Source organism: Elaeis guineensis, chromosome 7 (genome assembly GCF_000442705.2).
Source record: "Elaeis guineensis isolate ETL-2024a chromosome 7, EG11, whole genome shotgun sequence".
NCBI lineage: Eukaryota > Viridiplantae > Streptophyta > Magnoliopsida > Arecales > Arecaceae > Elaeis > Elaeis guineensis.
The window spans coordinates 87387481-87448428 of NC_025999.2; the positions used below are offsets into that span (position 1 = coordinate 87387481).

The 60948-nt window shown below is 38.5% G+C and overlaps 2 protein-coding genes, 1 non-coding gene and 1 pseudogene across 4 annotated transcripts; all 4 read left to right on the plus strand.

Moving 5' to 3' along the window:
• The first annotated feature begins 20116 nt into the window (after nt 1-20116).
• Nucleotides 20117-27206, plus strand: LOC105048786 (L-type lectin-domain containing receptor kinase IX.1-like; annotated as a pseudogene).
• A 157-nt stretch (nt 27207-27363) lies between these two features.
• On the plus strand, nt 27364-32206 carry LOC105048715 (uncharacterized). 2 transcript variants are annotated; one of them, XR_012142986.1, is made up of 4 exons: nt 27364-27634; nt 29333-29439; nt 31201-31258; nt 31934-32206. It is a non-coding gene; the product is annotated as an uncharacterized protein (transcript). The 2 variants fall into 2 exon arrangements; XR_012142987.1 differs by lacking the exon at nt 31201-31258.
• A 911-nt stretch (nt 32207-33117) lies between these two features.
• On the plus strand, nt 33118-37466 carry LOC140850760 (uncharacterized). The gene is given in 3 exon segments (XM_010928135.4): nt 33118-35373; nt 36754-37114; nt 37117-37466. Coding segments are annotated over 2 exon segments (492 nt in total). The 5' UTR covers nt 33118-35373; nt 36754-36834; the 3' UTR covers nt 37329-37466.
• Nucleotides 37467-42022: 4556 nt separating this feature from the next.
• On the plus strand, nt 42023-50022 carry LOC105048716 (eukaryotic peptide chain release factor subunit 1-3). Its single transcript, XM_010928136.4, has 2 exons — nt 42023-42179; nt 48184-50022. Exon 2 carries the CDS (start codon nt 48215-48217, stop codon nt 49526-49528), a length of 1314 nt encoding a protein of 437 aa, XP_010926438.1. The 5' UTR covers nt 42023-42179; nt 48184-48214; the 3' UTR covers nt 49529-50022.
• The last annotated feature ends 10926 nt before the right edge of the window (nt 50023-60948 follow it).

Here is a 60948-nt window from a genome sequence, read left to right on the forward strand (position 1 = left end):
CGCCGCTCCACTACTTGCAACAGGCCCTACGTGGCGGGCTATGACGATAGCCACGGGTCTACCCCACTATCTTTCGCAATCAATTTCCCTGACCATGGGCGGCCCACTACCAGGCGGTTACAAACGTCGCCATCAATCCGTTGCCTCCTCCACCTATAAAAGGGGGACCCAGATACGTTATTCTTTAAGCTCATTTTTCTTATCTCAAAACTCTGCTAAATTCTCCGTTCGAGCACTCCATTCTTGTTGAGGCAGAGAATTGACTTGAGCGTCGGAGGGTCTTGTCGGAGCAACCCCACCTCCAGTTTAGACTTCCCTTGCAGGTCCCGACGACGACCGCGGCTTCTCCGACTCCAGCTTCTCCGGCGCAAGTGGATTTTTGCACCAACAATTACCATGACACAGCTCCCCCTGCAAATGTGACTAAATAATCTGAGGTCGATTTTCTCGAATCAACATCACCCACCATATTGGCATCAGTATATCCTTCAAGCAATCGCCTCTCACCTTTCAAATACAAATAAAATTTGAAAGTACTACATAGATACCTCAAGATCCACTTTACAGCCATCCAATGTTGCTTATTTGGATTTGAAAGAAATCTGCTCACAATGCTCACTGAATGATCAATATCGAGTTTTGTACATACCATTGCATACATTAAACTACCAACCATCGAAGCATAGGGTGTATGTCTCATCTCCTCCTTCTCTACATCAGTAAAAGGATATTGTTGAGAACTCAACTGGAAGTGATTGGTCAATGGAGAACTCACAGGTATGACTTTGTTCATGCTGAATCTCTAAAATACCTTCTTAATATAACATTCTTGTGACAGCCACAACTTTTTGGTCTCTCTATCACGAGTAATCTACATGCCAAGTACTTGCTTTGCTGCACCCAAATCCTTCATAGCAAAGGATTTACTAAGTTTATCCTTCAATATACAAATCTTCTTCATATCATGACCCACAACAAGCATATCATCGACGTATAAAAAAATAATAATAAAATCACTATCATCAAATTTTTGCACATAAACACAACGATCTGACAATATCTTCTTGTAGCCATGATCAACTATAAAGGAGTCAAACTTTTTATACCATTGGCACGGTGCTTGCTTTAGTCCATATAAATTCTTCCTCAACCTATACACTAATCTTTCCTTACCTTTGACTTTGAAGCCCTTCGGTTGTTCCATATAAATCTCCTCTTCCAAATCATCATAAAGAAAAATCATTTTCACATCGAGCTGCTCAACTTCAAGATTTTAACTTGCAGCTATACTTAGAACAACCCGAATAGGACTCATTTTAACTACTAGAGAAAAAATTTCTTCAAAGTCAATACTTTTTATTTAGCCAAACCCCTTCATAACCAACCTTACTTTGTATCTTGGTTGAGAAGTCTTCTCCCGTGCTTTCTTTCTGGACACCCACTTGTTCTTCAAAGCTTTCTTATCATGCGGGAGCATTACCAAATCATATGTTTGGTTTTTATGCAACAAGCTCATCTCCTCTTGCATAGCCTCTAGCCACTTCTGACCATCACTACACGAAATGGTCTCTTGATAGTTTTCTTGCTCTTCTCCATCAGTAAGTAATACATATTCATTGGATGAGTATCTCCTGGATAGAATATGCCTCCATGTAGATCTCCATAGCTATACCTCTGCTTGCTGTTTAGCTTTTGTATTCTCGATCTTTGATCGTATATCAGTACCAATAGAATTTTTTGATTCAATAGAAGAGTCCAACTATATATTTTTAGCACCCATTTGTGTATCACCGCTATTAGTTTCTGGTTGTTGCTATCCAATCAACTTTTCGATCTCCAGATCAGTAGAAATAGCCCTTGAGACCTCCGTCTTCTTCTTGATGTCATCAAGAAACTGATCCTCCAAGAAGACCACATCTCAACTACAAACAATCTTCTTGTTTACTGGATCCCATAGATGATATCCGAACTCTTCATTGGGATACCTAAGAAAAATACACTCCATTGACTTTGTGTTCAACTTTGTTCTTTCATCTTTTGATATATGTATCAGTGCTCGACATTCGAACACTCGCAAGTAATCATAAGAGACTTTCCTTCCAATCCACACATGCTTTGGAACATCGCCATCCAGCCACAAAATTGGAGTGATATTGATGATATGAATAGCGATCCTCAAGGTCTCACCCCAAAATTGCTTTGAGAGCTTAGCATTTGACAACATACAGTGAACTCGCTCCACAACAGTGCAATTCATTCGTTCGGCCACACCATTGAGCTGCGGGGTCTTAGGAGTTGTCTTTGAAGCAAAAATTTAGTGCAGGGGCAAAATGGTAATTTTAAAACTTTTTCAAAATTATAATTTTACAGCGGAATTATTAATTAATCTCATTAATTAATACTAATTAACCCTACACTAGGATCTAAATATGATACAACAGCATGCATTTAAATTTAAAATTCAAATTTGAATCAGTAAACGTTTTACAGTACTGTGTTTAGAACACATCACCTTTTGTGGGTAGTCGATCACCGCAATCTGATCACCGTCGGAGGGCTCTGATCATCATGTCACAGCCACCCAACTGTCTGGCCTCTATGGATCGTCCACACGAAGCTCCCGTCTGATCAGCTCCTCACGAATGCTAGTTCGTGATTTCACCCTTTTGATGGCAGATGTTGATCGAACTCCTTCGATCGATGTGTGCCGACTTCTTGAATGCTCCGGATCGTCTGCACAGTTACTTGAGAGACTGATGGATCTCTCTCTGAAATTTGGTGGACTCACGACACTCGTGGCACACCAATCTCACTTCCCGAACCCTAGGTAGAAACCCTAGGGTACACACCAAAAACCCTACGCCCAATTTTCTCTCTTTTCTTTCTTTTTCTCTCGGAAGGTTTTGGACCTTCACCTTGTGCAGAAGCCTTCCTCACACCCCAAAGTTTCTCTCCTAATTTTTCTACGCACGTCCCACCTTTCTCCTCATTTTAAAACAACGTCGAACGTGTCTTATCCGCATGAGAGGATAAAGACAAGAGGTTACACATTTGAATTCAAATCAAATTTGAATTCAAACAAAAATCAACTTATCCCTATCCTTTTGGGCGTGAGAAGAGAAGGGGCGTGGCTCTTTGTGTGTGGAAAAGTTTCACGAGAAACCTTTTCTCGTGTAAGTAATGTGGCGCACAAAATGGATAAGGATGAAAGGGCAAGTGATAAGTTATCCATTCAAATTCAAACATGCTTTGAATTTGAATGGCTAACTAATTAATTTATCCATCCATATGGCACACAAATGAGGACGTGGGGAAGGGTTTTACGTGAGAAAAATTTCACGAGAAGTTTCTTCTCGTGAATTCAAATGGGTGCAAGGAAGTTGGGTGACGCAGGGAATTTAAAACAAGGTGGTTTGATTCAAATTGAGCCAACCTAGTTTAAAATAGGTTGAGCACAATTAGACCAAATTAAACCCAACATAATTAGGCTTAATTAGGCTTAATAAAATTCTAATCAAATCAGGAATTAACTAAACCTAACCCCTGATCAAATCAGGGACTAAACCACCTTAGCGATTAGGTCAACATTTAACCTAATCGGGTCAATCCAAACTGAATCCAATTCAATTGGACTTGATCCAAAAATAATTACTCAATCAAATTGAGTTAATTAGTGATTAAATCACTAATTAAACCTCTCATAAATATTGAGTCCAAATCCGATGGGCAATCAGGCATCAGAGACCATCGATATGAAACCCTGATCAAAGAGTTCAAATTTCAAATTCAAAATTCGAAATTCAAAATTTTGACCCCGGTACCCAAAATGTGTGGAACTCATGATTAGAGAATCCTAATTCTCAATCATAGAGTTTCAGATAGATAAGACTCATAATCAGCCATCAGATCAGAAAGGAACCTCTAATGTGTGTGACCCCGCAGGTTCGAACCTAAGCCGGTAGCACAGGAATCAATTTCTGTACTAATCAAAGTGACCATCTAGCAATGGTACCCGACGACCGGATAGGTCGAATAATCGCAATCGCAACATTCAGAACCTACGTGAATATGGTTACCGTATAATTCATCCCTTTTGACCCCTGTGTTTAGGATGACTCAGAGTTAAACTGTCAACCCTGATGATATCATCCGAATCGTGCTCAACTCAATTAGTCCTGTGACTCCTCACTAGGACTACCCTGGCCAAGGTTTTGCTAAATTGAAACACGACTGTACACAGCTCCTAAACTGGAGTGGTCAATCCCATCTTGACACACGCACCGACAAGTCAAGTACTTGACTACACCCAGCAACCTTCCGTCACTGAATTAGAAATTCAGGTAGTCCAGTGCCTAAGTGCAGTGAGTTGCTTGCAAGTCACCGTGGCGGTCTCAGGTCGGAGGGACATTTATACCCATATCCCATCGGAGCAAATCTTGACAGCAGAAATAGCTCCGGAGTTGGTCACGTTCAGTGCAGATGTACCATTACATCTCACCTGTATGCCATACCAGTGTCTCCACACTCTTTGGTTATGAGGACAACCAACCCATATGGCACACAACGACCTATGCTCGATAAATATTGTCGTCCTTGGTAACAACGTATCATTTGGTCGCGAACATGTTTAAGGACTAAACGACAAATCCTCCTTTGTCGAGTCTAAATAGTCCTAAGGACTTCACCACAACACAGGAGTTCATTAGAAGATGAAACATTTGTGATGAAAAAATACCAAAATAACTTTTATTTATTTATAATTCATGTACTAATACAAAAGGAACACAACCGTCAACAGGCTGACGATTGACTTTGGGATACTATTCCCAACAATCTCCCACTTGGCCTAAAGCCTATCGGTGCAGTATCTAATACCAATCTTCGACTTGTAATCGTTGAACTCCTTCACCGCAATGGCTTTAGTGAATGGGTCGGCCAGGTTCTCCTTTCCGTCGATCTTCTGAAGGTCGACGTCACCTCGATCCACGATCTCCCGGATGAGATGGTAGCGGCACAGAATATGCTTCGTCCGCTGGTGTGCCTTTGGTTCCTTCGCCTGAGCAATGGCTCCAGAGCTGTCGCAGTAGAGCAGAACTGGACCAACAAGGGAGGGTGCTACTCCGAGCTCGGTGATGAATTTTCTCAGCCACACCGCTTCTTTGGCAGCATCTGATGCAGCAATATACTCCGCCTCGCATACTGAATCAGCCACAGTGTGCTGCTTGGAACTCTTCCAGCAGACAGCCCCACCATTAAGGGTAAAAATAAATCCTGACACACTCTTGCTATCATCTCGATCAGACTGGAAACTACAGTCTGTAAACCCTATAAGTCTCAAGTCTGATTCACCATATATAAGCCACTGGTCCTTAGTATTTCTCAAATACTTCAGGATGGTTTTAACAACCTTCCAGTGATTCTCTTCTGGATCAGATTGGTATCTACTCACTACCCCTAGTGAGTATGCCACATCTGGTCGTGTACATGTCATGACGTACATGATAGATCCCACTGTCGAAGCATATGGAATCCTACCCATACGCTCTCTCTCTTGAGGTGTTGTCGGACAATCCCTCTCCGAGAGAGAAATTCCATGGCCTATCGGTAGATAGTCTTTCTTGGAATTTTTCATGCTGAACCTTTTCAGCATAGTATCAATGTACGTGGACTGGGATAAGCCAAGCAACTTTTTGGATCTATCCCTATAGATCCTCATCCCTAGGATGTAGGAAGCTTCTTCCAGATCCTTCATGGAGAACTATGACGACAGTCAAATCTTTATTCCCTGAAATGCAGGGACATCATTCCCGATTAAGAGAATGTCATCCACATACAATATAAGAAATACTACTGCTGGACCATTAGCCCACTTATAAATGCAGGGTTCTTCTCCGTTCTTAACGAAGCCATACGTTTTGATCGTCCTATCAAAACGTATGTTCCAACTTCGAGATGCCTGCTTAAGTCCATAAATGGACCTCTGTAGCTTGCACACCTTAGACTCATCTGTGGATGTGAACCCTTCAGGTTGTATCATATACACCTCTTCGTCCAGCTCTCCGTTTAGGAAAGCTGTCTTCACATCCATCTGCCAGATTTCATAGTCCAGATGGGCAGCTATCGCAAGCATAATCCGAATGGATTTGAGCATTGCCACAGGAGAAAACATCTCGTCATAGTCTATACCATAACGTTGACGATATCCCTTGGCAACCAGACGGGCTTTATAGGTCTCCACCTTTCCGTCTGCGCCCCTCTTCCTTTTGAAGACCCACTTACACCCTATGGGTTTTACTCCTTCGGGTGGGTCAACCAATGTCCACACATCGTTGACCTTCATGGACTCCATTTCGGATTTCATGGCCTCTAGCCATTTCTCAGAGTCAGGTCTCTGCATTGCATCCATGTAGGTGATCGGATCCTCATCGTTTTCATCAAGTTCGATAGGATCACCATCCCAGACCAAGAAACCATAATATCTGTCCGGTTGATGTGGTACTCTACCAGACCGCCTTAAGGGTGCATAATCAATGGGCTCCGGATCTGATCTAATCAAATCCGGTTCAGGTTCAGTAACATGTGTCGATTTTTTCACCTGTCGAACTTCGTCAAGTTCGACTTTAGAGGCAACAGTTCCTTCACTAAGGAACTCCTTTTCTAAAAAGATTGCCTTAAGGCTGACAAACACCTTTTGCTCATCAGCAAGGTAGAAATAATATCCTTTGGTCTCTTTTGGGTATCCTATAAAATTACACTTGTCAGACCTAGGTCCAAGCTTGTCTGTAATTAAACGTTTAACATAAGCCGGACACCCCCAAACCCTAAGGTGCGAGAGTACTGGCTTACGTCCTATCCATATCTCATATGGCGTTTTGGCTACAGACTTACTCGAAACTCTATTTAGAAGGTAACAAGCCGATTCGAGCGCATATCCCCAGAGGGAGATCGGCAGACCAGCAAACCCCATCATGGATCGAACCATGTCTAACAGGGTCCGATTCCTCCTTTCAGACACACCATTATGCTGTGGTGTTCCAGGAGGAGTCCACTGAGAGAGAATCCCATTCTCTCCTAGATACGTCAGAAACTCATTGGAAAGGTATTCACCTCCTCGATCAGATCGAAGAGTTTTAATACACTTCCCAGTTTATTTTTCTACCTCATTTCGGAATAGTTTGAACATTTCAAATGATTCTGACTTATGCTTCATTAAATAGACATACCCATACCTAGATAGGTCGTCTGTGAAGGTTATGAAGTAGAAAAATCCACCTCTTGCACTTGAGCTCATGGGTCCACATACATCAGAATGTACCAGACCTAAGAGTTCACTGGCTCGCTCACCTTTTTCAGTAAAAGGTGACTTGGTCATCTTTCCAAGAAGACAGGACTCACAGGTTGGAAGTGATTCACAATCACTAACTTCAAGAATTCCTTCTTGAGCCAACCTGTTTATCCTGTTCTTATTGATATGACCTAGCCTACAGTGCCAAAGGTAGACTTCTGACACATTATCTATTCTAGAGCGTTTACCGAATTTTTGAACCACATTAACAGGCTGTGATAGTAAGTAAATTCTATTATTTAATTGTCCAACAAATATTGTAACACCATTCAAAATGATATTGCAAATATTTTTTTTTATTAAAAAATTATAACCGTACATGGCCAAAAGGCCTACAGAAATAATATTTAATAAAAAATTTGGACAATAGTGACATTCACTCAGAATTACATTACGAGAATTGATTACAAGACTCATGATTCCTAAAGCTAGAACTGGAACTTTGCTTCCATCTCCAACATTCAGGAACCTCTCGCCTTCATCAAATCTTCTACTGACCTGCAGACCCTGCATCGAATTACAAATATGATAAGGACTTCCGGTATCCAATACTCAGGCAGTAGTATCACAAATCGAAAAGTTGCAAGGAGTTATCATATAATTACCTTGCTTCTTCTTTGGCCTGTTCGGGTCCAGGGAGGCAATGTATTGAGGACAGTTCCTCTTCCAATGCCCGTGCTTCTTGCAAAAGAAGCACTCCGCCTGGCTCTGGTCATGCTTGCGCTTCTTGGTCTGACCCCGTGCTACTGTCCCAGCATGAGATTGCACCTTCTTATTTTTCTTCTTCTTGTTCTTCTTCCCCTTCCCAAAGGGTTGACGACGAGAAGAAGACCCTCCCACTACATTCACCGACTCCTTATGGAGTTGGTGATCCTCCTCAAAGTTCTGCAGCAACCCCAACAATCCATGGTAGTTTACTGCAGGCTTTGTCATTCGAAAATGAGTAAGGAATGGGAGGAAGGACTTGGGCAAGGAATTAAGGATCGCATCCTTACCGAGCTGCTCGTGCAGAGGAAAGCCCAATTTTCTTAGGCGCTCAATCATCTCGATCATATACAGTACATGATCAGTGACTGAGGCCCCATCCCTCATCCGAGCATTGAAAATAGCACAACTAGTTTTGTGCCTTTCAACGTCGTCAGGCGTGCCAAAGGAGTCGTTCAACATTTGAAGCATCTCCTGTGGCTGGGCGTTCTCAAACCTTCGGCTGAACTCGTCATTCATTGCTGCCAGCATAATACATCGAATGGTGGTGCGGTCATTGAGCCACTTCAAGTAAGTGTCTCGGATCGCTTTACTAGCGTTCGGAGCTGGCTCCTCAGGTGCTGGATCCGTTACTAAATAAAGGATCCGTTCATGCTCAAGGACGATTTTCAATTTTCGATACCAGCTATCGAAATTGGGTCCCATGAGCTTGTCATTATCTAATAATGACCGGAGCGACAGGATAGTGGCCATAGCTGCTTAAAGGAAAACGAGACCTCTATTAGTACATAAATTAATACTAAAGACTTGGACTTTAGTCTAAAGTTTTTCCCAATATTTTTACGAACTGGTAGCCTCATCCTCCAATTCGAGAAATTACTTTAATTCCTTAATGGGTACTAGAATCCACACAGACTACACACGAGCCCAACTTTGGTTGGTCAACCCATGTGCATCTATGGGTAGGTTCGTAACCAGTTGTTTCTCTAAACAACTTCTAGTAATTTATTTTGCCCCAGAACCTAATCAGTAGGCTTTGGCCTCCACTGAAAAGATCTGGTTAGGTCCAACCATTAACATGACTTAATTTAGTGAATCGGACCAATAAATGATCAGGTCCGACTTTGGCCGACCAACCTAACCACCATCAGAAAGACTCAATCAAATTATCATATTATGAATAATAATTCCATTAGCCAATGAGCACCAGGCCTTTGGGCCTCCAATGATCATTGAACTAATGGACTCATTATCATTCACTTAATGGGAGGCTATGACTTAGTTATCATTATAACTTAATCATTTTAGGGACCTAATAATTTTGAGGATTTTATTAAAGAATAGTAGAGAAGAAATCATCCAGCCAATTTCAATCCTCCCACTGACTTCACCAAGTCAGATTAAAAAGGATTTAATTAAAGCTGGCATTAGGAGCACCTAAATCAGTCATACTGATTTACCTAATGACATGGGTGAGCTCTAATCACCAAGTGATCTAATCAAAATCTAACTTACCAGATTGGCCAGGTAAGTGAGATCAGTGGTGGGGATTTGCCATTAACTCGTCAATGATCGAATCAATGCGAGTAGCTCCCGCTTAAGAACCACTGGTCAAAACTGCCGAACTTACCTTAGACACCAACCGGTTCATTAGTTTTAATTTTGATCAACTTAGTAAATAGAGCTCCACCGCGTAGCCATGAATTAAGTCCATCTTGATCTAGTTAAAGACATGGACCCATTCAACTACAACTATTGAAGTTGAGTCTAGAGTATCCTTGACCTAATCTAATTCAACTTTTGATTAGATTTGACCAATTACTCCAATTAGTCCATTTTTTTAAACTAACCTTAGGTCTAACCCAATTATGGACCTAATTTATCTAACCCATTGACCCAAAAGTTTATGCAATTGTCTTAGGTCTTAATTCACAATTTTAGACCTACTAGACAACACTTAATTCTTTTAATTAAGTACTTGGGCTGATGGGTCAGGGTTTGGCATTTCGAAAACAATTTTCAAATTTGAAAGATTTTATTTTTCTGTTCACCAAATGTGTTAACTCATTTCACAAACGGGTCAGCACATTTTATAAACAGCAATTCTATTGCTCATTTCATAACAGAAAATAACTCAAAATAAATCATAAATTTTCTTTTAGATCTAATCTAACATATTCATGATAAATTTCTTAATTAAGCCCTTTCACTGCTTCATCGGCATGGGATATAATTGCATCGGCACCCCTACCGCCATAGGAGACCCCATCGAATGGGAAGAGAGGGCCTTTAAACCCTACTTTTCTCTTATGACCGGACGGCCATGACAACAACCCAATTAGATTACTTGCTACTTGGATCAAGTATATCTAAATATACAAATTTCAAAATTTAAATTTTAAATTTCAAATTTTAAATTTTAAATTTTAAATTTCAAATTTGAGATTTCAACCAAATTTCAAATTTCGAATTTTCAATCTTTGAATTTTAAATTTTGAATTTTAAATTTCAAATTTTAAATTTCGAATTTCAAATTTCAAATTTCAAATTTGAGATTTCAACCAAATTTCAAATTTCAAATTTTGAATTTTGAATTTCAAATTTTAAATTTCGAATTTCAAATTTCAAATTTGAGATTTCAACCAAATTTCAAATTTCAAATTTTAAATTTCAAATTTGAAACTTCTAACAAATTTCAAATTTCAAATTTCAAATCTTTTTGAATTTCGAATTTCAAATTTTGAATTTTAAATTTAAACTTATAGATTACACCTTAATCTACGCATGCATATGTATATCATATTCTAGAACCTGCTCTGATACCAATTGAAGCAAAAATTTAGTGCAGGGGCAAAATGGTAATTTTAAAATTTTTTCAAAATTACTATTTTACAGCAGAATTATTAATTAATCTCATTAATTATTACTAATTAACCCTACACTAGGATCTAAATATGATACAACAGCATACATTTAAATTTGAAATTCAAATTTGAATCAGTAAACGTTTTACAGTACTGTGTTTAGAACACATCACCTTTTGCGGGTAGTCGATCATCGCAATCTGATCACCGTCGGAGGGCTCTGATCGTCACATCGCAGCCACCCAACTATCTGGCTTCTGCGGATCATCCACACGAAGCTCCCGTCTGATCAGCTCCTCACGAATGCTAGTTCGTGATTTCACCCTTTTGATGGCAGATGTTGATCGAACTCCTTCGATCGATGTGTGCCGACTTCTCGGATGCTCCAGATCATTTGCACAGTTACTTGAGAGGCTGATGGATCTCTCTCTGAAATTTGGTGGACTCACGACACTCGTGGCACACCAATCTCACTTCCCGAACCCTAGGTAGAAACCCTAGGGTACACACCAAAAACCCTGCGCCCAATTTTCTCTCTTTTCTTTCTTTTTCTCTCGGAAGGTTTTGGACCTTCACCTTGTGGAGAAGCCTTCCTCACGCCCCAAAGTTTCTCTCTTAATTTTTCTACGCACGTCCCACCTTTCTCTTCTTTTTAAAACAACGTCGAACGTGTCTTATCCGCGTGAGAGGATAAAGACAAGAGGTTACACATTTGAATTCAAATCAAATTTGAATTCAAACGAAAACCAACTTATCCCTATCCTTTTGGGTGTGAGAAGAGAAGGGGCGTGGCTCTTTGTGCGTGGAAAAGTTTCATGAGAAACCTTTTCTCGTGTAAGTAATGTGGCGCACAAAATGGATAAGGATGAAAGGGCAAGTGATAAGTTATCCATTCAAATTCAAACATGCTTTGAATTTGAATGGCTAACTAATTAATTTATCCATCTATATGGCACACAAATGAGGATGTGGGGAAGGGTTTTACGTGAGAAAAATTTCACGAGAAGTTTCTTCTCGTGAATTCAAATGGGTGCAAGGAAGTTGGGTGACGCAGGGAATTTAAAACAAGGTGGTTTGATTCAAATTGAGCCAACCTAGTTTAAAATAGGTTGAGCACAATTAGACTAAATTAAACCCAACATAATTAGGCTTAATTAGGCTTAATAAAATCCTAATCAAATCAGGAATTAACTAAATCTAACCCCTGATCAAATCAGGGACTAAACCACCTTAGCGATTAGGTCAACATTTAACCTAATCGGGTCAATCCAAACTGAATCCAATTCAATTGGACTTGATCCAAAAATAATTACTCAATCAAATTGAGTTAATTAGTGATTAAATCACTAATTAAACCTCTCATAAATATTGAGTCCAAATCCGATGGGCAATCAGGCATCAGAGACCATCGATATGAAACCCTGATCAAAGAGTTCAAATTTCAAATTCAAAATTCGAAATTCAAAATTTTGACCCCGGTACCCAAAATGTGTGGAACTCATGATTAGAGAATTCTAATTCTCAATCATAGAGTTCCAGATAGATAAGACTCATAATCAGCCATCAGATCAGAAAGGAACCTCTAATGTGTGTGACCCCGCAGGTTCGAACCTAAGCCGGTAGCACAGGAATCAATTTCTGTACTAATCGAAGTGACCATCTAGCAATGGTACCCGACGATCGGATAGGTCGAATAATCGCAATCGCAACATTCAGAACCTACGTGAATATGGTTACCGTATAATTCATCCCTTTTGACCCCTGTGTTTAGGATGACTCAGAGTTAAACTGTCAACCCTGATGATATCATCCGAATCGTGCTCAACTCAATTAGTCCTGTGACTCCTCACTAGGACTACCCTGGCCAAGGTTTTGCTAAATTGAAACACGACTGTACACAGCTCCTAAACTGGAGTGGTCAATCCCATCTTGACACACGCACCGACAAGTCAAGTACTTGACTACACCCAGCAACCTTCCGTCACTGAATTAGAAATTCAGGTAGTCCAGTGCCTAAGTGCAGTGAGTTGCTTGCAAGTCACCGTGGCGGTCTCAGGTCGGAGGGACATTTATATCCATATCCCATCGGAGCAAATCTTGACAGCAGAAATAGCTCCGGAGTTGGTCACGTTCAGTGCAGATGTACCATTACATCTCACCTGTATGCCATACCAGTGTCTCCACACTCTTTGGTTATGAGGACAACCAACCCATATGGCACACAACGACCTATGCTCGATAAATATTGTCGTCCTTGGTAACAACGTATCATTTGGTCGCGAACATGTTTAAGGACTAAACGACAAATCCTCCTTTGTCGAGTCTAAATAGTCCTAAGGACTTCACCACAACACAGGAGTTCATTAGAAGATGAAATATTTGTGATGAAAAAATACCAAAATAACTTTTATTTTTTATAATTCATGTACTAATACAAAAGGAACACAACCGTCAACAGGCTGACAATTGGCTTTGGGACACTATTCCCAACAGTCTTCTCATGTCGAATACCCTTGCTCTTGCAATAAGTATCAACATGACCTAAGTACTCATCATCATTGTCGGTTCGGATGCATTTAAGGGTCACACCAATCTCTCTCTCCACGATAGTATGAAATTGCCTTAAAACTTTGAATACTTGATTTTTGCTCTTCAAGGAATAAACCCACACCTTTCTTGAATGATCATCTACGAAGGAGACAAAGTAAAGATAGCCACCAAGTGTCCTAATTGACATAAGACCACATACATCAGAGTGTACCAAATCAAGCACATCCCTCCTAGTATGAATTTTATTGGAAAAAAAAATATGATATTGTTTACCAGCTAAACAATGAACACAAGATTTGAGAGTCACACCTTTGAAATCAGGTAGATGCTTCTCCTTTGTGAGGTATAGAAGACTCTTCTCACCAACATGACCAAAACACTTATGCGATAGCTCCAACAGAGAATAATCTTCACTTGTGTTCATCTCTCCATCACATACTTTGACCTCCATCCGATATAGAGAACAACATCTCTTTTCCTTTGCCACAATAAAGAAATCACGAGTCAGCTTGCATTGATCTCCATCGAAGAGACTATAGTAGTCTTTTTCATTGATCTTTGTAGTAGATAGCAGATTATATCTAAGATCCGATACATACCTCACATCCTTGAGTACCAACCTAGAATCAAGATTGATCTCAATATAGATATCACTGATTCCCACTATATTGGAAGAGCCAGTATTGCCCATCTTAAGCACACCATTATGATTCCAATATGATGAAAAGAAATTCTTTCGAGGAGTAACATGATATGAGGCACCTGAGTCAATCACCAAACTCGAGCCATCACCAACAACGAAAAAATAAGGATCTAGTGATGAGCAAAATATAACCTCCCCTTCAACCACAACAACTGAAGACTTATTAGATTCCTATTCTCTTCGCCCTTTTTCTTTTTTTTAGCTCTTTTTTCAATACATAACAATATTTTTTAATATGATCAGGCTTCTCATAATGACGATAGTTGCCTCTAAATCCTGACTTTGATCTCCTCCTTGAACCATCATGCCTTTCTTGCTTGTGATCCATGCTCCTCCCCCACTTTTCAGCAACCAATGCATTGGAAGAGGACATATCCGATGATTTTCTTCTGATCTAGTCATTCAGCAAGACAGAAGTGACAATATCTATGGTAACAACACTATCAGATGCCGAATTGCTCAAAAAAATCATCAAAGTCTTTCAACTATCTGGTAAAGAACTGAGAAGAAGAAGAGCTTGCAACTCACCATCAAGAGTCATCTTCATAGCATCAAGTTGATTTATAATTTTTTATATTTCATTGAGGTGCTCGACAATAGAACTCTCCTCAACAAACTTTAGATTCATAAGCTTTCGAATTAAGAATTCCTTATTGCCAGCAATCTTTCTTTCATACATGCTTTTAAGCCTCTTTCATAAAGATTCTATGGACGTCTCCATAGAAACAAGATAAAAGACATTGTCATCAAGCCATTGCCTGATGAAATCGATAACTTTTCGATCAAGTCTCTCCCATTCACTATCTTCCATGTCTCTAGATTTAGTATTTTTTTCAAGCAATGGTGCATCAAGATCATGGCAAGCCAATAGATCCTTCATTCATGTTTTTTAGATTACCCAGTTATTTTCATTCAAGCTAATCATTCGAGTAGCCATTGCCTCCATCTCGAACCTCACTCTGATATCACTTGTTGGAAGGAAGGAGAGATAATATCACAACGACAAAGTAGATATGGCAAAAGAAAAATTAAGGAACACCAAGATTTTACATGAAAAAATTCGTGTCGAAAAAAAAATCATGAAGCCAAGTTAAATCAGTCACTACTTCCAACAAATTTAACATAAAAATAGTTACAAGTAGAATCCCTCAAAAATAAGTAGAGGGCAAAGATCTATCACACATAAAATAAATCTCTAGATTTTGATCTCAAGAAAGGCTCCTTATGCTGCTCAGAGTACATATATACAAAACTCTCATGATCTATCTTAAGATTGACCCAAACCATATCATAAAAATCGAGTCAACTTGAACTGAGATCGAGTCGACTCATTTGGAATCGAGTCGACTCATGCTGGAATTGAGTCGACTCGCCTACGTACCGTCCACAGGTCCCGAAATATGGCTCTCTATATAACTTCTCCTCTAAGATCGAGTCGACTTAGACTGAAACTGAGTCAACTCGCATGGAGCCAAATCGACTCATGCTGGGATCAAGTCGACTCGGATGCAGAACTTTCTGCCTCTTTAGTTGATCCTTCTGCAGGCTGCTCCCATAACTTCTTGACCTCTAGATGAGCTTCGGATTTCTTCACAAGGGCTTCACACTGATTAGTTGGGTCATCCTTATTAAGGAGGGACGAAACCCAATAAATGATAGTACTACTTATAATCTTTTTTTATCTCCTTCAAGATCAAATATTCATAGACCTCTGGTCGAGTATGAAAGAAAATATTATTGCATCTCTTACAGGGGCAACGGATCTCCATTCCTATATTGAGCTTGCTAAATGCAAAATCAAAAAATTCTTGAACTCCTTGCACATATTGTGGATGTCATCTATCACAAATATCCATCCAATTTTTATTTATCAGCATATCTTCTACAAAATTTATTACACCAATAAGCAATCATATATGTTGTTTAGATTCAAAATTTTAAAAAATTAAATTTAAATAAATAAAAATAAATAACCCCAGCTCTACTCTCTACTTATTTGGTCCTTATCTAAACATCTTCAAGTTTTCTACATAGAAAGAGAGGTGAGAGAGAGAAGGTTTAGATGTGATCACATTGAGTGACCCTATAAAATGGAGACTAAGTAATTGTCTCCCTAAAAAATATTATTATAGAAATCTTCTCTCATTAAAATAATATATACATACATGATATATTTTAATTTCTAATAATGTTAGGGCACTCTAAAATTTAGAATATATTTAAGAATTTCAGATATTTTTAAGTGATCTTTGATGGATATCATAAATTTTAAACTAATTTTCATGAAAGGTAGAGGGAGTAGCATAATATAGAATTCTTTATGTAAATTATTTATGAGAAGTTTATTACATTATTTGAAGTCACACCATTTATTCTCTTTATCTTTCTTTAAAACCTATAAAAATATATACTATCATGTTGGGGCTTTGGAGGGAATTGAAAAACTCAAAATTCCTTCCAACCAATTTTCAATCCCAACTTTTTGTTTAGTCCCATATTAGATAGGAGAAAGTTGAAAAGGGGTTTATATTGAAAATCTTTTTCTTGAGCTTTGCCAAAAGCTTAGTGGTTTTGGGCCAAACCACACACACACATGCGATGCGGCCTGGCTTAGCAACACGTGATCGCAGCATAGCTCGGCACTTTATTTTTTTTCATTTTTTTTTGGCATTTTTTTTGGTTCATTTTTTCTCTATCATAATAGGGCAAAGGCTTATATTGATCTAAAGAAATCTTGGTCTAATTTCTTTAATTTTTTATTTAGGCATGTGTCAAATATAAAATTTATATAATAAGATTTAAAATCAAAACTAAGAATATGTCACTTACTCCAAGAAGATCACAGTACCACACAACTCCAGTAGCTATTAGATTATCTCTTCAAAATTTCATCAGCAATGCCTAAAGATCTTGATATAAAATTAAATCTAGATTTTAGATTGTTCACCAACAAAATCAGATGATTATTCTTTGGTTGATTCCATCAAATTTAGCAAAGAAATCATAAAAAAATTTATCAAGAAAGAAAGAGGAACTCACACATTCTTTTCCATGACGTCGTTCCTCGAGCAAGAGAGGAGGTGGCTTGTGTGAGGTGCTGGATAGATTCAACACAAAGAGGCACGTGAGAAAAGGGAGCATGAGGAGGCACTATGGTTTTTTTTTTGGAATCTGTGCAAATGCAAGGAGGCATGAGAGAAGAAAATAGGCATGCAATTTTTTTCTGGGATCAGTGCGTGTGTGAGAGAGGAGTACGATTTTTTTTTTCTGGGATCAGATGTTTTTTTCCCCTTAAGATGAGGACCCTCACAGGTGATGAGGCATCCCGAGATCAGTGCATGGGAGAGACACAGGAGAGTAAGGGGTGCATATTTTTCCCTCGAATGAAGACCCTCACGATCGTGAGGAGGCATCCTGAGATCAGTGCATCCGAGAAAGGTAGGAGCGTAGTTTTTCTTTTTTTTTTTGCCTGGGATGAGGATGCTCACAAGAGAAAATAGAGCACGAGCGGGCATGGCGCGTGAGAGAGGAGCTATAGGATTTTTTTTTTTTTTTGCATGGGATCAACATGAATGCGAGATGCACGTGGATTTTAGTTTTTTATTTTTTATTAGAAGGGAGCATCATGATCAATTTGGTTTATGTTTTCTTATTTGATAGGAAGTTCAAATTGTGATTCATAAATCTCTATGCTTAATAGGACTCTTTCTTATGAGCTTTTTTATCATATTTGTTCGAAGATTTTATCATAGGTCTCCATGCATCCATTCATAGGTCTCCATACGCAATAGGACTCTTGCTAGAAAAAGTCCTATTGAGCATCAAATAATGCATAAGAATTGATTTTAGAAAGTTTTATATGATTATTATGGGATATGCTTATTATGTAAACTGTATTTATTATGCATGCTACTAAAGCTATGTCACTGCATGAGTAAATTAGTATGCAACCTAAAAAAGTTCATCCATCATTAAGATATATGCATAATTGGTATGTCATATAGTTATAACAAATCAATTTATCTTTTTATATCAGCTTATATAGATCAAAAATTCATTATAGATTAAAAATATCATCGATAAATCATGTCAAAAATCCAAGAACAAAATCCTTCTCATCATATAATAAAAAAAATATAAAATTTCATATCTAGCATAATTGATTTAAGCACAAGATCTAAGTATACCTCTGAATCCCATGAACGAGCATGAATAAATCAATTATTTGCTTATTGAAGATCCTGCCTGTAAATCAGCTAGCTCTTATAATGCTTGATATTATCTAGTTGGTTGTAATTTTTTCTAGTTGAATCCTTCGACATATCATTAGTAATCATATTGGCCATATCAACAAACAAAGTTTACACTAATTAGTATAAGATAAAATATATATAATCTATCCAAAAGAAAGAAACTATGTAAAATTCTAAAAGATATTTATGATCTATAAATATTATTATGTCAACTAAAAATAATTTATACCAATATAACAATGAATTTTTTTAAAATAATTTTTCATAATCAAAAGGATATTGCATACTATCTAAAGAATTAATAGTTAGTACTAATACTTTTATATTAATTCATTCTATATTTAAGAAAAGAAGAACAAAATCCTTCTAAGCATTACATTAGAGGCGACAAATGAATCACCAATACCTTTGAAAGTAGTAATGGTACATATATATTGCCACAAATGCATATGGTATTTGTGATGGTAGAACTTTACTCGACTAATCACTATAATATTAGTGACGATGCTATTATCATGATCTATTACGTATGGTATTAGTGACGATGTATTTAATGCCGTCACTATTATGATAATTATTAGTGACAAAAAATCAAATCATCATTAAAAAAATATTATTATTAGTGAAGATGTCTCATATTCGTCACTAAAAATGATTTTGCCGTCAAAATTTTTTTATCCGCCAACATGAATGAGATATGAGTGACGGCTTTTTTGTGACTACATATGCTGTTATCACTAATACTAGATCTTTTGTGATAAGAAGTATCATCGCCATAAAAACGATTCATATTAGTGACAACTTTGATTAGTTGTCACAAAAAGAATAGTATTAGTGACAACTCCTGCTCGTTGCCATAAAAAAGTTGCCACTAAAAAGATAAATTCTTGTAGTCAAACAACCTACCAAGGAAAGCCCATTTAGTTTTGAGTATTATGTAAATGGGTATTTTTTTTCAGTGAGGACCATTTGTTTTGGATCAAAGGTCCAATAACTCATATATTATATAATTCTTTTCAAATATATAAATATAAATAACAAAAAAGTTGGTTACTCTATGGATTTGATGTATTTAGGGATGGTAATTGGAAGAATTTTTTTGGATATCTGATTCATCCCTGATTCATCTCTAATTCTAATAGGACTTATTTAATAATATTCTATAAAATTTGGAAAGATTTGAATGTACACACACATATACATATATAAATATATATGTGTGTATTTTAAATTTTTATTAAGAAAAATGTATAATGGGAGAAAGAGACGAATTGAAGTCCACATTGTTGGATGACCTAATAATTGCTCTAACCGATAAGCCATAATCGATAACCATTTTTAATTTGATGGATAATATATTGAGTAAATTACAAAATTTTCTTTAAAATTTTTGATTATTATATTTATTCTCAATAATTTATACATTTACATCCATGTAAATTAGCAGCTAATATAAGAAGATGAAAATACCCCCGAGATCTCTCTCTCTTTTTTACTCTTTTCAACGATGCTTCTCTATCAAATTCAATAAAAACCCATCATCCTTCGATCAATTCGAGGTCACCACCACCCTCGCCATCCTCGACGACACCAACATCAGTCAGAGTGCCCTCCAACTCAACCCCCACACCCTCAACAATGTTGAATACCTTGTCAACCAGTCCGACTGCATCCTCCTAAGCCACCCATTCACCCTATGGCAAGATCTCCCTGGCCGCAAGCGCATCTCCTTCAACACCCCTTCTCCATCAACGTCTATCGAGTTTGCAACACCATCCCCGATGAGGACTTTGCCTTCATCATCACCCCAGAGCTCGACATGCCCATGGCCCTCGGCGATGTTGGCTTCCTCGACCTCACCAATGCCACCCTCAACAGCAACCCCAACAACCACCTCATCGAGAATCTCTCCGAAGGCAATAATGGTAGCAGCGACAAGGCTGGCTGGAAGCTCGGCGTAGAGATCAATGTTTCAGTGATCGCTGTGGTACCGATAGTAGGCCTCATCGTCTTCTTTTATAGGAAGCAACGACCGGTGAGGGATGACTTGACAAACAAGTTGAAGCATTTATCAGGGCAACCAAGGGAGTTCATGTTTGATGAGCTAAAGCAGGCTTCTAATAACTTTGATGAGAACTTGAAGCTTGGACAAGGGGGTTTTGGGATGTTTCTTCTACATCAAAATTTATTTTACACCTTGGTTGGGAAAGAAGAATAGGAGAGAAAAAAGAAGAATGAGAGAAAAAGTTACTACTTTCTTTTGATTGGGAGTTTTTTTATAAAAAAAAGAAAAGAAAGAGAGAGAAATAGAGAAAATACAAATCTCCTCAAATCTATAATCTTTTTCTCTTCCAAATCGAGTAGAATTGGAGAGAAAAAAATTAAGAATTAGTAAATCTTTTATAATTTTCATCTGATCCCTCTAATGATAAAAAATAAAATTAATATTATATTTTAATTCTAAGGCTTATTTCATCCCACCTAAGCTTCTCATCCGATTAAGATTTTCGTGGATGAAAAAAATCAATAAAAACAAAAAAAATAGAAAAAATTAAAAAATAAGATCTTTTCTTTATTTTTTTCTTGAGTTTGTTAGATTTCTTTCAAGAATATAATAGTAAAAAAATATTGTAATATTTTTTTTCTTTTCTTTTCTTCTTTGCTTCCAGTCAAGAAGGGAAGAAATTACTTTCTTTTCTGTCTTTAAACTCCTAATCAAGAGAAAAAAAAATATTTACTTTTTTTTCTTTTTCTTTTCTCTCCTTACTAATTTTTTTTTCTTTTTCTTTCTTCTCCAAACACCAAACCAAGGCATTAGCGTGCATAAGGGAGTTTAGTTTCTTCTGCATCAGAATTTGTTGTTTCATGATCCATCCTACTTTTGATCTAAACTTTTCTTTTATTGTTTAGCTTGGACAATGGTGTTCTGCTCTTGGTATATCATTGTATGCCCAATGGCAGTCTAGACCAGCACCTGTTCGGCCAGCTAACAAGCCTCTGCTCAGCTGGACGTAGTGCTACAACATCATCACTAGTTTGCATCGGCCCTCAACTATCTCCACAATGGGTACTACCAGAAGGTGGTGCAATGCGACTTGAAGGCCTGAAAATGTCATGCTAGATGCCTCCTTTGTAGCTCACCTTGGAGACTTTGGCCTCGCCCGTGCCATCGATGTCGACAAGTCCTCCTTCATTGTTAATGCTAAAGATAATTTTTATTTCTCTTATTATTTTATTGTCCTCCAAATGGGAATATATAGATTACAATCATTGCAGCTCTAGGCCAGCTAGTACAACAAATATGGAGAGTGTTGATAGACCAGTTATTGCAACAAATATGGAGAGTGTTGACATACCAGCTATTGCAACAAATATAGAGAGTGTTGATAAGCCAGCTACAACAAATATGTAGAGTTGATAAGAAACTAAAATGGGTGAAACCAAATCTGAAAAGTGGAGCTCTGTGTTGACAGAAATCAAAATGAGTGAAACCAAATCTGAAAAGTGGAGTTATGCGTTGACACAACCCCTCAAGTTGAAGATTCGACATCACGAATCTTCAGCTTGTCCCATAAGAACCTAAAATATGAGGTACCCAAGGGCTTGGTGAGAATATCGGTAAGCTGATCTTGAATGGAGATGAGCTGCATAGATAATTGATGTCATGCAATACATTCATGAACAAAATAAAAATCAATCTTGATATGATTCGTTCGAGCATGAAAAGTAGAATTGGTCGAGAGATAAGTAGCTCCAATATTGTCACACCATAGAATGGGGGGCCATGTAAACGATGGCTTAGTTTCTGAAACAAAGACTCAAGCCAGATTAGTTCAGCTGATGCATGAGCTAAGACCTTGTATTCAGACTTTGTGGATGAGTGAGCAATTGTCTTCTGTTTGCAAAATATCCAAAAAATAAGGTTGGGGTCAAGAAAAATTGCATAACCCCCAGTGGAGCACCGATCAGTCCCACTATCTGCCCAATCTGCATCGGAGAAGGCTTGAAAAGAGTGAGAGGTTGATCGGCTGATCTGTAACCCATGATCAGCTGTTGCTTTAAGGTATCGTAAGATATGTTTGACCAAAATCTAATGATCAGTACTAGGAGACTGCATAAACTGACATACTTTATTCACTGCAAAAGAAATATCAGAGCGTATCAATATAACATACTGAAGAGCTCCAACAATGGAGCGATACTGTGTATGGTCTGGATAGAGAGCACCCCCTAAATCAGAATCCTGTGGTGGAGCCATTGGGATTTGAATAGGTTTACAATCAACCATGCCTGTCTTGAAAAGTAGATCTCTGATGTAGCGAGTTTGAGATAATAATAAATCAGTAGAGTTTCGAACAGCTTCAATTTCTAAGAAAAAATAGAGATCATTAAGATCCTTAATGAAGAATTCTATAGCCAGCTGACCAAAAAGTAGAGAGACCTGATTGGAGTCATTGCTGGTTATCAAAATATCATCAACATAGATAAGCACATAAATCACATGAGAGAGCATCCCAAAAATAAATAATGAAGGATCGGTCTTGCTAGCAATGAATCTCAGGTGGAGAAAGAACTAGGAGAGATGATGAAATCAAGCACGGGGTACTTGTTTTAACTCATATAGAGATTTATGGAGATGACAGACATAATCTGGATGGTTGCGATCCTCAAACCCTGATGGTTGGGTCATATAGACTTCCTCTATCAGGTTGCCATGTAGAAATGCATTGTGAATATCATCTAATTGCCGAATGGACCAATCTTGAGAGATTGCAAGACTTAGAACAGAATGAATTATGGTAGGCTTGATAACCAGGCTGATTGTCTCATTGTAGTCGAGACCAAGTTGTTGGTGGAACCCCTTAGCAACTAAGCATACTTTGTAGCGCTCGAGAGAGCCAATAGTCTTTTACTTGATTCTGTACACCCATTTACATCCAACTAATTTTTTTTTGTGAGATGAACATGGTATGAGAGATCGTGTACCGTTGCGAATAAGAGCATTAAATTCGTCAGTTATTGTAGCATGCCACTCAGAGTGTTTAGATGCCTACGTAAAACAAGGAGATTCTTTTGTGAGGATAATGGTGGTGAAGGTGGATGGCCACTTTGGACGGGGTCGAAGCACCATGGGATGGTCAGAGGAGGGTGTGTCTAGCTGGTAACCAATTGTTGGAGAAGGTGTAGGAAGGGAGGATAGTGCTGATAAAGGATTGCGATAGAAGTCAATAAGTAATCTGATCCGAACAGGTGCAGATTCATTAATGGTAGAGGGGCAAAGTGGCGTTAAGGCAGATCGAGACATCGGAGATGCTATCGATAGCGAGGTAGATAGACGGGGCAAAGGAGAATGGGAAACCGATGGAGGAACGGACGTTAGTGGTGGGGTGGTCTTTTGTAAAGGCTGAAGAGATGTAACACCCCAAAGAGGGGAAGGGGGAGATGATTGTGGTGGAGGATTTAATAGGAAGTGAGATTGAAAAGAAAAAGTAGATTCATTAAAGCGAACATATCTAGCGATATATGTATGATTTGTTATCAAATCGAGACACCGATAGGCACTGAGAGAGAGATTATAATCAAGAAACGCACACGATTGAGATCGGTACTCCATTTTGTGACGATTACAGGGATGAAGCTAGGGATAGCATAGACACCTAAAAATTCGTAAGAAGGTATAGGATGGTGGTTTGTTGTAAACGAATTCAAAGAGAGATACACCACTAGTTATTTTGGATGGCATTCTATTAATGAGAAAGATAGCTGTTTCAAAAGCATAGTGTCAGTACAACATGGGCATAGACCCATGAGTAAGAAGGGAGAGACGGTCTCCGTAATATGACGATGACGGCATTCGACAACCTCTTGCTGCTCATGAGTATGAGGAGCAGCCACACAATGGGTAATATCAATTTTACTAAAGAAATGAAGAAGAGAGTGAAACTCTCCTCTCCAGTTAGTTTGGATGGATTTGATAGTGCGAGAGAACTGCCATTCAACCAAAGTTTGAAATTATAAGAAAGTAAAAAACACATCAGATTTGCGCATTAACGGATAAAACTAAATAAATTTATTTTGATCAACAACAAAAATTACATAGTAGTGGTGTCCTAACAAAGATGGAGTAAGAGAAGGACTTCAAACATCACTATAAATAAGATCTAAGAAAAACTGACTGCGATAATGGGATGGAGACAAATATAACTTACTAGATTTACCTAACTAATATGAGGGACAAAGAGGATGAAGATGTATAGATTTGCAGGGGAGATTATTATTTTTCACCGTAGAGCGAAGCAAGCGATAATGTGGATGGCCCAAATGGTTGTGCCAACCATCAAGAGTGGTGGTCTTAGCTAGTGAACCGATGCAGATAAAGTAGAAGAGCTGGAATGGAGAGTGTATAATCCTCTTTTACTCAGATTGGATAACATTGTGGACTTGGGGATTCGATCCTTCACAAAAAAAAATATGGGTGAAATTCAAAAAAGATATTATTATCTTTTGCAAACTATTGTACGAAAAGTAAATTTTTGAAAATATAGGGGACATATAAGATGTTAAATAACTGAAAAGAAAGAGGAGTAAGGAGAGGAAAGAGAACCATGACCTATATGTGATATGTATAATCCCTCATCATTTCCTACATGCATCTGATCAAAATCAGTATACTTGTCATAGGAGGACATAAAATGAATGTAAGGAGTGACATGGTGAGATGCGCCTATATCGGGATACTAGATGAGGACAGTTGAAGGGTGAGAGGTAGGGAGAAGTGGCTGATTAGGATGATGGTAAGAAGGATTTAGATTTGAGTATGGTGAATATGAGAAATTAGCATTGGATTGTGGAGAGAGGATGGATAGGGCTGCTGAGGGTGATAGAAGTAGTTTGCATTAGAGTGGTTACTACGATTGTAAAAAGAATACCATTGAGAACCACGACCACCAAGAGGACCAAAACGACCACGACCTCGACCAAATAGGCCACGCCCCCCACAACCTCGAGTAAAGCCACGACCAATAGGGGACCTAGGGTTACTAGAGGAATGGGGGGATTGCTAAATGGTATTGACGGTTAGATTGGTAAAAGGGGTGGCATTAGCAATGATTAATTTTTTAAATACTCGTATACTTTCATGGCTAAGTAAGAACCTATGAAATTCAGTGTACGTTGGAGAGGTGTGTCGGTTGAGAATACTAGGGATCACATCTTATAAATCATCATATAGAGCATGCAGCACATGGAGATTAAATTCGATTGGCTTGAGGGCATTACTAGATGTAGCAAGTTCATCAGCCACAGCTTTTGCACGTCGGAGAAGGGATGTGACTGTCTCATCTAGTTTTTGATGAAAATTCTATAACTTTAGATGCAGAAACATGAGTCAGATAGGAGATGTTAAACCAAAGACTTCATAAAGAATGCTCCAGCACTCAAAACTGATCTCTTTATCAAGAAGAAGAGAAATCAAGTCTTCAGATAATGAAGCAACAAGAAGGCTTACGAGTTGGACATCTTATTGTTGTCAGGCAGCAACGGCAACAGGATCAGTGGGCTGCGAGTGAGAGCCATCAAGAAACCCAAACAGACTCTGACCCTTTAAGAAAGGAGTAATTTGCTTTCTCCAGATCAAAAAGCAGGATGTATTCAATTTGATGGATAGAAAATACTGCGTCGATGGGATGGTGAGAGGAGTTGTTGTGTTTGGTGGAAAAAAAGGAGAGGGATTGGACGAGATGGAGATAGATGAATCGGTGGTCATGAAAGAGCACCGAAGGAAGAAGAAAAGATACTCGTTGCAGTTTCAAGGCTTTGATACTATGTTAATCTTAAAGATAATTTTTATTTTTTTTATTATTTCGTTGTCTTTCAAATAAGAATATATAGATTACAATCATTGCAGTTCTAGATCAACTATTATAATAAATATAGAGAATGTTGATAGATCAGCTATTATAATAAATATGAAGAATATTGATAGGTCAGCTATTGTAATAAATATGAAAAGTGTTAATAAGTCAGCTACAATAAATATGAAGAATTGATAAAAAATTAAAATGGATGAAATCAAATCTGAAAAGTGGAGCTGTGCCTCGACTGAAATCAGAATGAATGAAATCAAACATGAAAAGTGGAGCTGTGCGTTGGCATTCACCAAGCGCGAGCTCGGCGGGGTCCCCGGCACCAGGGGCTACATCGCCCCAGAGTGCTTCCACACCTGCCACGCCACCCGTGAGTCCGACATCTTCGCCTTCGGCGCCGTCATCCTCGAGACCGTCTGTGGCCACCACCCCTTCTGCAACGTCGCCGGATTCCAGCTCCTTGTCTATTGGGTCTGGAAGCTATACCAAGAGAGCCATCTCCCTGGCGCCGTGGACCCCCGCCTCACCCATGTTGGTGATTGCATGGTCACTGACGTTAAGCGGCTCCTTCTGCTTGGGTTAGCATGCAGCCACGTCGTTGTCGGCGACGGTGCGATGGGCCCCTACGATGGCGTCGATGTCGCAGCGGAGCTTGGCCTGGACGTCTGGATGGAGGACCAGCTCCGCCATCGCCCATTCGGTCAGCAGCGCCGTGGTGTCCGTGCCACGGAAGATCATCTCCTGCCAAACAAAGTAATACCAGCTCAAGGCGATCATGTCGTCATGGTTGAGCTTCTCGGCACCTTCCAGAGAGAGCAGCACGTCCACAGAGTCCGCATTGCCCGACTGGCTAGCTCCGGCCTTCTTGTGCTCCTCTGTGATGCCACTAACCAGCTTCCAAGCACATGGCGCAATTGGTGAGTGGCACATCGCTGCTTGCGGGGAGGGTCGTAGAGATGGGCGAGCCAAGGGAGGTGGTCGGACCAATTGAGGGCCCCCAGGTGGTCGTAGAGATGGGCTCCACCCCGCGCACGCCACGTGTCGAGCTCTGGACTTTTTTTTTTTTTTTTTTTTGGGCTTCCGAACTCTCCCGAGCTCTCTGGAAGCTCCCCGACCCCTCGCGGACACCAACCTCCTCGGCGACCCGCTCTACGCACTACCCCTTCCCGCCGGTCTCCGCCGTCGCCTTCCTCCCAGCCTTCCCCTTCAATCTCCCTCAGGTGCCTTCCTTCCCGTAGATCGGAGCAAACCTCCTCCCTGCTCTCTTCGCCGCCACCTCCTACCGGTCTCCGTCGTCGCCTTCCTCCCCATCGTCACCGGCGTCAGCCTTCTCCTCCGATCTCCCTCAGGTGCTTTTCTTCCCATATCCGAAAAAGAAAGAAATGAAAAAAAAAAAAAAAAAAAAAAATACCCAACACAAAGTCCCCATCGTTTAAGCTTCCCTATTCAACGCTCCAAGCCTCCCACCTGGTTGGGACTCCTGCGGACGGAATAGATTGACGAAATTAAAAATGGGGAAAAACATAGGAAAAATCCACAAAAACATAGAAAATTACCCAACACCAAACCCTAGCCATCGTCTAAGCTTCCCTAATCGGTTGCTCCAAGCCTCCCACCCTATTGGGATTCCTGAGGATGGAAAATATAGAGGAGAAACAGAGGAAAACATAGGAAAAGTCAACAAAAATAGGGGAAAGATGGAAAAAATTTAAGGGTAAGACCTTTCCCCACATAGATGATTTTTTTTTTCTTTTCCCTTATTTTTTTTTTTCATTTCATTATCTTTTTCCGAGATCTGTGGGAAAGGAGAGAACTAGAGAGAGATTAGAGGGGTTTCTCAGGTTCAGATTGGGTTTTTTTCTGGAGTATATAGGATTTTATGCGAGTTGTGGCGGTGTGAGTTGGTCCCGAGCTTAATCTTGGTAGAAGGATGATATTTGGTAGGGTTTGGGGATTTTTGATCAAAAGGATTCTTCTTTGGCGGCAACATTTTTAATTTATGGGGCTCTGTTCTGATGATAACGATGTGGGGCTACCTGAAGGGGATTGCCGGTGGCATTTTTGGTGGAGGTATGGTTTCACTCTTGGTTTGGACTGACAGAAATTCAGCCAAAAGAATGGAACAAAGGGATGATCCATGCAAAAGAGAACCATTAGACAAATTGGATGATGCGATGCTGAGGATTATTGCTCTGCTTACAAAGCGATGAATCCAATATCCAATAAACTGTGAGCATAGAGCCTGCCACTTGCATCCATCCATTCCGAGACAAAATGCATTGAGGTATTATGCAGGACGCAATTGCAATGATAGAAGGAGATCTGAAACCATAAGGATAAAAGAATTTAGATGAAGCTCCTTACCAGTGCTCATTGAGACCATGTATAATCACCAAAATACCACTACTGGTGTTCTGGTGTACCGAACTCTTTAAGTGATCTAAACCTAATAAATCATGCGCGATTTAACAAAGAATATGCTTTATCCTGTATATTGATATTCTCTAACAGAGCCAATGCATGAGCAGTCAGTCAGCCTCTAATGGGCTAGCTGCAAGCCATTTAAACATTCTGGCTTCATATCAGAATCCAATTAGTCAGTTGTCCTTTGAAGCCTCAGGGGCTGTACATCTCAGTGTTTTGTAGCTGAGAAAATATCAAATGCTTGCACTATATGTTCCAGCAAAACAATTTGCTCATTGCAGGGAAATAAATAAATGCGCAGCAGCGCAAAATGCAGTTTGGAAAGATCTCCAGAGCTTCTTGCTGTGAAACCACTTGAGAAGTTCTGTTTGTGTTACTTTGACTTTACTGAAAACATGTGTACGCCATACTCCAAGTGAAATTATGATCATGCATTAAAGCATACGACCAATATTATTGCTTTCAGAACCCACAACGACATCCTTGCCTTGATCATTTTCATGCATTGAAGCCTGTAAGTTATTACAGCAATACATTCCAGGAGTTTTATTGAATGTTGAATTGGAATTTTTGAGAACTTTAAGTCATTAATTTTATGTTTGACTAATGACATGATAATGCAGGGAAAGAATAAAGCAAAAGTGACTTCAGATATGTAGCGAGATACACTGGAGTTATTACTGTTGGAGGAATCACCTGTTATAGAGGATCCAACTTGCCTTCTTGCTATGTGAGATTTTAAATCATTTTCATTGCAACTACATTTTTTTCTCAATTCCTGATTTTGATATCTTTTTAATACATGAAAATAGAGTAGCTTGATATGTTATTTAGTTTCAAGTGTCTGTATAAATGAGTGATAGATCATATGCTTTATAGCTTTATATCTATTTAATTTATGTTGATATCAAAGATTGATAGGTTGCTTATGTGATGATGGGCATGTATTGCTCTCACTCATATTATCTTTGAGAGATATTTTGTTTTTTCTCGGAGTTTTACAAGGAGAAAATTCAATACTTTCTAGCTGAAGTATTAAGCTCTTGCGGTATACATTCCAGGTATTCTATTAAATGTTGAAATGAAATTTCTAAGAGCTTTAAGTTGTTAATTTTATGTTTGGTGCCATGATATGATAATGTAGGGAAGGGATATTGCAAAGGTTACTTCGGATATGTAGTGAGAGATGCTAGAGTTATTACTATTGGAGGAATCATCTATCATAGAGGGTAGCATTCTTGTGGTATAAGACTTTGAATCACTTTCTTTTCAGCCACACTCTTGATTACTGATTTTGTTGTCTTTATGATACATGAAAAATATAGTAACTTGACAAGTTATTTAGTTTAAAGTGTCTGTGTGAAACCTGGAAGTATAGCTGTGCTTTGGCTCCACAAAGGAATAGAGCTACAAGCATTTAAACCTTCATGTTCAGAGTAATTAGCATGCAAAACTATCTTCATTTAGATTGAAGCTTTTGTCATTAGATCATTTATAACTTGGAAGTATACTTTAATTTTGACTTTGGAAAGGCCAGGGCATAATAAACTACATCCATCTAAATTTAAGGTTTCCTCATTCAGATTAGATTACTTTGGATGAATAGTCAAATTTTCAGTCTGGAAAGATATAGAGTTGCATCAGTTTAAATCTTGGCATTCAAAGGAACCAGCATGCAAAATTACATTCATTTACATTCTAGATTTTGTCATTCAGATCAAATTTACTATTAGCTATTTTAGATATTTTCTTATTACCATAATACATGTCGATGATTTAAATTTATAGAGGATTTTAGAGAGTGAAAACACGAGAAAGAGGAAGATTAGCTTTGAAAAAATTAGACATATCCAAGGTATTTTAGTTGATCAGGATTTACATTGAGTGACTAGAATAACTTTGAGTTTTGTTTTCAATATTCTACGGTATATCTTTTTTAAGTTGACTACTAAAATTATTATAGACTAAGAAACTCATGTACGACCGAGTACTTTGTTATCAGTTAATGACATGAATATCAAGCATGATCTAAGTAAGTCCTCTCTAAAGACACTGCATGTTTCACATCAGGAAGGTATATACGCTTCTTTATTTCTTCCTATTTCGAGGATGAGCAATCTCGACATGTTATTGTTCGTTTTCTTTTTTCTAAATATTATTAAATCTTTATTGAATATTTTACTGTGAGGTTATTTCAAAACAATATGATAAAGGTGGCCTCCGAATTAATTTACCCATATTTTCTTATTTATACTTCTTGAAAGAAGATTTTGGTGATATCAGCAATCCATTTGCACATTTTTTTTTGTAAGAGAAATCTCAAGAAATGGTAAGTCCTCTTTCATCTTTTAATGTCACTAGACATGGTTTCTTGATATTGATATGTTCATTTTTTCTATTGAGAGAATTTTATTCACGCTTCTTTCTTTCTTTCTTTTTCTGATGGTAAATATTTTTGGTTGACTTATACAAAATATTTTTGATTGAGTAGGTATAGCTGTTGTTTGTTTGTTGGGTATGTTCTTGGATTGGGTTGCTGCAGATGACGAGTATGTTCTATTTCTATGTTTGTTTCCTTTATTTTGGATGATTTTTTTGGTGTTGGTGATGGTAGGATTTTGTGATCTACGTTATAGGTTTGGTTTATAAAGATCAATTTTGTTCATTTTGGATGCTTTAGCTTGGATTTATTCTATGTGCAGCTGTTTATTTTAGAGAGATTTAGATAATTGCTTGTGCTTCATCGAGAAAGGATGAGAAAAATGAAGGGATCACTTGCTGGAATTTACTTTTAAGAAGGAATTTGACCTATAGAATTTGGTTGTTTGGATTAGAAGTTTTTAGGTAGAACTTCCTTCTAATACAAATTCTTCTTAGTCCCTAATTCTTTTGCTGCCAATGGCAAAGAAAAATTATGCTTCATCTAAAATTTTTCTGTCTTACAAAAATTTTATACCTTCTAAATCCTCTATGTTTAATGACTCTTATGATTTAAATTGACATATTTTATGTGCTCTTTGAAATAGAGAAAGAGTGATGTAATTCTGTAATTATTTGTTAATCATATAGATCAAGTATTTAATAAATGAAGAATGAGTATAATGCTAATTCTTATTTATATATCATCTGGATCTTGATATAGTATTTAACATTCAATGCAACTTTAGCTTTTGCTTGTCACTATATATATTTTTTTAATGAATTAATTGAATCCCGTTGCATAGTGCGGGTTATTTGCTAGTATCCCATTATTGTTTAGTGCTGCGGCCTGGAGGTGCGGGCGAAGCCGGGCGTGCAGTGGAACTCTTGGAAGGGACGGAGGGTGCCGAGGTGGAGGAAGTTATGAGATTTGTTTTATCCTTTTTTGAGGCTATTTTGATTATTTTAAAAATTTATAATGATGTGATAATGAGGTCCAAATTAACGTACTATCTAATGGCATGGGTTAGACTGTATGGTTGACTAAAATATTAAGAGTTTTGCTATGGTGCTCCAAAGGATATTTTAATATTTTTACTTTTTATCTATTGCTGACCGTCGGATTAAACATGGACCATTCAGATTTCAGCTAGATGGAGTGTCCATATACGTGGCTGGTGCAGTAAATATTTCAAAGGTTAAGGTTATTTTATACCATAATTTTTTTTCTTTCAAAAAGTCTTCTCTTTCTTCTTCATGGGCCACCGAAGGGGAGGGGGGGGGGGGCGCTGGTGTCTTCAGGCTATTGGGGTGGGGGAGCGCTACGGGCTCTGGAGGTGGGGGGCGGCGGTGGCGTCACGAAGAAGCCGTGGGCCGTTGGGGGGTGGGGGAGCAGAGGGGAGGAGCGCAGAGCAGCGGCCGGTGTGGAGAAGCCGCTGGCCGCAGGGGCGGAGGCATGCGGAGAAGCTGCCGACCGCAGGGGTGGAGGCGCGGAGAAGCTGCCGGCCGTAGGGGTGGGGGTGCACGGGGAAGCTGGAAGGGGCGCGGAGAAGTTGCCAGCCATGGGAGGTAGGGGCGCGGAGAAGCTGCTGGCTGCGAGGGTGGGTGGAGCGTGAAGAAGCTGCCGGGCCATCCAAGGGGGGTTGGGAGAAGCTGTGGCCACGTGGAGGGGGGGTTGGTGTTAAGGGGAAGGATGTTGGTGCGAAGAAGCCGTGGGCCACTGGGGGAGGTAGAGCATAAGGAGGGGCGAAAGAGGATGGAGGAGCTGCACTGACAGGGAGGGTGTGGTAGTGTGTGGGGAGGGGGGGAAGAGGATGGAGTCGGGAGGGCGGGGAGGGGGGGAGGAGTGGTGTTGGTGGCGTGGGGAGGGGGGAAGAGGATGGAGGAGCCGTGCCAGTCGGGGGTGGGGGGAAGGGAGGGGGTGGTGTTGTGTTGGGGGACGGTAGGCGGAGAGAAGGCACGGGGAGGAAGAAGAAAGAAAAGAAAATATTAAATTTTTTTAAAAAAAATAAAATATATAAAAAATAATTATGTATAATATCTTAAATAGTTTTTATAAAAAAATAATATAAAAGAGTACCGCAGTAAAATTAAGTGGATGTATTGTAATTTAGATTCATCCTTCGAGAGATTTTTGTAATTTATCCTAATATATTTATATGCTTTAAACTCTTGCAAATGAATACCAAAACAAAACCCCTAGCCATCGTCTAAGCTTGCCTGTCCGGCCGCTCCAAACCACCAACCCAACTAGGGCTCCTGTGGATGGAGGAAAAAAAAAACAGAGGAAAAATAGGGTGAAAACATAGGAAAAATCAACGAAAACAAAGGAGAGAAGGCAAAAACTGAAAGGTAAGACCTTTTCACATATAGATTGATCATTTTTTTTGTTTTCGCTTATTTTTCTTTTCATTTCATTCTCTTTTTTGGAGATCTGTGGGGGCGGAGAGCACCTGAAGGAGATCGGAGGGATTTCTTAGATTCCGGTTTGGGTGTTTTCTCGAGCATATTGGATTTTGTGTGAGTTGGTCTTTGAGGTTTTGAGATCTTAATCTCGATAGAAGCATGATCCTTTGTAGGCTTTGGGGATTTTTGATTGAAAGGATTCTTCCTTGGCTACAAAATTTTCAATTTATATAGTTTTGTTCTAATGATAATATGAATATGATAGCAAATCCATGGTGTGAGACTTGCACTAGGCTAAGTTCTACCTTTTTGAACGATGCATAAACCAATGATTTAAGTCGCGACGAGATGGGGGTCGTCCTTACTGTCCCATCTTGTTCCTTTGAGTTTCCGACATCAGGGACGAGTGCGGGACCCCGAAACGCTTGTCCGGCCTCCATCCCGGCCATCTCAGCTTCATCCCACTCAAATCAGGTGCTGGTACGATCGTCCCGATCGAGCCCTAGTGTGGGCTTTCGTTGCCGGATGCCAATGATGAGGGAGAATGGCCCATTCGCCACTGGGAAGGGGAAAGGAATGAAGGAGAAGACCATACTAACCTTGCCGACTTCTCCTTTCTCCGTTGGTGCGTCGGCATCAGCATCGTCGTCGGAGGAAGCACGGGCACGCCGGATGGAGGACACCTCAGGATAGAGAAGAGAGGAGGGAGAGGAGAGGGGAGGATGTCGACGGCAAGCAAACCGAGACGGAGGAGGAAGACCGAAGGAGAGAGGAGCGGAGGAGTCTCGGTCGCTCGATGCGGAGGGGAAGAAGAATCTTGATCGCTTGGCGCGGAGGGGAAGGAAAGGGGTTTCGAGGCCGTTCGATCGTGCACCATGGATAACTTAGGAATACCGTGGCGTGTTCAGAGCTGTGGGACAAGATTAGGGAGAAATTATTGCATGTACCAAGTGAACAGGGCAAATCCCGAAGCATATGCACGGTGGGTAGTGCGCAATCAGGAATCCGTGAAATACAAGAGGTAGTGTGGCGTGGCATGTTATCCACCGTGGGATTTGCGACGGTCCAATTTTATTCAGAATAATATATAAAATAATATATAAATTAAATGACAAACAAAACATTGCATGGGATGATGGGGTTGGCGTTGAAAGGGTCGGATCAAAATTTATCAATAAAAATAAAAAAAAACGTGTACCGGGATGCTTGACCGGGATGGGGTGGGACGCGGGGCATCCCGTTCTAGCCAAAATCGGGACACCCCCATCCCATGGGATTTCAAATCTTGGCATGAACAAGGCCTTTCTCTCGCTATTCAACTCCAAGGGCTAAATGTGTGTCATAGTAGCTTGCACCGGCCACCACAGAATGAGAGAGTCAAAGACTAGGGCTCCTGGTTTAACATGTCGTTTTCCTGACTTCTTGAACATCATCTTTGTAAGATGGAAGGTGGTCTAATTCTTTTGAAAGGTTGGGCAGGAGTCATGCTGAGAATCAGAGATTGGTTGGACCAATAGAAATCCAAGGTAAATTCTGCGGGTATCCTTGCCATCCCTAGATGTGTTGAGTGGCACATCTGAACCAATTAGTAGGTTGGGATTGGCTAACCAGAACCCTCCCCCTAACCTTACCGACATCGGGTTCGTTCCAGGTCTGAAATTACGACCCCTTGCTGCGAACGATGTTAGGGTGTGTCCTGGGGATTCGAAGCTGGAGTGCAGACAGTGATGGGGAGGAAAAAGAGAACGAGAAGACTCATCCATCTTCATCCCAAAAAAGAAGGGAAAGAAGCAACCCTTCGGGGCTTGCCTTCTTTTGACGGCTGTCAGCACTCTTGCTGGTAATCTTTCTCTCCCATATCCGATATCTTTTCGTGTCTCCGATTGATTTGCGGTCAATTCTTGATTCGTTTTTATATCCGATTGAAGCTGTTTTCCCAAAGGGCTTTGAGTTTTATGGCCATTTGTACATCAGATTTCTAGCTGCTAAATGATGGGTTGTTCTTGAATTTTGCTATCTGGATGCAAAGATGTGTGGTTGATTGATGTTTTCAGGACCTGTTCTGGATATTGAATTCCTCAGGTGTAGAATTTTGGTTTCTTTTCTTCTCTTTCTTTGGATATTGTTTTGTTGTTTTCTTTGGAAGAATCTTTAGTTCATGGCTGTTGTCACATCAGATTTCAGGTAGCTACTGGACACCCAGATTTTAGGGTTTAGCAGTTTAGGTGCTAGATTGTTGGTTGGTTTGATGGTTTTAGTCTTTTTCATTTTTGTTATTTTGTGGATTTTGTGATGGTTTGATATAATCCTTGTGAATGTTGAGATTTTTGTGGTTGTGACACCAGACTCCTAACTACTAAAAAAGGTGTTCTAGGGTTTTATGGTCTGAGGTACTCAATCTTGGGTTTGTATGGATATTATGATGAATTGATATAGTTTTAATGTTCTTAGGAATGAAGATATTTTGAATTTGGATGGTTGGACACGGTTTATAAGGTTTGAAATATTTTGATCTCTGGAATTGGTATTCTAGGGTTTAATGGAATACGCCGATGTGGTACATAAGATGTGGAAGGATTGAATTTTTTGTAAGTTTGAATTTGGGCCCATCTGTGGGTTAGCACTATAATATGCATGCAGCTCTTTCTTTATCGTTGGTATATTTTTGGTGTTTTTAATCCACATTTTCTTTGTCCTCTTTGTTATCATTAATACTACTTTTTAACAAGCAATTCTAGATTCTGCTAAGAAATATTGATGAATTGTATTATCGGTGAAAGAATGAAATGGTCAAGCTTGTGCCCTTTTTTTTTTTAGTGAGATCTGTATTGAGAAGGATAGAACCTCTGGGAACTCTTCGAGAGGAACGAGGGAAAGCCCTTTTGATTCTTGACAAAAGGAAGAAACCTCTGCCTACATTCTTTCTTTATTGTTTTCAAGACAAAGGATCTTTCTTTGGACTAATAGCACCAGATAATGATGCTTGCAATTTTTACAAGATAATTTTTTTGATTTGGTCTATTTTGTCTCTTGTTCTTATATTTACTTGGCTGTTCATAAACTGTTGTTGGCCTTGTTTACAACTTTGGCTCTAGGTCCTACTTCCTCTAGCTTTATTCTACTGTTTCTTCACTTGAAGATTATCACCACTCGACCTTTAAAAGTGAAGATGGAGAGGTAGTACAATCTTTTGTGAACCTTTGCTCTTTGGTTGATGTAGGTTCATGTTGTTTGGACACTTCTTGGTTTGATTTGAGCTTGGATACTTCTTGGTTTGATTTGAGAAGGTTTACACAGTAGTATGAAGCTAAAAGTGGTATGTAGGAAACTGTATGATTATATTCGCTACGATCTGAAGGAAATTGCTTTCCCTTCTTCTCTGCCTGATCCCCCGCATATCAAAAAACGACGGAAATTGACGTGGATAGAGCGGTGGTATGTTTTGAAGGAAGCATCTAGGCTTTATGCAGCTAGCTGGGTGCGGGATATTGGGCCTGACCTCAGACCGAACGACTATAAAAAGGATTCAGGGGATGATAGCAAGCCTCATGAGGAGAAAGCTGCATCTAAAGAAAGAGAACCTCGACATTGGAGGATCTTGCGGTTGCAGCAAGAGGTGGAATGGAGACCTTAAGGCCTGCACTGCAGCGTGTGTATATGACACGCGCCTCTGCATACAGAGATGCACTTAAAAGCTTTATAGAAGGTTATCAAGAAGGGATAAAACAAGTGATGGAAGAGAAAGAAGATGCGAAGCCTCAACCGCAAAATGATGAACCAAAGAAATCAGTATGATCTTTCCTCTTCTTTTTATGTTTTTGGATGTTACAGTATCATCTTTCTTAATGGGACGAACTTTTGTAAGTTATTCGCTATGAATTTGCAGTTAATGTCCAAAAGTTACTAAAATAAAATAGCATCTAATGGTATAAACTCTAGTGTCACAAATTCTTTCCGTGCTTGGATCTGGGCTATAGCATAGTTTAAACGTTGTTCCCTATCCACCCCCTGCACCCCCCCTCTAGCCTTGCATTTTGTTGGATAATAGAGAAAGGACTGTATGAGTGCATGACTGAGTCTTCCGTTCACTGGATTTTAGCTTGCTGCTACTTCTAGGACTTCTTAAATAGTTCCTTTTTACCCTTTGGATTACTTACAGTGCTACATGAGGCTTATATATCATGGTCAGCACTAGTTGGTGCAGCCATTAAATTTTAGTGATTTGCTGCTTAGACGACCACCAGCACCAGATCTATCTGGTAAGAAATTTTTGATGGATTTTTGAATTCTAAACTGCAGTTTCGAGTTCTTGGAGTTTCTATTTTTTTTGGTTGCAAGTAGTGTGTATCTCTGTTTACATACCCACCTCTATGTGTATCAGTTGAAGCGGCATGACAAGGATATTACAATCACCTGCATCCTGTAGTCTCAAGCGCGTATAAAAAATTCTGTTTCTTCTTTACTTAGAAATATGCAGTTTTTTTTTTTTTTTAAATGGTTAACATCTGTCCCTGCCTGATGACAGGGCAATTGCAATCACCTGCCTCCCAGTCTTAAGATCATATGAAAGGGATAATAAAAAAGAAGTTGAGTGAGATCGGTAAATATTTATTACCAAATCTTGAATTTTTTATTGAAATAATATTATTTTAAAAAAATTATCAAAATAATATTATTTTAAATTATTTATCAAAATATTGTTCAAAATAAAATCGATCGTAAGATAGAGTGGTTTTATGTGCTACCTCATCACAATTTATGATATATGAAAGGAAGAGTTAGATATATGAAAGGAAGAGTTAGCAAGTAGAGATTCGTTCCATTGAAGAGCAATTTATAGAGTGGTCTTATTATAGAGGGCGCATGAGGAGGGGCGGTGGGGATCAAGAATCGAGGGAGAGAGGAGAGGAAGGGATGACTTCGGAAGAAAGGGGAGAGGGGGGTTTAGTTTTTTTTTTCCCAAGTGATGGAGAGAGGGGAGGGAAGGATCTAGATTTTTTTTTTTTTTGGTTTTCACACCTAAGTCGTCAGGCGATCTTATAAGTCGCTCTTTCATAGAGCAGGTCTCTACTTACTAACTCTCCTTTCACATATCGTAGATTGTGGTGAGTCAGCATATAAAGTTGTTCTACCATAGGATGATTTTATTTTGTACAAATGATATTATTTTAATAATTTTTTTTAAATAATATTATTTAGGTAAAAAAATTTTAAATCTTTTAATGTAGATTGAAGTAAGTAGCAGTGAGTCTCGGAGGAATGCGACTCATGGATTGGAAAAAGTAAGCTCTATATGGACATTAATCTCTCTATAGAGTGAATCAAGGGGTGGCAGCGAAAGGGTGAAGCCGCCGTGGCTTTTATATACTCCTCCCTTCACTCCCTATCTCTATAGAGCTAGCATGGTGAATCATGGATTATCACCCCCGCTTCTTTCAAATTTTATCTCCACGAAGCTGAAGCAAAGCGGGGAATTGACCATCAAAAGCATGTGAAAGGAATGGTCATTAATAGTTCCACCTTTTCTATGAGTTGGTCATCTTTCTCTTATTGCACTTACGAGCATGCAAGGGAAACTAAAAATGAATTATGTGGCAGGACACTTTCTCCATGTCTTGACTCTTTTCGCATGACTTCAGCTCTCCATTGATCTCGATGCAGAGTGTTCTTTGCTCAATAACATGAAACGAGAAACAGGCAAAGTGTATATCGGAGGCAGTTATACCAATTTGTTATTATCCATCAAGAGGGCTATACCTAGCGGTTGCAACCTTCTATTTGGAGAAAGTTTGGGGTTGGTATTTTGGGCGTTGGGTGGTGGTTAAATTTTCTTCAACTGATTCTAAAGGTGATGCTATTATTCTCTAAAGAAACTAAAAAAAATGATAAAGTAGATAGGTGTGGATCTACGATGGCCCAGATTAATTTTACAATTCTGTTACACTTCAAAAAGGAATCGTGCAAATGGCTGCCAGTGTTCTGCGATTCATTACCATCCAAGTAATGCCTTGCTTTTGTTGGTAATATAATCTAATTTTGGTCAGCTAAAGCTTCCGAGCACAAGTGGCTCATAAAACTCATTTTATTCGTGGAAAGAACTTTTTTTCTTAAAAAACTACTTCTTGTGAATGTAATATTCAGAGATATAGCTTTGGTATGTTTGGTTGCTCATGACAATATAATTTATTTCATAATGATTTATATTTGATTATCTATTTTTTTTAAAAAATTATATAAAATATCTATTATGTCCTTAATATATGTAAAATCATATTTTTTTTCTCCAAATTTCTATACAAATATTAATTTAATATTTATATTAATATAAATATAATACTAATATAATATTAGATCATAATAACTTATTATATTAATATATGTATTAATATAATATTAATATAATTATTAATATATCAATATTTATAAAGATAATATTAAAAGAATATTTTCAAAAAAATTATTAATTTTCATTTCACAAAAAAATTTAAAATCATTTCCTCCATAAATTTATATTTTTTTATGAAATATATCTTTTTATGAGAAAATTTTTTTTTATTTTTTTTTGAAAATTCTAACCAGACAGAGAGAGACTCCCTTTCATTTTTAAGAATTACCATTTTTCTCCCCCCACTTCTCACGAACGAAACGAGTCCACGATGTCACTAACAAGCACAACGGCATCACCCCGGTGGGCCACTGGCCAGAAAATACCTGTTTTAAACCGTGACAAATAGGGTGTGGCCCGAGTTTGTCCTACTTGTTATCATTCATCTCTTTAATGCAATCCTTTATAGGGGTTTTACGATTGGCGTTTCCTAACACCTCTCTTGCCGATTGAGAAGTCTGAAGGGACTTGTTCTCCTCATAGTCTGGTTCCAAAAAGGACCGCATGATAATCCAACGGATCCCCGCCATCCGGGTCATGGAATGGAGTATACTGGTGGAGAAGGGGAGTCAGCATGGCACTTCGTTTTTATGCTATTTGTCGTGAACCTTTCTCGTTGAGAGTATCAGGACCTACTACAAGAGCTGTTGGCTAGCTGTTTTTTTTTTTTTTTTTTTGCTACAGACAGTCATATAGTGTTTAAATTGTGATGAACTGCATTCAGAATTCCAAGTTACAAGAAGTTGTAATATACCATATTCCTTGAACAGCTTATGTATAGATGCCAATCCATGTGCTCGGGCAACATTACATGGTTGGGTTCAAGGGTAGAATCAAGTTGGACCAGATAAGGATTTGCTACCAAGCCAAATCGACCAAAGTTAGTTTCCATCTATCATTAAAAATTCAGAGGGTGTTTGATTCGTAACCAAAATCGGATTGGGAATAAAAATCGGAATGATCAAATCCTTCGAAGTGTTTGGTTCGTAATCGAAATCGGAATCAAAATTGAAATGAAAATTTGAATCCATAGAGAAGAGTAGGGATTGAGTTCTATATAGATTGAGCCATTCTCATTCTACTCTAAAATCAGAATCGAAATGGGATTCTTTTCAATCAAACGGTTGGAATAGAAGTCATCCATTCTGAATTCTAATTTCAGACCTTCACTCCTCCCAACCAAACACCTCTTCAAACTAGTTGTTCTAGGTATTTATCAAATTTTGCTAAACTGTCTATTTTGCTAATAACTATCTAAGAATTTAGTTAGATCCGAGACCTAAACCTTATGGATTGTTAGTCCTTATGCATGACCAATGACAGTCACTTATGACCTCGAACTCTCCCTCGAGAACAAGAAGTCCCACGGCCAAAAAGGCGCCACCTTCTTTTAATCGTTTCCTAGCTTAATTAGTGGAAGTCCGAATCGAATAATCGTGGGGCGAGAAAAAGAACGAAGACATACTTCTCCTTTCTCTCGGAGCCACGGAGTTGGAGGAGAACTGAGAAGCGAGGGTAAAGGTAAGGTGGCTTCTGACTCTTGGTTCTGTCGAAATGGGATGGGAGCTTGCGTTTGACGAGAGCATCAGTGTGTGGAAATTGCTGGGATGGATAAATGTTTCTAGTGTAATCTTCCTCTCATCGGAGGGACGGTGGAGATGGAGGTTCCAGTGGTTATGGTTCTTGTTTCCATTTCCTTCTTAGCTCTGGTTTTAAAATTGAGCCAATCTGACCTCGGATTTATGAATTCCTGTTACTCTTTTTTAGTTAATCATGTTCTAACACTTAGCTTGTACGATGGAAAAATCACCATTTATGTGCTCCCATGTTTGTGCGTGTGGTTTGTGTATATTCTTACGTTTAACCCTGCAAGACGTACACTCAAAAAAAGAAAAAAAAAAAAAAAAAAAGCCCTGCAAGATGTAACTGTTGCTAACAAACCGTCTATTTAGACAGGAAGATGACAAAGGCCTCCGCTGCAGTACATGTCCCAACGAGCGACGGAGCAAAGCGGGGAGTCGGCAGACGCTCTGCCGACATAGTTTTCAACTTCGCGTCTCCCGTGCTCAGCGAGGTTAGGGCATGCCATTGGACCCCTGGGGGCATTTCGGGAACTCGAAGCTGGAGTGCGGACAATGACGTGGAGAAAAGGAACGAGAAGGCTCATCCGTCCTCCTCTTTTCGGATCCGACAAAGAAAGGGAAAAGGAAACCCGTCGGATCTCGCGTTCTTTTGACGGCAGTCAGCGCCCTTCCTCGCCGGTAATCCTTCTCTTTCTCTCAACCGATCTGTTTTAAGGTCTTCGGTTTGTTTCGCAGTCAATTCTTGGTTCGTTTTTCTCTCCGATCGTATCTGTCTTTCCGAAGAATTTCTAGCTTAGTTTATACACCAGACTTGCAGCTGCTAATGATGGGTTATTCTCGGATTTCGCTATCTAGATGCAAAGATGAGTGGTCGCTTGACGTTTTAGGATCTGTTCCGGATTTTGAATTGTTCAGATGTAGATTTTGGGTTTATTTTCTTATCTTTCTTTGGATACTTGTTTAGTTTAGTTGATTTCTTCGGAAGAATCTTTAGTTCATGACTGTTGTTACATCAGATCTCGAGTAGCTACGGAATACCGAGAGTTTAGGGTTTAGCGGTTTAGGTGCCAAACGGTTGTCTGGTTTGATGATTTTAGGTTTTATTTTATTTTATTTATTTATTTATGCTATTGCTATTTTATGGATTTTGTGATGGTTTGACATAATCCCTGAGATCGTTGAGATTGTGTGGTCGGTGCACCAGATTCCTAACTATTTAAAAAAAAAAAAAGAAAAAAAAGAGGCGTTTAAGGGTTAAAAAAAGAGGCGTTTACGGGTTTATTGTCTGACGCATTTAGTTTTGGGTTTGTATGGATATTATGATGAATTGATGTAGTTTTAGTGTTCCTAGGAATGAAGATCTTTTTAATTTGGAAGTTTCTACAGGGTTTATAAGGTTGGAATTATTTTGATTTCTGGGATTGGCGTCTAGGGTCTAATGGAATGTGCCAATGTGGTATATAAGATGTGGGAGAATTAGTAACTTTGCAATTGAGCCCATGTGCGGGTTAGGACTATAATATGTATGCAGCTCTTTCTTTATAGTCGATAAATTTGGGGTTTTAAATTCACTTTTTTTTTTTTGCCCTATTTGTTATTGTTATTGTCACTTTTTCAGAAGTAGTTCTAGATTTTTCTAGGAACTAATATGAATTTGTATTTAAAGATTTAGGTTCCAAATATAGCTCCATGTATGCATGCTACTTGTATGAGAATGAAGCTAAATAAACTTCTAATTTTAAAATTTTTGAGCTACGACTTGATCTCTCTCCCCCCCACTGCTGCTCCATTTCTCTTTTCTTCCGCCCTCTCATTTTTGCTTTCAGCTATTGTTCATTTTGTCCTCCATCCTTATTTATAGCTTCTAGGTACTTTTCTAATCTGATGTTTCGTATTTGGATTTTTTTTCCTCCCACAATTGGCTCTTTCTTTGGTTTATATTTGATAAATTTGCATTTCATTCTGCAGCTTCTTCTATTCGTTTGGTTTTCATGCAAGAATATATGAATTGTCTTCAAAGATTTTAGATCTCGTCTTTGTGGGATTCATTGTTATATTACTTTGATATGTTTAATTTCATTTACCTATTGGGAGTGGAGCCATTTCATGTAGTTGGGACAAGGTTATAATCTATTAGGTGGTGGTTTAAAAGTCTTGTACATTCAGAGTCTTAAACCTTTTTTTTTCTTTTTTTCTATTTTTGGTTACTATATAATATTTGCTCTGAAGTAGAGTATTTTAAGTATTGTTGTTGTTTGTGCTAGGGTTTCAGAATCTAGTGGGATGGAGGGTGTTCCTGTCATCCCATTTTATTTCTATGAAAAAAATGATCAGATCGGGGAAAAGGAAGAATTTCATTAACTTGCTCTACTCGAATCTCTTAAAAAAAATAGAAAAAGGGGAAAAATTAGCAAAAATAAGGTTTATGTCTTCTTTACTTTCACTGGTCATCTATTTATCCAAAAATTGAGGTACATAGCCTCCATTTATAATAGTGAGGTCTATCTTTCACAATTCTAGTCTAATTTCTCTCCTAATTCGAATAAGACTAGCTTTTCAAAAATAAACATGAGTAGTGAAAATAAATATGAAAAAACTAAAATTCTATAGGAGGTAGATCTCGACTCATGCATCAATTTCGTCTTTTATCTATCTATCTAATTCTTCTTGGGATGGAAAATACATCCGATCAAAGTCTGTCCTGAAAAGGAAATTTTTGGTTTGATAAACCCATTTTGGAGCCCAAATGATAAATTCTCAGTCCGTTTTAATCTCTTAGAGGGTTGGTGCTAAGTTATAGATCTCAAAAAATTATGTGATTTGAAAAAAGGTTCTCACTTGAATGTCGTATGACCAAATTATAATCTTTGAAAGTTTGGCATGCAATTCAATTTCCAAATGTGATAGATCTCCCTTCTAAACCATATCAGCCTTACTTATAGTGGTCAAAGTGGTTCATATAAAGTCCGATGGTCCTTCTCGATTAGAGCTTTCCCTTTTAGGAGATTTAGCTCTTGCTAAATTGAAACTGAATGTGGAAAAATACTAGCTTTCTTGTTGCACGGTTGAACCACTTACCTTTGCTTAAAAATGGTTTCTGACCTTGCTCTTCTTTATTAGACGATAAATCTTTGTCTCCAGACATGGGAGACAATTTCACTATAAGAGTTGCGAGTGCTTATGTTGAAAGCATTGCCAATTGAGACATGATCTTGGTAAGTTGGACAATCTTCTCCTCTAATTGTGGGAGCCGTTCCTTCATCTCATCAATCAAGGTCGAGCTAGCATCCATATTCTCCTTTGTCATTCAATTTACTTCAATCACGGATAGCTTTTTTGTTTTTGACTACTTGTATTGTTCGCACATTAGGACCATAAGCTAAGGCTCCTATATATACAAAGGATCAAAGCTCTGATATCAACTTAATCTAATTAGGAGAAAGAAGAATTTTCTCCACTTGCTTTGCTTGAATCTCTCAAAAGAAATCTAGGCAAAAGGTGCAAAATTGACGAAAGTAGGTTTTAGGTCCTCTTCTCTTTCCTTGATCATCCATGGATCCAAAAGTTTGAGGTACATAGCTTCTATTTATAATAGAAAGGTCCGTCTTTTGTAATTGGACTCCTTTCTTAGCTCAAATTAAACTAAGACTCCTTTCTTAGCTCGAATAAAACTAACTTTCCAAAAATGGGCATGATTGGTAGAAAACATAAAAAAAAAAAAATCCTATCGAAGATAGATCTCAACTCTCATATCAATTTTGCTTTTTTTTGCTCTATCTAATTCTTCTTGGATTAAGAGATATATTCGATCAAAATCTTTCTAGAAAAAAAAATTATGGTTTGATTGGGCCGTTTTGGGGCCCAAAAAACAGAATTTTGTTGCTAAGTCGTAGATCTAAAAAATTACCCGATTTGAAATTTAGAAAAAAAAAAGATCATCTTAATGGGATGTCGTATGACCATGTTATGGCTTTCGAAAGGTTGATATACGATTTGGTTTTTTAATATGACAGAACACTTCTGGATCCTATCCAGCCCTACTCTTAGTAATCAAAGTGATCTACATCAAGTCTGGTAATCCTCTTGGATAAAAAAAGAGGAACTGGGATGGAAGGGGGTTTTAGAACCGAGGTTGGTAATGCTTAACCCATTTAACCTATTTAACTTATTCAAATTATTGTAAATTGTGTTAGGTTACTTGTTTAATAAAATGATTAAGTTCTGATTTGGATTTTCGATCCACTTAATGAAATCGTTTGGTTTGGGTTAATGAATTTTTGATCTATCCTATATGGGATCCAACCTATATCTAGTCCATCCGACCTAATTGCCACCTCTATCTGAAGCCCATCCACATGGGGAAAGAAAGAAGAAATGGAGAAAGAAAAGGGAAGAAAAAAAAAAGAAACGAAATAAATAAGGGAGAAAAAGACAAAGAAAGGAAGAAATAAAGAAGAAGAAAAAAGAAAGAAAGTAAAAGAATAAGAAAAGAATGAAGTGAAGGAAAGGGGAAGAAAAAGGAGACAAAGAAAGGAAGGGTGTAAAAAATAAAGAAAGGAAGGAAAGAAGAAAGAAAATAAAAAAAGGAGAAAAAAGAAATAAAGCAGTGTAGAATAGAAACAAAGATAGGAAGGGAGGCAAGAAAGAAAGGAAGGAAATTCAAAGAAACAAAAAAAAAGAAAAATAAAGAAAAAAATAAAAGTAAGAAGGGAAGAGAGATGGAGGGCACCTATGGGACTGCGTCGGATGTGGCAGGAAAACAGAGGATCTCATTAAGGGTCTATTTGGATGATTGGGCCCAAAATCCTATGGAATTTATGGGATAGGCCAGTACACCTAGCAAAATCAGATTGAGCTAGGCATATACTCACAAATACCCAGAATATCTTTGGAGAGAGCCGGCCCGAATCGAAGAAAAAGACAGCAGCAGGTCTTTTTCTTCCCCCTATAGGATTCGAAATTTATGTTCTTTTGGGCTATAGACATGATGTTTTCCATCTCTTTATTTATTTATATTTCTACTAAAATTAGTGAGAGTGATTGAAAAGATTAGAATCATTGGTCATAAAGTTCTGAAATTCCTTTTTTCGTAAAAAAGGCTGCCAAGGAAACAAAGTCATGCTATGGGGGTGATCATATCCACAATGTGAGGCTTTTTTTTGTAAAAAAAAAATTTAATGTCTCTACCAATTGGTTTGTATCACCATTATGGTGTAATCAATGCGGGCTCATGTTAGCTTGGGTGATATAAACTGGTATATACAGTTATATTAGATGATTTTATATTAAATTATCAGCCAAGATTTTCTTAGCGGTCTTTGCAGTTTAGAATCAATTTTTGATTATTAATTATTTAAATTATTGTCTTAAACGGTCATAAATATTTTGTTTACTATATTAGCCGAGATTTTGAAATATCTGGTTCTAAAATTTTGGCCTAAATATTTTGCTTTTTCCCTGTTTTGCCCATCTTTTCATATTAACCAAAGCAAACTGAGATCTTGGATTCTTGGCCCCTCTTTGTCTCAACCACCTATCACAATGGCCGAGACGTTTACTCTTAAAAACCTTATTAAACCTAAAGAGAGGAGAGTAGGGTGGATGATGCAGAAGTGGACAAGAGGCCAGAACCTAGAATTTCTCCAACACAACTCAAGATTCTGTTGGAAAATACTATTTAGAGCCATATTTATAGCTTAAACGCCTTTCTATATTCTCTAACTGTAGCTAAGACTTTTCTAAATTCCTTCGTAGCCAAAGATGACAAGAGGTTCGTGAAATAGCAAGATTTGATTCCCCTAAAATTCTTTATAAAAAGCCATCTAGATCACCTTAAAAACTAACTCTTGCATCAAGATCACCAAGAACATCTTGGAGAGGGCATAAACCTGATTATTAGTGCAATGGGGGGTTTGCTTATTAATTTGGGGCTGAAATGCCAACTTTGCACTTGTTCATTAAAAATTAGTTGCAGCTATTTCTAGAGAGTTATTGGGGAGGAAAAGTATTTTTCTATAAGTAAAGTAGGATTTGAAGATATTAATTCTTAAATTAGGGTTGGAAACACCTTAAGCCCCAACATCTAGAGAGACCTACAATAAAACATGCGATATGTATATAATCCTTGATGACCCAATATAAGCAAGGAAAAACAGGTGGATAGATAAGAAGACAATGCACGAAGACAATGAGTATACTTTACCGTTGAGAAGTTCAGTGAAAGATTGCCATCTCTTCATGTAACTCAATATGCTGTTTTATTTGGACTTTGGAGTGAAGCATTCCCTTTTCTTTTTTCCCTTTTTCTTCTTCTTTCTCCTTCCTTCCTTTCACTTTTTACCTTTCATCTTTTTTTCTTTCTTTCCTGTCTTCTTCTCTCCTCGCATGGATGGGTTTCGGAGTCCCGTCCTAGTCCCAGTCTCGTTTTCTTATAGGAACGAAATGGGATGACCAGGATGCCATCCATCCCACCGGGATATAAACCTTGATATGTATAGCATATCGAGGAATCACAATATTTTATGTTAAATAAACATGCACCTAACTTTGGACAACTCATTGTATTATTGGCAAGCCTATTTACTGTCTATACTACTTTTCTTTCTACCTTTTTTTTCACCATTTGCACCAGATTCTTACACTGTTCCTGTGGTATTTTTGTTGTTTTGTGCTGGTAAATCAGTCTCTCTTTGGTGTGCTAGAAGTTTCCTAAAATGGCAGATGGTCATGAAACTGATAAGAATATTGAGATATGGAAGATTAAGAAATTGATTAAGGCACTGGAATCTGCAAGAGGAAATGGTACAAGCATGATCTCTCTTATAATGCCACCACGAGATCAAATCTCTCGAGTCACCAAGATGTTGGGTGATGAATATGGAACTGCTTCAAACATTAAAAGTAGAGTCAATCGGCAGTCTGTGCTGGCTGCCATTACCTCAGCACAGCAGAGGCTCAAGCTTTATAACAAGGTTCCTCCCAATGGGCTGGTTCTGTATACTGGAACCATAGTTACAGAGGATGGAAAAGAAAAGAAGGTAACTATAGATTTTGAGCCATTCAAACCCATTAATGCATCACTATATCTTTGTGATAACAAGTTTCATACTGAGGCTTTAAATGAACTTCTGGAATCTGATGATAAGTTTGGATTCATAGTTATGGATGGAAATGGAACACTTTTTGGCACTTTGAGCGGCAACACACGTGAGGTGCTTCACAAATTCACTGTGGACCTTCCAAAGAAGCATGGACGAGGAGGGCAATCAGCACTACGATTTGCTCGGCTTCGGATGGAGAAGCGTCATAACTATGTGCGAAAGACAGCTGAGCTTGCCACCCAATTCTTCATTAATCCAGCTACAAGTCAGCCGAATGTTGCTGGGCTAATTCTGGCTGGTTCTGCTGATTTTAAAACAGAATTAAGCCAGTCGGACATGTTTGATCCACGTCTTCAGGCCAAAATACTTAATGTAGTTGATGTTTCTTATGGAGGAGAGAATGGCTTCAATCAGGCCATTGAGTTGTCTGCGGAAATTCTATCAAATGTGAAGTTTATACAGGAAAAGAAATTGATTGGGAAGTATTTTGAGGAAATAAGCCAAGACACTGGGAAGTATGTTTTTGGTGTGGATGATACTCTTAAAGCTCTTGAAATGGGTGCTGTGGAGACCTTGATTGTTTGGGAAAATCTGGATATCAACAGATATGTGTTGAAGAACAGCGTTACTGGAGAAATCATCATAAAACATTTGAACAAGGATCAAGAAGCTGACCAGAACAACTTCCGTGATCCGGCTTCAAATGCTGAATTAGAGGTGCAGGACAAAACTTCCCTGCTTGAGTGGTTTGCCAATGAATACAAGCGTTTTGGTTGCACCCTCGAGTTTGTTACCAACAAATCTCAGGAGGGCTCACAGTTCTGCAGAGGGTTTGGTGGCATTGGTGGAATCTTGCGTTACCAGCTTGATATAAGGTCGTTTGATGAGCTGTCTGATGATGGAGAGGTGTTCGACGACTCTGATTAGGAATCAGCTCAACCCATCAGCAGAGATGGCCCTGGGAATGTCTGCAATTGCCATCATTTGCACCTAGTTTTGTTCAATTTTGCATGATTCCTCCATAAGCTATCAAGAGTTTGTTTATCACCTAAGCATGGTTGCATACTAGACTGTTGCATGTGGTATTGCTCAAGTTTTGTAAGCAGCAAGACATAGGTGCTTCATACTTTCAGAAGCAGAGCAGCATTCATGAATTACAAGTTAATATTTGGTTGGCCAGCTTGATTTAAAACTCACGAAAACCCAAGATTTCTTTGTGATTGTGGTGCTGAAAGAGGTTTTGTGGTTACCTGTGGTTTGTTTGGTCTCTTCATATAGGTCTCAAGGCACATTGGCAACTTTCATTCTGTTCTATTTTGTTTAGTGTCTGTCGCCATGATTTCTGTTACCGGAGTTGCTTGACTGAGCGTTCACTTTAAACTTAAACACTTTGCAATTAGTTAATTTGTGCTTGAGTGTCATTCCTGATGAATTATGTTGCTCAAGTATGTTAAATTCTTATCTTAAGCATGCTACAATACGTAGGGTTTTTGTGCAACCAGGTCTGCCATCTTAGAAGTAATGATGGGAAATGATGAGCACAAGTACATAATTCTTCCTCAAGATCATTTGTACTTGGTTTTTTGAATCACGATATGGTATTTTTAGGAACTTATAGAGCTGTAAAAATGTGGATGCCTATTGGGGTGTGCTCTCTGCACCAATCAGATGAGGCATCCATCTGCTGCTGGAAAAAGAAGGCTGTAGGAGTTCTCCATCTGTTGTGGATGTGAAATACAGTTGGTGATTGGTGGAGTTGATTCTGAAAAGTCTGAATGGGTTTTCCTATTTGTTTGAATTTCTGAATTCTTAGCACTAAATATATTCTACACATTCAGCTAATGCTTTGATATGATAAGCATGTAAACTAATTGAATTTCTTAACTAGGGATCACCATTTGAATTGTGCAAGAAATTCAGTTTTAAGGAATCCCATCCAATTGAGGAATATCTGCTAGATTAATGTATGATGCAAAGTTTTGGTAAGCCTCTGATTTGTGCTTCCTTTCCGGCTGAGGGCAGCCTAAAGGACCATTGTGCTAGAGGGGCTTATCTATTTAGTTGTAAGCAGAGCTTTGCGAAAAACTTGTTTTCCTGGGGAAAGAAAAAATTATCTGTAATTTTTTTTTGTTTCAATATAAAATTGATAAGTTTGGAAATGCTTATTGTTAAATTTCTCAAAAAGAAAAAAAAACTTTGTCATAAATAAATAATTATATTTTCTCTTTTCCTTTTCCATAGAATTTCTTGTAACCAAACAGACTGGAAGGAAAAAAGAAGTCTGACAAAAGAACATGTAAAGAATATGACAGCACTTGGAGTTACTAATCTGTTGTTTTTTAAATTATATATTGGGCATCTAAAATTTGAGTGTTCTAAACTTTCTTAAACCCTCTGAGATATTGGTTAATTACACTGGTGACTATAAAATTTCAATGTTTAGGTCTATTGTGCTATATTACTCATAGACAAAAATATCAGAAACATATTAAGTTTGCAATACTAGGTAATTATCTATCTATAATTAATTTTTGTCCAGAAAAGATCAAAATATTGGATTTTATCAGCTTGATCTTGACCTTTTAAATCTTGTCACTTGCACAGATGATCCTGACCATCCAGTTCAATAGTCCCTGACTAGGACGCATGACTACCTTTCATGGCTTGCTTTTAAATCTTGTCACTGGCTTGAATCATGCAAGCCATTGGGAGAAAACCGTGAATCCTTTTCAGATATGATTAGCTAATAGGCAATATATATATATATATATATATATATATATATATATATATATATATATATATATATATATATATATATGGAGAGAGAGAGAAAGAGAGAGAGAGAGAGAGATGCAAAAGGAGAGTGACAGATGTGGAAACTATGGGTCTCAAGTGTTGTAACCTCCCCAGTGACAGACGTGGAAACTATGGGTCTCAAGTGTTGTAATCTCAAGTGCTGTAACCTCCCCCAGAAAGCAGGCCCCTTTTGTCGTGTATCCTTGGTGGGTACACCCTCGGATGCCTCCATCGTTAATTCGAGCATGGAGCAAAAGGGGTCAAACATGTACGAACCGAGCTTTGATTCTCTTTGCCAGAGAATTATAATAATTTCATTATTCTTTTTGGGAAGAGATCCACATATTAAGCCCGTTGGATTTTGTCCCTCTCCATGGCTAGGCTTGGCGTTCACAATTTGAAGAGAGATCCCAAATGCACATGATCTCAGGCTCTACATGATCCACCGATCACAATCTCAATTTTGTTCTCATCCGGTCTCTTATTATCATGACCTATTGTTTCAGCAGATTATTAATAAAACAGACTTATACTATAAAATGGGTGATTATTCCATTTGAGGTTATCCTGATATGAATAAATGAATTTCATATTAGATTATCATATTTAGTATGAAAAATTGAAGAAAGAGATGGTAAAAAAATTAGTGGATCTCATATTTATTTTCTGAAGAGAGAAGATAAAATAAATATCATAGGAGATTGGTATTTGATAAATTTCTGCATGGTGATAATTTATAATTGATAAAAATATCTCCAATAAAATTATATATATAATCATTGGTTGTGATATCTTCTCAAATTTATTCAATAAAAAGATTTTACAAAAAAATTAAGATAAAAATGATATTATAAAAAAAGTTATGTGATTATAGTCATTATATAAGACTGATTGGAGATTACAATGCTATCCTAATATCTTTACTCTGTTTTCTTCTACAGTCCAACTTCTAGATCTAGGATTTTTAGATTTTTTTCTTCAATCCTCCACTCTTCCTTCAATGGCTAGTGCTTCTAGCTTTCTTTGCATTTTCCAATGGCGGTCGGAGATCCTCCACTCCTCATTCAGTGACCGATGTTTCTAGCTTCCTTCCTAATGATGGCTGGACAAACTGTGAAGCCAACCTACTCTCAGTTTCCTCCTTCGATCTTCCTTCAGCACCGATCCTTGAGAGAAGGTAGTCGTACTTGTCGGCACTCCGCCATCGCTGAGGGAGTCCAGATCTACGTCATTTTCTTTCTCCTTTTTCTTCGCAAAGGTCATCGTTGAGAGGGCTTGTGCCACTTGGTTCCTTGGTCGCTTGAGATATAGAATTTTTCTTCATTTTTCTCTTTCAGTGGCCGGTGCTTTCTTTCCTAATGACCATTACCAAGAGGGTTGGCCGCTCGAGATCTATGATTTTTTTCTCTTTTCCTCCTTCCATACTTTTTTTATCCTTTTTCAAGGTATATTTTCTTATTTTTTTCTCTCATTAATTTTAGCCACTTGCTTAAGGTTAGGGTTATTGATTTTTTTTTCTTCGTGCCCGATGGAAATTGGAAAGTTGAAGTAGATCAATTAAACAAGTTACTTGTTTAATAAATAGGTTAAACAAATTAGATTTGAATGATCTGTTTATTAAAGATGTCGGATTCAGGCTTGAAATTTGACTTGTTTAATAAACAGACCGGATTTAGATTTGATGTTTTCTGACTCAACACGCATCTAATTCGATTCATTTATGACTTGACATGATTCGATTGCCATCCCTATCTGATATTAAAAAATATTTTATATTGAAGGGTATTTGTAAATTCAATCATATTTCTATATAGGATTTGTTGCGGCCAATCTTCGATTGTGCCTAACTTCGATGAAGAGCAACTTGCAAAAAAAGTTCACGGACCAGAATTATATCCAATAGGGATCCTCCGATGCCTAAATCAGCGGAGAGTGGTGAACAACATATATTTTAAAATAAAATCTGGTAGAATCTAGCTCAGAAGTGTCTTACCCTTGCTGTTCCTTTACCTCCCCTTTATATAAATAATTTGGGTGTAACTATCTGTAACGATTTGGCACATGGGGTCCCGCTTATCTCGACATTATGTGATAATGGAGTGGATAGTTAATGCTCACTAATAATCATGGTAAGTAGCCATTTTGTACTTTTTGCGCTGGCAGTTTCTGATATACCGATTATGTGTCGGTGATTGTAATATACCGACTGATCATCGATTGGTGACTCTGATATACCGACTGACCATCAGTTATAAAATCGATCAAGTCATTATGGTTGACTTGGATTCGTCAGAAAAGTCGATTGAGAATTATCGACTGTCTGTCGATGTACCGACTGATTGTTGGATGTCCATGTCCTTGGCGTAAATAGAAAGTTGGATGATGAGTCTTGTAGATATCATAGTTGAACCAGAACTCGTTCAGCGATCTGGTTTTGATGGTTCTCCACAGAACACCGACACATATTCAGATGGCCGACTGTGAATCGGGGGGAGCAGATCTGATTGCCCCAATAAGTGACCCCTCCTAAGTCCAAGGTGGCTTGATACGTGGCTTGACATATTGGACGAAGAGAGTCTCCACATGTCATTTTGAGCTTCAATTTTGTGATCATTTTGCCTGCATGCATTAATGATCCTCTCGAAAATCGAAAGGTCTCCAATCATTTTATCATTTTGATGATCGTGTGATCATCATTGGAATGTCGATTCAAGGAGATGGTTATTTAATATTGCAATCGATCGGATGGCAGAATGATTTGATTTGATTTGATTTCAATCGATCGAAAGCTGCCATGTGTCCGATGGTTGTTGGCTCCTGTCAATTTATGTGGATTGTGCCCACATGTCTTAATCTAACGGTAGGTGCATCGAAAGATCTAAACGACGATTGGTTCAGACATAGCCACATATCAGAATCTGAGATAATCTCGATTCGAATGAGCCTATCTCGACCGTCGATGCATCTATATATATAAGTTGCTTTCTTCCCTCATTTGGACCCTCTGCTGCAATTCTGAGAATCTGACAGATCTTTGTGGGTGTCAAGAGTATCGTTGAGTTTCAGTGGAAGTCGAAAGTTTCAGAGCCATCTTCTTCTTGTTAGATATGTGTCCTAGAAATCAATATTGACGGACACACACCTTTCTCTAAGATATGTTTTGTACTTGATGGGCAGTCTTTATAATCAATCATATCTTTTGTGTCCATGATTTATCCTAGAAATTAATAAAAATAATTTTGTATATTCTCAAAATATTAAGAATTTGAGATATACATCATTAGTAGTTAATTTCTAAATGCTCTCGATCGAAAGATCATCACGAAGGATAGTGATCAATCCATTCAAGATCGGTGCACGGATCACCTCCCTTTAGGATAAATGAGTTTCGAATCTACGGTGTAGAGACACTGGGATGAGAGTGTGGATGGTTGTTAGAGAACAACTTACACTAAGCGTGACCAACATGAGAAATCACTTGGATGTCTACTCACTCGTCAGTGATTTTTTCGATGCTGCAGTGGTATGATTGATCCTTTGACCTGTAGTGTATTAGCTATTCGCAGCGAGGCTACTTAGTTCGACTGTATGTTCTTTTGATCCCTAGCCATTCAGGTTCTTACTGTGTATATTGGTTATTGTAGGTTCAAATTCACTGTTTGGAGTAGGATGCACTTAGATAGAATCTATCGATCTTGATAGAAAAAGAGAAGTCCTATGTGATTCGTAAGATTGAGTTTAGAAAATCTCTGATCAGAATAAGTGTGAATACTGAAAAAGAGATTCCACAGGATTCACAGATGAACTCAAATCGAGTCAATCTAGCATATGACAGATGATGGAGTTTGACGAGTTCTCCATGATCTTTATCTAGTCGAGACTCATGATAGAGAGATTGTATCACACGATAACTGCACCTAAGAGATCATTTTTCTGTTCTTCTGGATTGTCACTATATGTTGCTAGACATCACTGGTGGATCGTGAGAACTCACTAAGATTGTTCTCGGATCAACGATCCTTATTGAGGTGAGTTGGAATCGTTTCAGTCCATCGAAAAGAGTTTCGATGATACTGTGATGGAGATCACGGTATGTCTCACTATCAAATAGAATAGAACTTGAGGGGTCACACACAAAAGGAGCATAACCTGATCAATGGCTTGGATCATATTCGAATTATCAATCGGATTGATAATTTGAATTTTAAAAACTGCTAATTTACAATCGTTATAGTTTTGGCAGCTGCTAATTGTTAGCGCAGGAACTTAATTATAAATATTATAATTTTTTTGGACTGATTAAATTATGAATTAAATTTTAATTAAATTAAATTATATTATATTTAATTTAATTTAATATTAATTAGGTTCAATTATTCAAATCAGATTTGGATTTCAAGCTTGATTGGATCAGACTTGACAACCTTTCGAATTCGACTCGACTCGGACTCGATTTGAATCCGATTGAGACCCAATTTGAACTAGAAGAACTATAACTCGAAGAGCCCAGGTTTCTTGAGACTCTCTCTCTCTAGAAATCACATCAAGAAGAAAAGAGGGGTGATATTTTTCTCATACTTCTCTTCTTGCGTGAGAGAAAGGGGATTGGCGCCCCACCTTATCTGAAATTTTTTTCTTTCAAATTTTTTCTATTTGAATATGATTCAACATAGGATAAAATTCATCTAATTGGGGCATGTAAAGAATTTTTTATGTGATAAAAAAATTAGAGAAAGTTTGGACATGCGCTAAAGGGAAGGGAGTTTCTTTTCTTGCCGCATAACTTTATCTCCAAGCCTATCTATCCCTTGATTTGGATTTGAACGCCTTAGATTTAAAGAGATGAGATCTCTTGGGCATGAGGAAGAGGTTGTGCGTTGGATAAGAAGGTTTTTGTTTGAGAAAATTAAAGTGTGGCGTGATGTTTTGCATGAGAAAGAAGTACCGACTTTTTTAGGACATCACAACTTCCTTCCAACGCCTCCTCCTCCTTTCTTCCTTCATGTCCACGTCCAGATCTGATAGAGATCAAATCTAAGAGAGAAAAAGAGAAAGAAGAAGAGAAGAAAAAGGATTCTTTTTTTTTTTATGATGATCTGATTCAGATCCCGTCGGATCTGTACGAAAGAGTTCGCGCAGCATTCTTCTTCAAGATCTGGAAGAAGAGATTTAGATCCAAGGATGAGAAGCGAGATCTGCAAGGTACTAGCATATTGATAATTTCAGTATTCGATCAGGCATCTCCATGTAGATATCAGCAGAGATCGAGCACGTGTGTGGCTACAATCAGAATCTGGAACATCCGTAGATCCAAAGGTATGGAGATCTGATCTCCATTTGATTTTCACTAATGATTGTTTTTCTTTTTAGATTTTAGATCATAGTTGCATGTTCGTGTCAAGATTCTTGCTATGATTTTTAGATTAGATCTGATACGTAAATAAATTAAAATTTATTTTAATTTATTTATTTTCACTGTTTAGTATTTAGAAAAAAATTTAAACTACACGTACAAAATCGTAGTCATTTTCTAACACTTCTTCCTCGTGTCTTTGTGGTCCCTCAAGTTTTCTTAGCTTTCAGGTTAGAACTTCCTCCTTCCTTTCACTTTTTTATTTCCTTTTAAATTTTTTCTCCGCCAATATCAATGGCAAGTAGCAATAGAAAAGGCAAGGATAAGGCTAGGGTAGATGAGGATAGACCCATAGATAGAGCCCCTAGTCTTTCTCGGGGCAATCGACTAGCTGGTTCGATTGACGATTCTCTTTCGGATCCAACAGTAGATGTTTTCTTTCTGACTGAGTCCACAGTCGTTCGCCTTCGAGAATAGTATTGCATTATAGAGCAGTTTCGACTGTTTGCACCTAGTCTGGATGGTCAGGTGATTTTTTCTCATTTAGATCAAGTTGCTTTCTATGTTGAGAATCTTCGGACTGGCCTTCGATTCTCGATTCTGACATTCATTCGAAATATTTTGGACTATTACCGACTCTGCCTAGCCCAGGTTGCTCCAAATTTTGTTCGGCTCTTTATTATCTTTGCCTTGTTGTATCATATGATTCCCATCAATCCCAGACCATCCCACTTTCGTGCTTTCTTTGTTCTTTGCCTTCATTCGAAGGCTGCAGATTGGTGGTTTTTCAATTCGAGAAAGGGTCTGTCCTTCATTACCAACCTTCCATCTTCCATCTATGATTGGAAGACTCAATTCTTCTTTGTTTCTTCTTCTTTGGCTTGGGGCTTTCCTTCCACTCGGAGAAATCTGAGAGTGAGCCTGAATGATTTCAGTCAAGTTGATGCCATTGATCGAGAAGACTTCCTCCGACTGAAGGATATGAAAGTCCCTCCATAATTGGAGCTGTTGACGAAGCAGGTGCTTTACGACGTCAGACTTAGTTCGACACTTGCCGTAGGTATAGCATAGTCGTCCTTTCACTTTTCACTTTTTATCTGACTTTAAATTTGTAGCTAAATTATTGTTGTCTTTTGTTTGCAGCTATGCGACCTTCGGTGCAACTTTCGGTAGATGAGATCTGACGGTTCACCATCGCTAAGAAAAGGCCCACTACTGGTGCAGGTCCCTCTCAAGCCCCAAAGAAGACTCGGCCTGACATACTATTGGCAGTGGTTTTTGAGGGCCGCACCAAATCACCATCGATCGTAGCTCCTGAGGCCCATACTGAAGTAGTCATTGCATTGTCAGCTCCAGTGGCTCTACCGACAACTGAAGTTCACTTGCCGACTAGACAGCTAAGTGATAAAGATGCTATCATGATTGTCGACCCAATGCCGACTAGCAAGGGGCTGACAGTATCTCAGGTGCTCCCTTCACTCGAACCAGAGTTGGCCAACATTGGGCCGACAGTTTCTCGAGCACCTCCAATGCCCGAATGGATGGTGGCTCCAGTCCACTAGCCATCTGCTCAGGAGTGAGGGAAGGCACCAGCGACTCCAGTCGGTGGTAAGATTCCAGAAGGGTGGATGGAACATTGCAATATTCGGGCATCCGTTGGGAAGTCAGCCCTGGCGGACCCAAAATGGGCGAGGCAGCTCGTGGAGGCTGTGCTTCTCCTAACTCATCGAGAGAATAGGAAGTGTCGGACCGCGGCCGATATGTTTTCATCATTTTATCCGACAATCCTCAGTGTAAGTCGATACTCCATTTTTTAATTGTCTTTCTTCTATCTGTCTTTTTAACTATTCTTTCTTATTTTCAGCTGGTGCACAACATGTCGATGCTGGAGAGAGGGTATCAAGGGATCGCAGATCTCCATCGGATATGGATTGAAAAGGTTTCAACCGCAAACATTGAGAAAATTGCTGCCATTGAACGTCTTCAAGCGGCAACAGAATGGAAGGAGAAGTATCAAGAGGAGATCTCCCGTATGAAAATTGAGTTGGAGTCGGCTAAAGCCGAGTTGGAGTTGGCTCAGCAGTCGGCCATATCCCAAAAGGAGCGAATTAAGAGGAAGAAGCACGTGATTAATCGACTCTGAAGGGAACGTGATAGTTGTATCCAAGAACTGGAGGAAGAATAGAAGAGACATTGGGCCACTGAAGCTCGGTTGACACTGGCCAATGCAGAGTCGGCTTCGACCAAGGAGAAGACAAAGTCGGCTCAAGAGGCTCTCAATCAGGCCAACAAAGACTACAAGAGGATAGAGGACTTCAAGAATGAAATCTTTGAGAGTAGCCACGAGGCCTACTGGGTTGGATATATGGATGGTCGAGATGCAGTTGGGGAGCTCTACTTGGAGCTGGATCTGAGTAGCATTATAGTTTCGACCCGGGAGGAGAGGACACTTGAAGCAACACCAGTTATTGAGAGAACTGCCCCAACTGAAAAAGCTGCACTGACTACTGTAAAGACTACTCCAACTACAGAGGAAGTCACACTGATGTCGGTTGGAGCAGAACCAGCAACTGTTGAAGGCCAGGAGACCGAAGCTGCGACGGTTATCGATACAGCTGAGGAGGCTGATAGGTAGTTGGTGTAGATAGGATTTTTGCTACCAGACGATGGTCTGACTTCTTGTAACCGGACTTTGGTCCAATTTTGTAACCCTTTGTTGATAAATGAAAGAAAGAATTTTCTTAAAATTAAAAGTGTGGAACTTTTTGAATATTTTCTCTTTGGATGTATTGTTTGTTGTAGATGATTGTGGCGAATGTAGTCGAATATCAATCAAACAGCCGACTATCATTCGATTTTTCAACTAATAATTGATAGTCAAAGTTGTAGGATTTGCCTGTTAGTCAGATATCAGCCAACTAAACTTTAAATATAATTTTTTTAAATATTTAATATATCGAGACTAGCCGAATATCCTTCGATCGATCAGAGTCGAGTCGGTATATGTTCTGCCCAATCAAAATCGAGTTGGCTTATCATTTCGCTCAACCATAGTTGAGTCGGCATATCATTCTGCTCAACCATAGTTGAGTCGACATATCCAGTCATCTGCTAGGCATCGATATATAATCATCCAAGTGGAGTTGGTCGATATGCATGTTTGTCGATGAATCATCAGTCAGACATTATATTTGTGGATAGTCGAGTATTCAAAGAATGTAGAAATCCGATCGCATCATTTCAAATAGGTTATACATGTAGACAACTTTATTGATAATATATTTTCAGATTGTCCACATTCTACATTCAGAGGACAATCATTCCATTGAGGGTTTCTTATCGATAAGCATCAGGGTGAAGGGTTTCCATCACCCTGTAGGGGCCTTCCCAGTTTGGAGTTAGTTTTCTTTAATCCAAAGATTTTGAAACTTCTATTTTTCTCAGGACCAAGTCTCCAGGATGGAAGACCTTCAGTTTGACCCTTGCATTATAATATCGGGCCACTCTTTATCGGGATGCGGTCATTCTTATCTGAGCTTGTTGCTGAATCTTCGAGAGTAAGTCTAAGTCAGCTCTTCAATAATCGGAGTTGCTTGGCTCTGCATACTGCTTGACTCTCATTAATGGTAGTCCGATCTCTAATGGAATCACTGCTTCTGTTCCATATGTAAGATTGAATGGTGACTCTTCCGTTGGGATACGAAGAGTTGATCGATAAGCCCATAAGATAGGATAGAGCTCTTCTACCCATAAGCTCTTAGCTCCATTCAGTCGAGTCTTGAGTCCATGTAAGATCATTTGGTTTGTCACTTCTGCTTCACCGTTTGATTGTAGATGACCGACAGAGGTGAGTTTGTGCGCAATATGAAGTTTTGCATAAAATTTTCTGAAGTTTTGATTGTCGAATTATCAGTCATTATCAGTGATGATGGTGTATGGCAATCCAAATCTGCATATGATAAACTTTTGAATAAAATTTTTCAGCTTGTCTTTAGTAATTTATGCTAGAGATTCAGCTTCTATCTATTTAGTGAAGTAATCCATAGCAACCATTAAAAACTTCGTCTAACCAATCACTGGAGAGAAGGGGCTAAGAATGTCAATTCCCTATTGTGCGAATAACCATGGTGCAATGATCGATGCCAACTAGCTGGTCAGTTGATACTGTATGTTGGCATACTTCTGACATGCCTTG

Coding starts and splice junctions, on each gene's coding strand:
- LOC105048716 (XM_010928136.4), top strand. CDS start 48,215: ATGGCAGATGGTCATGAAACTGATAAGAATATTGAGATATGGAAGATT.